This window comes from Gopherus flavomarginatus, chromosome 11 (assembly GCF_025201925.1).
Source record: "Gopherus flavomarginatus isolate rGopFla2 chromosome 11, rGopFla2.mat.asm, whole genome shotgun sequence".
Taxonomy (NCBI): Eukaryota; Metazoa; Chordata; order Testudines; family Testudinidae; genus Gopherus; species Gopherus flavomarginatus.
In genome coordinates, this window is record NC_066627.1 from 46,583,292 (window position 1) to 46,654,560 (window position 71,269).

Consider the following 71,269-nt stretch of genomic DNA (forward strand, 5'->3'; position numbering starts at 1 on the left):
TTGGCTAATGCACTGCCAATGAAAAACAAATCACTACACCAGGATGTTCCCAAAGATTGCACATGATGCACGACAAGCCAGCTCAGCATGCTACATGCTATACAGAAAATAAATATTGTTTAAAAAAATCAATGCAAGTTCTTTAATTTGATGACATGTTGCCCATGCTTGCTTTATGGCCACACAGAGTTCACTTTAATCGGAAACTGCCATTAAATAACATGCATTAAAGTGAACTTTGTATAACAGTCAAACAAGCACTTCTCATATTTTGGGAAGAGGGAAAAGGTTAAATATATTTATCATTGGGTTGAGCGAGCAAAGCTGCTACAGTGTCTCACGATCTAAGATAATTCTAGAATTAATGATTCACTGGTGACTTCTATCACAAATTATTAAACCTCTTGCTGCCATTGTAACATCTCATTCAACGTCAGCAATTCTTAAATCCCACTGTCAAGTGTTCACACGTGTGGATTTGAGGAAGCTGTGGTCAAGACAGGCTATTTGAGACCTCTGTTCTCTACGCAACCTTTAAGCACCTGGAGGTAGAGCACAAAAGCAGCTTAGTGAGGGATCAAGCTCTACTTATGAGCTGAGTCACTATAAAAAAGAAATCTGTGATTACTGCATCTTCATCACTATGCTTTTTCACATTTGTCCTAGGAATAATTCATGGTTGCTTTCCAGAGTTTGCCGTGTCTCAGGATGTGCTACTGTGAACGGGAGGCACTGAACGGTTCTAAGCTCAAAACTATTCTAGAGTTTAAAACCAGCAGAGCTCTAGAACAGTGCTAGGTAAACAACTGATTATTTGATTTTCTGGCTGAACTCAAAAATTGAAAATAAAATTTAGTTTTGAGTTGAACAAAACATTGTTTGAGTTTTTAAAAAACCTTTTATTAGAAAATACAACTAAGGTAAAAAGTGAAACAAAAAGTCATTTCAAACTGGAAAAGCCAAACACATTTCAATTTTTTTCAGAATTTTGTTAGGTGTTTTTGGGGTGGTTTTTTTTTTGTTAGCAAATTCAACACAAATTCATTCAATGTTTTAGTCTACTCGAACCTATACTTTTTTGTCTGAAAAAAGTGTCCGCTGAAATTTTTTTCCCACACTGCAGCAACTATTTTTGTCTCTTATAGTTTATTTCTGATGAAAGAGTGGAGGCACTAAAAATTGAAGTCATTTTCATAGTTACCTGGGATAGATTTCAATTAGAAACATCTTTCCATACATATCATGGGCCAAAATTTGCAAAACTAGGAATCTAACATTAGTGTCTTCAGTTCACATTGAGATGCCTGCCTGATTTTCAAGAGTGCTGAGCACACAACAGTCCCCTCAGGGTAAACAGCAATTTTGAAAATCAGGCAGGTGCCTTAACAGAATTAGAAGCTTAACTTTAGACTACTAGTTTTGCAAACCCTGGCACATTGCAAGTCTATACAGCTAAATGTATACTGGCTGCTTGTTTACTCTCTCTAATACTGAACTTAGTATGGGTAAGTTTCTAGTGGGGCATATATATACATCTATTTACGCATTTAGGCGACCTAGGCAGTCACCTAGGGCACTGGGATTTGGGGAGGCACCATTTTCTTCGACAGTGACCGTGGCGGATGGATCTTTGGCCGCCCCAGTTGCCACCAGCATTTAGGCGGAGGGAGCTGGGGCAGGGGAGCTGGGAGAGGGCCGCCTGCAGCAAGTAAGGGGGGGGGCGCAGCACTCAGGGGAACTCCCCACCCCTGCTCACCCCTGCCCTGCCTCCTTCCAGAGCACACTGTGGCCGCTTCACTTCTCCCTCCTCCCAGGCTTGCGGCATCTAAGGCGCCACAAGCCTGGGAGGCAGAAGAAGTGAAGCAGCGATGGCGTGCTTGGAGTGGAAATGGAGCAGGGGTGAGCTGGAGAGGGGTGGATGCCTCAGGGTGGAGGGGGGGAAGATGCTGCGGGGGGGGGGAGAGCCTCAGGGCAGAGGCGCAGGGGAGGGAATGCGCAAGGTGGAAGTTTCGCCCAGGGCGCGAAACATCCTTGTACCGGCCCTGATTCCATTACCCCAAATATATTTATTTATAACTAGTATTGGGGTAAAGATAGTTTCTGCAGAGCATGTTCAGTAGGAACAGTACAATTATGATCAATAATTCTGGTAGCACAGAATGTTTTTAGTTCACCTTAGCTCTGTCTTGTGATGCTGCATGAAGAGAATAGATGACAGAAGAGATGCAAAGCTGAGAACAGCAATAACACTAGCTACACTAAATCGCACCGGCAAGTCTGTCACATTGAAAGTACATATCTACCTCAGCAGTGTGATAAAGCACTGAGGGGTGGTCCAGCAGAATAGACAAATTACCTTAGAAAAGCTTCTTACCACTTTCAATACAAATATTTAATTCTTATCTTGAACCTATTTATTTTCCTCCTGTTTTGTAATTATTTTTCAATAAAAAAAGCAAAAATAGGTGGTGCTGGTAACAGGGTACTCTTCTTGCAGGTGCAAGGCAACTGGTATTGTAACAGTACTTGGGGAGAATATATTTGGCAAGACAAGTATTTGCATCCCATCAGGGCTGTCTTCATTACTATAACCACCGTGTAACATTATCAAATCCTATCCATTTAGCAGTATTTGCACAGTAAATGATGGTCAGTGCACCCCAACGCCCCGCACCCTCAGCGCTGCCACTGCACCCCAACCCTGCCTGCACCCCAGAGCTCTACCAGTGTATCTCAACTCTGCATCCACAGCTCTACCAGTAGTGAATACCCATCCATGGCTGCTTCTAATCTGAATCTTTGTACAACTGTGCAATAGAGATTTAGGAACTCATATTCTTTGCTACAACCCGGTCAAAATGGTCTCAAATGGTCATTTTTTAGTCAATCTAATCCATGGTACCCACTAAGTTTTTGGAGACAAATTCTGAGCAGTATTTAGGAACATGTTCACTTCTTCATCTGCAGTCCGGAAGGATTACAGAATGCATACACCCATTAAGAAAAATATCAACAGGGTTACTTTATGCCGCCCTGGGTAGTTCAAATAAAGATTGAATAAACTCAAAAAGTTGATTGCTGCAAGTTGTCTATTATAATATAACCTATTTCTATTTTTACTATAAGCATAACAGAATAGTCAGCAGCTGATCTAACCAAAATTGTTATATTGTGTGGAGCAGAAGCCAGAGACAAAGGGCTGTGCACCTGCATGTGTACATTTCAGCAACTGTAGGGTTGATAAAGGTGTGTGTTAAATGGGGCATAGCGGAAGGAAGGAAGAGTGAAAAGGGCACCTCTACTTCTATAGTTCCTGTCTTTAGGAAATTTGTATTTTTTCTCAACCCAGTATTCTGACAGGGAACAATATACAACCAAGTACCCTCAACTCTGCATTCATAATTATTTTGCCATTGAATCAGGAATCTATCTGGTGAAGACATTGCCAAACAGTCTATTGCCATGGTAACATTCCAGGTAAAAAGAGTTCCTTTGACATGTTATAAGCCTAGTAACGGTAAGATGACAGACAGCAATAAAATGGATTTAAAAACAATTAAACAAGATGTGGCAAACAGTAATTCAAACATCAGCTTTTCAAGCTTCTATTTGCTGAACAAACTGCATGCTCTGAAACATCAAGGTCTGCTTCATGTCGTCAAACACTCACATCGGGTATTTGTATATGGAGGAAGAGTAGGGAAAATTATAAAGGACGAACAAGACTGAGATAGAATAGGAGGTGGTGCCCTTTTGCACGTACATAGGACTTCCCTGAGTCTCCCAAAAGAGGTTAGTAAAGGATCACTAGGATTAGCCTCAAACATAAAAAGTGACTTAAATCACACAACAACCCTGTCGGGAATAGAACCCATCTGCTCAACTCCCAGACCCCTGCTCTAACTTCTAGCCCATACCAGGAATTAAAAACACTGAAGTCAGCACTCATGGTAGGGGATACAATGGTAATATTTTCCATTTTTGTTATGGATTTTTCCAGTAGGGGAGTTTTGAAGGGAAGAAGGAGGTGAAGTCAGTAAGATATTCAAATGCAAGCAGCAAAATCAAATTCAGAGGGAGGTGCCAAGAAATATAAACTGTGGTATCTCATGAAATAGACAGCAGCCACAGCATGGTTCAATGGATAGGACAGAGCATCACAGGTCAGGAAAATGGTGTTCCAGTCCTGCCCCTGTCCTGGCTGAGTCACCAGTTTGGCAAAGTCACTTCACTCTGCTTAGTTTTCCCCATCTATAAAAGGAGGCAACATTTAACCTTTGTAATGAGATCTATTCATGAGAAGTGCTATGCAAGAGCTAAATATTATCATGGAGGACAATAATATGTCCAGAGGCAAGTTTATGTACTATCACTGTATCAAGCTCCACAGAACAATACAGCTTCATTACTGGAGAGCGGCACTGGAGCTGAATTCTGATTAGCAGGCAGTAGTTCTTTAAAAATTGCAAGTACCTTTCTGCTAAAGACTGTACACAGTTTGCAGCTGCAGATATTCTTGGAAGCCAGAGGTTTCCCAAGCTTAACGGATTACACAAGGAACACCAGCTCAGTCGGGAGATCCGTTGTGAGTTAAGAGGGACTGCTTTGTCTTCCATTTTCTTGCTTTACTTTCATGTTTACAGATCTGTCTCATCTTATCTTACGTTCCAAAGTCAACACGTAAAGTGAAAATCGCATATAGTCAAAATTACATTGAGTGTAGCGGACAGAATAGCCCGCACTACAGAAACAGTATTTAAATTTTCTTTTTTTTTTTTTTTTTTTTGCCAACTGCATAAAGCTGAAATTGTGCATGTTAAATGTGCCTAAGATGTGACAGACGTGTATTTCATGTTAAATAAAATTCCACCCCATTTTTTATAGGAATGTCTGCACAAGAAGCAAACAGCACACAAGTTTGTTTGTTTTTTTTGTTGGGGGGGGGGGGGAGGTGTTGCGTTTTTTGTTGAGTTTTTTTTTGGTAGAGCAAGAAAGGCTGACACTTCCTTGCCACTTCATATACTGACTCAGAGAGCTACAATTGTTCTAGTGCTTACCGTAGCTGAGATTCTCTTTTTCCCTTGCATAAGGTTAGGCTGGAAAGTAACCTCTATATATTATTAGATTGGAAAAGAAGATACATGCTGCTTCACATAAGTTACCACATCCCTAGTGTGTTGTCATCAGTTTAATACAAAGAAACGCACACTGTTCCTTTTAGCTTAAGTCCTGTAGCACATCGAGGAGTAAATCTATGGCTACTGCATAGGAAGTCTATAGACAAGAAAGAAATGCCAGGCAGAATTAAATTCAATAATAAAGCTACTTTAAAAATGCTTTAGATAAAAGTTTGCTGGGTTTAGTAAAGGATACAATTGCAAGCTTTTAAAATCAAGAGACTAGCGGGGTGTGAGGAGAGAGAAAAAACTTGGGACTTGCACTTCACACCCATGTACCCCTTCCCTAAAACCTCACAGGTTAAAAAAACAAGCCATCGTATTTTACAAACACACTAAGTTAAGGTCGCAGTGACAGCTTTTAACTTTTATTTCCCCACTTCTGTCAGTTTGTTTCAATCTTAATGTAACATCAGTTAGTTTTGTTTGTTCCTTGTTATTTCTCATACAAGTCCAAGTTGCATCAAACCCTCATTAATCAGTAGCAAGTGTAACCACCATGAAAGTTAAGCAACTGAAAGGCTGGTAATGTTATCGTCTGATACAGTTGTACTTGCAGTCATGAATCATTTTTTGATAATGCTGTGATGTCTATAACCACCGCTTTGGGACAGGCAAGATGTGCTGCTCTGGCTGCCTGTCTTGGATCAGAGAAATACAAGTAAACAAATCTCATTCTTTGAAAGAAAATACTTTCAAGCATTACTAGAATATTAGACCAAGTAGAACCACAGCAAGTGATTCAATTTTAACATCACACATTCTACAGGAGAAATATTGCTGCATATTTATTCTACAACACCTACTTACGGATTTATTCTATTTGATTTTTAGAATGTATTGCTAATTTAGTGCTGGTCATGGCACAGGTGAAACAACGATTTGAGTCAGATGCTATTCAAGCTTCCTCTCTGAGCCAGCTACTCCTGGAACTGCATAGTACCACATTTATAACTGCACCCCTTTGCAGTCTCTGCGAGAGAAGCCTACCATAGTAGCTTATGGTAGTTTTCTGATGCCCATAAAGGGGACAGTAGGCTGAGACACATGGAATCAGCTTTCCCAATTGTCATTGAAACCAGTCTAACTACAATGGTTCTATTCCTTAAGAGACTGAACATTTATCTTCTAGGTTAGCAGCAGCAGCACCACCAAAGCAATGATACTTACACATTTTTGGTGGGAAACTAAAAAACTGTGTGCTACCAGTGTGAGACTGCTGTTTGGGGACTAAAGAGAACTGCATTTCTTTTGGCAGTGTAATGCTTGCCTGCATGAGCCCAACTGATGGAAAACAGAGGACCAGAGTTGTGCCCTATCAGGATGTGAACAGAGCAACAGACTTTGAAGAAAAAGGCAGCTTTTTAAAATCTACGAGGTTAAATCCTAAAACATAAGGAACAGTGCAACACTGTCAAAAAGCCATAATATTACATAGAAGTGTTTTACTTGGTTTATTCCTAATTTTGAAAGTGCTTTCCTCATCACACTGATCCAGATTTGTAATGTCCTTGTACGGATGGTGAATCCTGCAGACTAGCTTTCAATTCCTTAAGCTTCTCAGCCACACAAGCAGAATAAAAAGTATAACAGTTGTCAATTAATAAATGCACAAGAACCCCACACTAGAGGAAATAATATTGGAAGTAGCTTAGACATATTCTTAAAACAATTTCCAAGAAAGATCCCTGCCAGAGAGAATGTGCGTTGACCAACTCAGATGTTTGCATTTCTATCAGCAGACTAACTACTCTAACTCATGAGTTGGTGTTACATGGTTACAATATATGCAAGTGTTTGAGTGTGGGGAAAAAATGAAAATGACATCATACTTGCTAAATATGTATTGTTTATTAAGGCTTGTATTCTCCTAGAGGAAAAAAGTTAATCTGATGCTGTCCATGAGTCCTTACAGGCAGTGACAGTCCAGAGACAAAGTTATACGTTCTAAATACAAGTCTAAATGATACAGCTTAAACTTTATTTAAATCAGAGGTCCTTTTGGAGTAAATAGTTTTCAGAAGACGATATTTGTTTTCTAATATAGTAAAAGATCCTCTACAATAAACACGTGCAGATTCAGTGCGCTAGAGCAACAGGCATGAGCACAATTTTCATGCTTAATTGAAACTCCAGTTGGTGACGAGTTCTTCAACGGTTCCCTTATTCCACAAAAACATGACAGCAAATTCAGTTTCTTAAAACATTTTTTTTTTTACTCATCCAACAAAAAAAAAATTAGACATACACAGTTGATTTTAAACATCTGAGGCATAATCCATCATCTTGTCCATACTATTAGTTTCTACGTTAAAGCTCAGCATTATCGGTATAAAAACTTTAAATGGCATTGGGATTTTGGGGGGAAAAGAAAGGGAAAGATTAAAAATGATCTGCAATTAACTAATAACACCTGAAAGCAGAAACAGGTTTAAACACACTGTCCAAAAACCCTGCAATGTTGATAGCATTTACATTATTATTTAATTATTAAGCTACAAAAACAATAAAGTAGAATTATGGCTGAGAGAAAGCACCTCACTAACTCTTTGCAGGATATGGATATAACAAATGCACACTGAAGCACTGGGTTAACAGAATGTGAAAGGGAAATATTTTCAGAGTTAAACAGTTTCACTGACAATATGATTTTCTTGGAGATAGAAAAAAATCCAAGTGGCATGTTAGCATTTTTAAAAGTATAATTGTACAATTCAATTAAAAAGCGTTCTTAACTTGAATTTTTATTTCAATATTCTGAATGCAGTATTTCTCTTAAACAACATTCTTAAAGTGACAAAACTCAATGGTTTCTTATGATTGCCATGAAGAAACAGGGTTTGGGATGAAGAGGAGAGAAATTCTGTCATATATAAAATTATGGTGAATATCAGAATAGGAACATAATTTGTGCCAAAATAAAGTCTTTGGGAAACACTGACATTTTTAGGATGCTCATTTATAGTTCCATATTAGGTCAGTATAATTGTTTACTAACTTAAAAAATAAAAACAGATACATCTTTATTAATGGATTCTATAGCATTTTACATAGAAAAGATACAAATTAATACAGATCCACCTGGGCAAAAACAAACTACAATGTACTTAAAGATGCAACAACTTAATTCCCCCTGTACGAGAAGAAATATTGGAGCTGAAAGCTTTAGTTTGTCCTGATGCCAGGATATAGCACCAGATTATGTTTTAAGATTTGTTTTTCATAGTCGAATTTAATATCAGTTCTATTATATATAGCAAATTGTATACGCTTATTCTTATTGTTTGTTTCGATTCTGCCGTTCCTGTAAAAAGAAAAAAACAAAGTTTAAAAAAAAAAGGCAGGAAAAAACATTTAACATGAACAAACTTTTAGCAACAACAGCTAAAAAAGGTGGAGATTTTTTTTTATAAATGCAATTACTGGTGCAGCCCAAATTTATGTCTTACATGTCATTTTAAAAATCGCAACAGCAATTATTATAGTATATATTTGACACATACAAGGATACAGGAATCAAATGAACACATGAAATTTCAAGTGGAGTGGCTGAATGCATGCAGAGCAAATGTACATGCAGCTAGATCTATCACCCAGGCCCCAAAATGGTAGCAGTTGAGGGCTACAGCAGAGAATGTAAGTATGGAAAACTAAAATTCATAACTGAAGAGAAGATCTACAATATTTTGATCTCTAGATCAAGTTAAGTATTGCAACAGCAGCTGGATTGGTACAACGGTAGGAACAGACTGAAGGGATCCACAGAATAAATGTACAATTTTCCAAAAGTGCCCTTGTGATAGGACCTTAGGTCTCTTTGAAAGGCAACAGAACTTTGGCTCTTCAGTTCTTGTCACTTTTGAAACTTGCCTCAAACCTTTTTTCCCCCACTGCTACCTTACTACTCTGTTTGGAAGACATTCTGGGAGACTTCACGACTCTGGTAGAGAAAGTGCTGCTGGATGAAGCAAGCAAGACTTGTAAGATGCTATGATGCTGAATGAAGTAAGATGAAAGATGTTCAACATCTTTATTAATGATCTGGATGACTGGATAGATTGCACCCTCAGCAAGTTCGCTGATGACACTAAGCTGGGGGGAGAGGTAGGTATGCCGGAGGGTAAGGACAGGGTCCAGAGTTACCGCGACAAATTGGAGAATTGGGCCAAAAGAAATCTGATGAGGTTCAACAAGGACAAGTGCAGAGTCCTGTACTTAGGATGGAAGAATCCCATGCACTGCTACAGACTGGGGACCGACTGGCTAAGCAGCAGTTCTGTATAAGAGGACCTGGGGATTACTGTGGATGAGAAGTTGGACATGAGTCAGCAGCATGCCCTTGTTGCCAAGAAGGCTAATGGCATATTGGGTTTCATTAGTAGGAGCATTGCCAGCAGATCAAGGGAAGTGATTATTCCCCTCAATTCAGCACTGGTGAGGCCACATCTGGAGTATGTTTTCGGCCCCCCACTATGGAAAGGATGTGGACAAACTGGAGAGAGTCTAGCCGAGGGCAACGAAAATGATCAGTGGGCTGGGGCACATGACTTACGAGGAGAGGCTGAGGGAACTGGGCTTGTTTAGTCTGCAGAAGACAAGAATGAGGGGGCATTTGCCTTCAACTACCTGAAGGGAGGTTCCAAAGAGGATGGAGCTTGACTGTTCTCGGTGGTGGCAGATGACAGAACAAGGAGCAATGGTCTCAAGTTGCAGAGGGGGAGGTCTAGGTTCGATATTAGGAAACACAATTTCACTAGGAGGGTGGCGAAGCACTGGAATGGGTTACGTAGGGAGGTGGTGGAATCTTCATCCGTACAAGTTTTTAAGGCCCGGCTTGACAAAGCCCTGGTTGGGATGATTTAGTTGGTGTTGGTCCTGCTTTGAGCAGGGGGTTGGACTAGATGACCTCCTGAGGTCTCTTACAACCCTAATCTTCTATGATTCTTCTGTAAGTAGAAGCCATGGGTTCACTGAAGTGTCACTGAGCTTCTGATAACCACCACCAACAGGAAAGAGCAAGGGACATTAAAGGAAAACTCCAGACAGGGCTCAACCGTAGAAAGGGAAATCACTTAATTTGTGCCCCAAATGCAGTAAATGTGGAGAGAAAGGGTCTCAACAAGTCTGCGAGAACATCTCTTAGAGAGCAAGAGAAGCAGCTGCGCTCTCCACTCTTCAGTGGAGGTAGCGACCAAGGTATCATGCAGGGAAGTTCAGGCAAAAACAGGGGAAACTGGTAACAAACAAGAAAAACAGAAGGACTGTTCAGTAACTGCCTCTGGCACAAAGATATTGTCAGAATATCACAGCAAAAACATATGTGGGTGAAAATTCAGAGCTCCAAAGAGCAGAGCAGTGGATATCTATTATGAAAAGCCCAAAATGCCATTTTACCTTCGCAAGAAGCTAGGGGTCTTTTAACAGGTAAACATAGCTAGTTAATGACTTTTTCTTTTAGTTTCCTAGTTAGTTGGGATTGCTATATTTTCCCTGTTTTTACAACTCAGAAAAATTGTAGTGACAAATATTTTAACTTTTTTTTTCCTTGGACTGGTGTCATTTTCTACTTAGATGAAAACAAAGATACAAGGCAGGTTTAAAATGTTAAGAGCTGTTAATATGAGGGGCCCATCTTCATAACTTTCCCCTCGTACCTATTAATATTCCTTAAAGCAAATCATTTGCATAATGTAAAATACAAGGCATTAAGAACCATAGTTTAACAAGACTTTATTTGAGTGATTGGTTCAGATGAACAGTAGTCCAACCACCATGTCCAACAAGTGGCTTAGAAGTTAAAAAGTCCTATTGGATAGACTAATTGAGTTTAGTAGCATTTATGATCAGCATTTATATTATCTACAGACAGACATGAAAGATGGAGCTCCCAAGCAGGATGCAAATACTGTTTTTTTTGGTTGTTTTTTACTTTTTAAAAATTAGATCCTTTCATTTCAAAATAAGCTTAAAATGAATGCAAGTAACCTTAGCATAAATTACTCAGACTAATTATCTCAAATCACACTTTTCTATTTTAAGCCTTTTCACACAGATCCCATCTACATTTTCTCCAAACAGGGTGGTAAAGGGCTATTTCACAGAGCTTCCTACCATGCTGAACTATTCTAATCTTAAACTTGTGATAACTAGAGAGAATGAAACCAAACTGCATTTGGTTAACATGTTTTAGTTTTCAGGCTACAACCTGCTTCTGAATAAGACCTGAACATTTATGATGATGATTTTTTTGGCTGTGGAAAATACAAGTACAACAAACTGATAAGGACTAAATTAAATGAAAATTGAAAATGTAAGTAGTCTGTAGGATCTGTAAGGAAGATAATTTTTTTTTAAACTAGAACAGTGTAGAAGGCAGGCTCTCATTGGTTGGCTGAATTACCAATTGCCAACATAGTGATGTTTGTTTCTTAATTATAATTGTAACAAAAGTGATATGTTCTTAATCAGGGGGCTCAGACTTGGGGCGAGCATTATTGGGATAATTATATATTGTTATTAAGTTTTCCAACCTATACTTGAACTGCTTAAGTCAAGACAGTGGTTTTAAGCTCCAATCTTTTGATGGCAGATGTCCTTCTCCACTTCACTGTTCTGACATTTACTACCATGTCTCCAATCTATTCTCTCTTCTAAGAAAAGGGAAGAAAAATAAATTAGGTTTCTTTTTCGTTTGTTTTAGTCATCTGCTGGCTTCCCACACAAGGTGGATAAAAACAAAATTGGATAGTTAAAATAAGTATTTTTTTTTAAAAATTAAAGTTTAAATTATGACAACCTATATTAAAGGCCTACATTTACTACAGTTTATTAAAATCATTTAAATTACAAAAAATATTCAAGAAGTTTGTGTTTACTATTGCCAAAGTTTTAAATGAAGTCAAACCATTGAACTGGAAGCCGCAAGCTAAGCACCTGGAACCAGAGTTTCTTAAAGTGCTAAACCAGCTTTTGACAACGGCAGTCTCATCTGGAGGTATGGAGACAGCATTTTCTTCATTTGTTTTTAAACTAGATCAATTCAATGACCAGCTCATTCAAAGTTGAGAAACTGACTGGGAGCTGAAAAACAGAGATATAAGAGGATGAAATCTACTAGGTCTAAAATCTTGACTGACATGGTGACCAGAAACTACAGATATTCCTTCCTTTGTATAATACATTTGCTTTATCAACACAGAATGATAGAATATCAGGGTTGGAAGAGACCTCAGGAAGTCATCTAGTCCAACCCCCTGCTCAAAGCAGGACCAATCCCCAGACAGATTTTTGCCCCAGGTCCCTAAATGGCCCCTTCAAAGACTGAACTCACAACCATGGGTTCAGCAGACGAATGATCAAACCACTGAGCTATCCCTCCCCCCATGTTTTGCATTTAAACTTTTTTCTTAGCCTTCTATCACATTTAAGATAGTTTAACTAATAAAAACAATTTGGAATTCAATTCAAAATACACGAATACATTCCCCAATGTTCCCTAATTATCTACTAAATAAGAAATGGTATCATTCACCATTTTCTAACAGATGTAAAAGTTAGGAATCTGAATAAACATATGCTAAACTACGCAACTGTTTATGTTCCTGCAGCCCCAACTGACCTGGAGCAGGGGACCGTGGCCAGTGGGAGCTGCGATCAGCCGAACCTGCAGATGCGGCAGGTACACAAACTGGCCCAGACCGCCAGGGGCTTTTCCCTGAACAAGGAAAATCAATCCATCCTGCTCTTCCATCCCTGTTTCCTTCAAAAAGCTACAAGCTCCTTAAGGCATCCATCGGTGGTTTAGAAGGATGAGGCTGCCTAGATTAATGAGGTCAAGTACCACAGGAGCAGAGAATGGGCTACTCCCTGAGCTTCCAGTCCTACATTTCAAAGCAGAGAAAGAAGACAGATGGTTTTCAAAGAGCCATTTTAGATTTTGCCAGTAGTCAAAAAGTGATGTGAAACAGGACAGATCTGTTGTGTATATTTCCCTGCCTTCAATGCTCCTTTCCTGTCCTCTGGACTAATCTGGAGCTTCCTTTTAGGAAGAAGGACTGTAGCCCAGGTTGAGGCACACTGATGTGTCACAGCTTATGCAACATCTCTCAGTGAACCATGCTGCTAGTTACAAGTTCTCACAAGTCTATTGTTCTTTGGCCTGACTGAAAATGTGAAAAATGTGAAGGTGACTTATTAATGAAAGCAGAGAAGCTGAGAGAGAAAAGTTTGTCAGCTGAATAATTTGGGGGAACAAAGACAACTATCTTCTCAGCCAGAGACAGTGAAAATTGCAGAAAAGGCCTCTAATTCCATACAAGAACTAGATCATAGTTTTGAACTTATTGTTCCCAGGCAGAACTGTCAACCCTTCTACCAAGCCAGGGACAGTGGGATTATTAATTATGATTATTATTAATCACAACCAAGAATGGGCTCCATTGTGCTCAGGACTGTCCAAATAGAGAGCAGCAGACACTTTCTGCCTGGAAGACTTTATAAGCTAAATTAGTGGTTCTCAATCAGGGGTCCTGGGTCCCCTGGGGGGCCACAAGTAGGTTTCAGGGGGTCAGCCAAGCACAGCTGGCATTAGACTCGCTAGGGCCCAGGGCAGAAAGCTGAAGCCCTGCCACATGGGACTGCAGCCCAGGGCCTCAAGCTCCCACCTATGGCTGAAGCCAAAGCCTGAGCAACTCAGCGGTATCCTCTGTGGCATGGGGTCCTGGCAACTGCCATCCTTGCTACTCCCTCGATGTCCGCCCTGGCTTTTATATGCAGAAAAACAGTTGTTGTGGCACAGTTGGTCCATGGAGTTTTTATAGCATGTTCGGGGGGCCTCAGAAAGAAAAAGATTGAGACCCTTGATCTAAACAGACAAGACAGACACATGGTGGGGGCAGAGGTATAACTCACAAGTAACGTGAAGAAATAAGATGGCAGCAAACAGCATGTTAGTTTCACTATTTTCTGTTTTGGGTTTTTATTGGATAAGTTTAGTTAGGAGGGGACAGGCTGGATGAAAACACAAGTGAAGGGAGGGGGCAGAAGTGGAGTGAAGTTAAGTTGAGATGAAAGGACAGAAAAAGGAGAGAAGGACAGAGCTGGAACACACAGCCAATAAAAGAGAGCCCATTAAATCTTAATTGGCATTCCTTTTCCCTACCACTAAAACGTAGACTACAAAAAAAAAAAGCCTCTACCATAGCATAATTAAAATCAAGAAATGTAATGTTATAAGCACTGGTCTTAAAAATGCAACTGTAATTATCAGCATTTGGGGGTGAGGGCGAGCAGGATGCACTCCAATGCCATGCAGTTTCCATCCTGAAAACCTCCATACCAGTGAGCCTTCCAACAAGAAAATGGGCATGCAGCTCCCCCAGAGCCACTCATTGTTGCTCCTTCAGTAAATCCAACAAGTCCAGACTAAGATTTGGAAGATAACTGGCACATGTTAACACCCTATTGTAGGCAAGTCAGTGTGCCTTTAATTTGTTACCAGTTAAACATATGTTATAGTCACACTAACTGGTCTACCCTAGGCTGTTATGTTCCAGCTAACATCTGCCAAATCCTAGCTTAGACAAGGCCAAAGTGGACACCTGGGAAGCTAAGAGATACACAATGACCTTGCCTTCTTGGGGTGAAATGCACATCTGTGCACACTTCAGACCTCCTCCTCCTGAAGTATAAGAGCCCCTGAACTCAGATCCCCAAGATACTGGCATACTGTGTTGTTACTAAACTGCCAAGCCAGCTATAATCATAAATACAAGACAATATCTGTAAAGGTTTCATTTTCATCTCCTAGAACATAATGCCCCTCCAACCTCTGCCCCAAATTTGTTCCAAACAAAATACACCCAAAAAAACCATAATACACAACAAGTTTGTTTTGTTTACTAATGTCACATCAAGTTTTTTTATTTTGAAGAAAGATTTTCTAGTTTAAAATAAGCTTATTTACTGGGGATGATTCATGAACTATTAATGCCTCATGGTAAATTTACAAAATCTTTTATTTAGATAATTTGCCCACATTATGAAGTTTTAATCTTTTTCAGTGCACGATCTTGGATCACCTGTGGTGAAATTAGAACCCTCCCTTGGCACAAAAACCAGAGTAAACTGGCTTTCAACAGAAAACTCAGAGGTGGTAAGCCGGAGTGAATCCAGGTCCAACCTACCCTGGGTATTTTGTTATACAAGGTGGAACAGCAGGCAATGCCCCTCCCCTAGCGTATGCATTGTTTTAGGCTATTGGAACTGCAATAGTACAATTCTATTATTCCCTCTCATCTTGACTTAGCAGCATACAGGGCTACAAGTGTGATTACACCTTTCCTTCATCCACAGAGGACAATGCAGGTCTTCAGTGATGCAGAGGACCCTGGATGAATCTTCTGCACTCTGGTAAATGTTACCCAACTAGATTATGCTATACAGCTACTTAGTCCTCATCTGAGGTCATAATCCTCATTTGACAAGTTATAGTTAACACAAAAGTAAGATGTAGTGTCACATTAGACTGGACTTTAGTTGGAGAATAAGCAGCAAGGGGATGATTAACTTCTAAGGAACATGTTCTGCACATGCCCTTGGTGATTAAACTGTTAAAGCAGCACTGCTCATATTTGTAGGCAAAACTGTCTAAAAGGAATTTTTAATATTTCTTAAGATAATCAGTGGCCTTATTACATAAAATTATTGATTTTCTCAGCAAAATAGGAAAAATACATATTTGAATAGTATAAGATTTTAAAAAACTATCTTTATATAATTACGATGACAATATAAACACATTTTTAAACAAATGATTTGACCGCTAAACCAAATACGATGAATAGAAGGATACAGCAATCTGAAAACCCGTTACAGTTAAGTCTGACATACACATATGTATTAACTTTAATTGGCAAAAAGTTCCTGTATATAACGTTTGCTTTTTAATGGAAGGTCTGTTTAAGATAGAGTTCTCAAGTATGTTAAATTTCAATAGCAGGTGCTTTGACTCTTCATATGCTTTAGAAGGAAACTCTTACAGCAAGCTACTGCACTGCCAAAATTTGTTTACACTTAGGTTAAAAATAGATGCTTTCCTTTCAGAATATAATTTACATTGACTGCCATAGTCTGATTATTTTTCACTATATCATGTCATCTTTCTCAGCCTATTCCTATTGTTTATACACAGCTCAGTTTTGAAAGCTATTCAGATATAAGAAATTATACCTTTAGAAAATAAAACCATCAGCCTAATATATCTGTAATTAAACTGAATCCCAATGTTCCCTCAATATTAAGTGCAGCAGAAAACATGCATTAATTGTTGAGAAACTGATCCTATTAGAAAGTAGTACCTGGATAGGCACATTTTGTTTATAGATTTAATTTTAAATAGAAGCAGAAAATGAAAGTCCACATTAAAGTAATGCAGAGGTGGGGTCAGCTCAATGGTCTGGTGCCAGTATACTGAGCTATTATAAAAGAGAGTTAAATACTATAAAGAGAGCTATTATAAAAGAGAGGTGATAGTATATGATCCCATTCATAAAGCTAGCAAGGATTGACATAGAATTAAATATTTTCTCTTGAACTGAAAAGAAGAGAGGCCTGAAACCACTTTCAGTGGTTGACACAAGAGACACTCCAGGTGGAGGGTTGTTTTTTGTGTGTGTTAAATCTTAGCATTATCATGGAGAGACTAAGTGATTTGCCTTAGCCATCTCACATCTCATCTGTGGTAAAGGAACACAATGCAGATCTCCTGACTCCTAACTGTGGTTGGGGAAAAGTGAGAAGAAACAATTCTCAGCAAGCAGAAAGTTTGCAGGGATGTGGATAAAGCTTTTGCTCTAAAAATCCCACAGAGAACATAAAAAGCTAGTTCAGAGAATTGAAGGTCTTCTCCATCAGGCCTAGCTACCACTGGCCTGAAATTTGCATGTGTATATACTGTAAGATGGCTAGACTGAAAAAAAGCAGTGCTGAAATTTGAATGAAAGCCTTAAAGCTGAATTTCCCTGAATTTGTAAGAGTAGGTCCTCCCCAAACAGTATAAAGCAGTGGTGGGCAACTTACAGTCCGTTATGGTAACGTGCTGGCAGGCCACGAGGCAGTTTACACTGACAGTCCGCAGGCACGGCTGCCTGCAGCTCCCACTGGCCGCGGTTCACTGCTCCCAGCCAATGGGAACTGCGGGAAGCGGCATGGGCCACAGGGATGTGCTGGCCGACGCTTCCCGCAGCTCCCATTATCCAGGAATGGCGAACTGCAGCCACTGGGAGCTGTGGGCAGCCATGCCTGCGTACGGTCAATGTAAACAAACTGTCTCGTGGCCTGCCAGCACATTACCCTGACTGGCTGCGTGTGGCCCACAAGTTGCCCACCATTGGTTTAAAGCAACTTAAAGGGTGATAAAGGGAAAGCCCCAAATTACTGCAACTTCCATTTTGCTTCAGGACACTGCATCTAAGTCTGTGCTTAAAAATTTTTTTGAAGCGCATGTAAACGCACTAAGCTGAATTGGAAAACTTCTATAGTTCCTCGGAAGTGTAGAAGAAACTATACATTGAAACACTAGCATCAGGATCAAACCATTGTAAGTGTCAGCTAGCCATTACATTCTAACAGCTCCTACATAGTCAGCTCATCGTGTATATACAGAGTCATTGATGTTAGACATTTGGATCCCATTCTTAGACCCGGCTGAGCTGCACTTGGCATAGGACTTGAGGCAAGGGTCAAGGAGGTAGCTAAATCTTTTCATAATCACACTTTCATATAAAAATAGGCTATATACTGTGGGACTCTGGAGATTCCCCACCTCACCTCCCCCCACCCTACTCTAAAAATTCCAGTGATTTTTAGTGTTGGAAGGTGTTAAGACACTCCTGAGGACTCAGATCCTTCATTTATCCACAGAATAGATACAACGAACAGCAGCAGCAATACAAGCTTCCTCACAACGTAATTTTCCTCAACTCTTGTTCTGGAGAAGCCAGGTAATGGGATGAGAATAGTTTGGTGACTATTCAAATCTTGGCTTCACTGCTGAAGATACAACCTAAGGTGCCATCTGTGACAGAATATTTGACTACGAACTGGATTGATACCTACTCATCCACAGAAGCCAATGAGCTATTACATGGCAACCACTGACCTGGGCCAACTCTGAAACAGTCATAGGCTCTGCATCCCATGAAAAATCCCAAAATAAAATGTCAAGCTCCAGTAGAATTGGATGTAACATATTTTACTTGTATATTTAACTTGGTTTAAAAAACAAACAAACTTTACCTGAGACTATGAAAACCACACACAGAACTGAAGCACAGCTTTTTGTTTTAGTATTAAACGCACGTAGGACAACCATGTTTGAACACATTACAAATATTTTAAAATCTCTACTTAGCTTCCCCCCAACACACACACACACACTCTCTCTCTCACGGCAGCATTCACATTTTTCCAAGTATGTTTTTTTAATTTTTTTCTAAAAAATGCAAGTTTACCTTCCGCACCACCTCCTCCTCTTCTTGGCGCTTTTCATAATGGGAAAAGTCATCAAAGATGGAGGTTGTGTGCTTGTAAGTAGCAATAATTTTAAGCACTTGTTTTGCTTTTTCTAAGGGCACCTCCTGTGTGTCACGGGAGTTTGTAACTGGTTTGTTGTCATTGTTCTCCAGCCTGATGTGTCGGAGCTGGTTGTTGGGCACATCCTTCACAAAGATCCATTTGACATCAAATTTCCCCTTCCATTTGTCCTGAGACCAGACACCAGCACTAGTGCCATAGTCCACAGGTGATTTCATTTCTGCTACTCCACAGAAATGTCCACTACCATTAACACTGAACAGTAAGTAGACCGGGCCCTTACTATTCATGGATCGGAAAGCGCTGTCCAAGCGTTTGTTGCCATGTTCTGTGCTACACCAAATAGAATATTTAATGGAACGATGAATATCATCCTCAGAATAGCTCTTTATTATGAACACACGTCCATTTTTAAGATTCCATTCAAAATCTTTCGGGTTATAGCTATGAGCGGCTTTCAGTTTTTCAAGAACGGGATGGGATTCACCACTTGGGACAGAGTTAGGCTGAGTATTGCCAGTTGAGTTGCTATCATTACCAGTTCCTCCACTTTGGCCAAAAGCTGCATTTCTGTTGCGGGGAGCCACCCAGCGGTTTTGGGGTGGTTGCTGAGGACTTTGATACTGTGGCTGGGTCAATGGAGGAGGTTGAGCTGGAATAGGCTGAACCATTTGTTGTTGTGGGACAGACTGAGGAGACGGTATCTGCTGGGGAGCAGGAACTTTTGCCACAGGACCCTTATTATCCCAAGTACCTATGTCCATATTATGTTTTATAGGTGGCGGAGGCAAAGCTCCTCCAATTACAGGTCCCGTTTTTGTTTTCATTTTAGGTTGCGGTTTTGCAGGCTTGCTGGCAATAGCAGCCCAAGAGGTTGGTTTAGATACTGGCAAGTTTACACTGGATCCACCATTACCAGGAAGAGCACCTGTCATTCCAGCACTGTTGACAACAGAACCTACTGTTTTCACAGCAGAAGTTGTTACATCTCCACCAATCTTAAGTCCAACCATTCCCTGTTCAATACTATTCATTCCAGGTGCTTTATTCAAAGTATCATTATGAAATCCTGTTTGTCCATCCACAATAGTACCACCCAGTGAACTAGGTGGGTAGCTGTAACTGCTCCCATAAGCTGAACTTTGAGTCTGCTGTCCTTGGGATCCACTTGTTCCCCAAGCTGAGAAAGCAGGATTTTCAGGGAAAAAATTAAATCTGTGTTGGTAGATGTTATTTCCCAGACCCCCAGGCTGTCCAAAAACAGCATCATGCATAAAATGATGGTCTCCATTACTGAGCTGTCCATAGGTGGTGAGGTATGGGATAGGAGGATCTCCTCCAGTAGACCATGGTGCTTCACTGAGAGAATAGGGAAACCCAATAGATGGTGGATAATAATTGGACAAATAGGGATCAGTCATTGATGGATAGCTATTATTCTGTTAAAGAAAAGAAAAGAAATTTCAGATGCATGCACTTTTTCATAAATGACTACAACATTTGCATACGACTAAATAGAAAAGACGTTAAGTAGTAACCATCATTTCAAACTTCAAGTTACACAATTTATTATTCCATGGCCTGTTTAGTCCAAGTTAATGTCATTGCATCTTGTATATTCCTATACCAGAGATACATTCTCCTTCTCCACTTCCTGTAGATTTTTAAACAGTGATCACCACTCTCAGATGAATGCTAGTTGACCCCATGACCGCCAACTCACTTTTATTACACTGCAGATAATTCATCTGAGTCATGAAAATTCAAGACTTGTAATTGAGAAATATATTTGTTCTATGTGTATATGACCAAATACTTTCATATTGTACTAAAAGTTTAAGATAGTGTTTAATCAGCAGTATGCAATTATAGAAAAACAATTTTAAAATTGCAGCAAGACCAACACTCAGAAATTAATAGGAACTAGAAATTGTACAAGATTGAAGATAATTCTATTTGAATATTACGATTTACATAAGTTTGTACTAAAATAACTTCTGAAAAATACAAAATTAGTGATTTTAACTCCAAAATCAAGAGAAAGATGAACAGATAAGCAGGTTTTGCTGCATAACACGACATATATTATTTATTGGATTTGTTTTATATAATCCATTCATTATATAGTTTTTAAGTTTATTAAGTTACACAAAAAGGTAGAACATACTACCAAACGTTCATGTGAAAACAACAAAATATTTTATAGAATGTGAAAAATTGCTCTGCATATGTTGCATGACGTGCAGCCTTCATTCTTTTCAGAATGTTTATGCACAACTTAAGAAATATTATGTTTACGGAGCGAAGTGCTAGGAAATGGAACACTGTCCTCATACTGTGCACTATATGCATGATGTATGTTAAGTACATTTTTAATTTGTAAACTCACCTTTTGCAATTATGAGCAATATCTAAAACTCCAAATTTGTTTTGGAAAAAGGAAGATCAAACTAGTATTTGTGACTGCACTGGAGTCACAATGCTACTGGCTGAATGCCAGACCCACAGAGGGAGAGAATAAATAATTTGGCTTGATCCAATTTGACTGTTGTTTGTAGTATAATTTTAAATAGTGCATGATGAGTATTTGAGGCTGTATGTAGAGGATATTAAAGTAACTTAAATTTGGGGTGTAAAGACAAATGCTTGACTTCAAAATAGGACAATATTCAAGCTTGACTGTAAGTAAGACTGAATATATTGGCATGAGCATTTAAAAATGCATACAATATATGTAACATCCTCAGGAGTTACAAAATGAGAGTAGATTTCTAAAAAATAGCTGTGTGCTGGAGTGAAAAAATAGTTCTGGAAAATCCCTTCTTGACCCCTATATGGCAACTGGAAAGAGAAAATCCAGAGTCATAGTGGTTAATATTGGAAATTAAGGATTTGTATCTGTAAAAGCATTGAATAATAAGATTTTTCCATCCACCCTTGTTGTGTTGCACAACTAACTACAGAGACTAGAGCCAATGAGGCTCCACATGGGCATAGGTGTCTGCCCCAAGCACAGCTGCAGAACGTTAGTTAGAATGCATTTTAAGTGACAACTCAGCTTGTAGTTTCCACAATCCTCACAGCAGCCTAATTAGTTAATATGGAGTTTTTGGACGAAGCAGATTTAGAGAACATTAGAGATGTTAGGAAACTGGTAAAGTAGATTAATACCTTTGATTTTTCAGAGACACCTTTTCCCGATTGTCAAATATTATAGAAAGATCTTCTGTAAGAAGCCTATACCGAAGAAATTTTAAGTACAGTGATTTTATTTTGTTAAGGCGAAGAATATAATAAAAAGCTGGTTACAATCTTAACTATGGAGTTGCTACCATGGCTTCATAATTCCTAACAGACAAGAAGTTTGTGAGTGTAATTTTTCTGTATTTGTAAACAAGAAGTAAACATCAGTGAAGTGGTAACAGATGTTACCAGATTAGTCCCCTGGACTTCTACCTCTGAAGACTTAGGTCAGAGACCAAAAGGAGGTCATAAGCAAAGCTGAGTTGGGTAAGAATGGGGGTTTGCTTAAATAAGTCCTGGTGTCAAGACATTTCAGTTTACAAACACAGAGTTTATTAGTATGCCAGGCATGTAAACCTATAGACACAAATTCTGCATCGGACATATGCATGTAAATCACTCAGGTTTTATTCAAGAGTTAGTGTTTTCCACCAAGGTCTCATTGCCCCACACAGCAGTCCAGTTACAGAAGCTTGGAGCTCCTCCCATCAGCTTTTCCCAAATCTGTCTGACCATCTTTTAAAACCCTATGAAAAAAATCAACTGGTTTGTAGCAGCATGGAGATTTTGCTTTAAAGCTGCTCCAGGGACAAGCTCATCATGTGTGTCCCTTCCCCCCACCTCTTAGCTGCTTTTTAGGATCAGGCATTCAAGTTTTCTCCTCTATTCTCTTACCAAGTGTTCAATTGACTCTTGGTTTCTTCCACTCTCTTCACTCCCCATCACATAACAATGCAGAAGGACAAATAAGGATTTAAAATATTCTGTAGTAAATTTAAGATTAAGTTACTAGTGAAAATTACATAGAAACAAAGCTTAAAATTAACACTGTTCAATATGACAAAAGTCTTATCTTGTCTCTTGTCCAGGAGTTGCCTGCTGTGGACCTACCTCTCCTGCAAATAAGTCTAGGCATGGCAACAGGCTATAGCATGTCCCAGCCACTTGGGTCTGAAAGTCAGTGATGGGGCTTCAGCTGCAGCAAATTAAAAGTTAATAGAAAAAAAAAGTAGAAGCAGCACTTAATAGAAATAATGGACAATGGAGGCCACCCATCTTATTTAACAATACACCAAACAAAAAACTGCCAACGCAAAAGGATGGCAAGAAAGAAGGCAGATCAGAGAAAGCTGAAGAGGCAGTATGAGAAGGTAAGGTACTGGTTAAAATTCAAAGAGGAGAATATTTTCCCTCCTTTCTCCTCCCCCAGACAATGCATACAAAAACTTAAGTTCTTCAAATCAGGTACATTTTTCTGTACCTGATGCTTTACATACTGGAGATGAGAGAAGCATTAGACTGCAAAATACTGTATTAGCATTTCTTGCCAAGAGGCTCAGTCAAGTTGTGCAGCAATTAGCATTCCCAGACATCAAATAGATGCTTACTTTATGAAGGTTAAGAACGTTAATTTTTATTTTGTTTTTTTAAACTTTTAGCAAAAAATCTATTTCCTTGAACCTTTGACCCTTAGCAAGTTCATTTCAGACAAACATCTGTTTAAATAAATAAAAGAGCACCACCCCCCAAAAAGGAAACCAAATCCAAGTTCATTTCTGCAACCATACAAAAATGTTAAGAAACTGATATTTCAGGGATTTCACAACATGCCTTTTTGGGGGGTGGGGATGAGGGGGGTTAGGATGAGCTGAGGCTGACTTCATAAGGAAGCAGATTCCATACACTACAGAGAAAAGGGAGTGATTGCTTGTTAAAATTGGCTTTCACAAGTAACCTAGTGTATTTGCTTCTGTTAATTCAAGGTATGCCTTGAAAACACTAAGAAAATTACCTAGTGACACAAAAGTAAGGAAGGATTGAGATTTGATTCCTCTCCCCCAAAAGAATGAAGACACTCTTAGGATAGGTATTTATATGGCCTTTCACATTCACTACAAATTACCCTGAGCACAATATTATATGTCAGTAAATGGAAAGTAAAAAAAATAAAAAAAATTACACAAGATCAGAGAAAAAAGGGTTGCTTCTGATCTGCCACTTCTATTTTGATAGACTGAGATTTTACAAGTATGTATATTTTACATTTATACTAAAACTTAAGGGTAACTTTAAAAAATTAACACTACCCTCCCCCCGAACCTTGTTGAATAGTTTTAAGCACTACACCTTTCTCAGAGTTCCCTTGTCAGTTTTTACACTTATAACCAACCAAAAAAAAATAGTTTTTCTTTCCGGAATTGCTCCGAGAACCAAATAAAAAAGGGGAAACTGAATATGCATTGGAAAGAGTAATGTCTACACATGGAGTGACATCAGATGCATAAAGCACAACCAAAAATAAATTTCCTTCCCTCTGGTCTACTTCAGTTATAGCAAGCTTAGATATTACAAGTAAAAAAGAGTGAACAAATGTGGCTTAAGATGACATTACCCTTTTAAAATGGCTCTAAGTCATTAAGAGAGAGGGAGGAAGAAAAGGGGGTATTTCTGAGATGGACAAAAATGTCAATCTTAATGGCAGATGCTTCTATGCATTCAGTTTTTGAAATCTGATGGCTTTAGTTACTATAAGACACTAAGAATGGTTCAATGCAAGACAAGTATAATGGTTAGCATTTTTCCTAATTTATTCTAAGGAAAATAATGAGAATTAAAAAAACAATGATGCACACAGTGTGAACTATCACAAATAAGCAAGAATCAAATAGCAGCTACACCTTTCTTACTCATGATCAGACCATTATAAGATTCTTGAAAGGAGAATGACAGATTCCAAGTTTGGAATCCTAACCATGGCTTGACAGAACATAGTTGATTCCAGAAGAAGCTTATCTTCTAGTTCTTCACCCATAACATCACTTTTTCTAAACTCATTCTGAAACCTATGCAGAAATTTCTTGCTAAAAATACTAGTGCTGAATACCAAATCTGATTCAGTGAACAGAGTAATCTGTACAACTCATCCTTCCAGTGACTCCCTCCCACAGCACCCCTAAGTATGGTGAAATCAACATCATGAATCACGATGTAAAGAATTAATCCATAGAGTTCTAACATTAAGAGACACACTAAGCCTTTTTACTATTGAGAACATTCACTAAAAGACATAAAAACATTCAATTCTGGTTTTGTTTTCTCTGGAGTAGTGTTTCTTGTGCCTGGATTTTCAAAACCTCTTGGACTAAAGGAATAATACTCAGGACATGAAGACATTTTCTGAGACCCATTATTTTGTCTGACACTGACATCAATGTCTTATTTTACACCGCAGTATTCTTGATGTCTTCAAAAATGTAAGCACCAATAATACGAAAATGGAAGTGGTTTTTTACCACCAACCCTTCAAACTCTGTAGACTTAACTCTCATTCTTAGCTAATCTGCACCATCTCCATACACTCGGTGACAGCTTAAACCTTTTATAGCTCTAGCTAGAGGGGTCCTTGACCATAAGTGATTGAAATCAACAGGTGTTTTCTTCCAGAAATATGTATGTTCTCTGAGACATCCTAACCAAATTCCTTGGACCGTCACCATCTAAGCAGCCAGTGTGGAAAGTTTCCACATGAATCCTAGCAGAATACAGAATTTCACCAGACATTTAAACAAAGCATTCAGTCTAGTTTGTTTGGCTTTATGCCACAGGGTGTAAGAGAAACCCTGAAGGAAGTGAGTAGTGATACATTTATTTCAACATACTTATTCTTGACCTTTTTGAGCCCCTCCCCCAGTTCTCTTTGCTAACCTCTCTGTGTTAACTGGGAACAGATTATGTATCTGCAGATATTTTTCTTGGTCTATCACTTACAACAGATGTTCTGACTGGCTGTATATTTGGACTGGTTTCTTCATTTTTGTGTTGGAATGCTATACAACAGCAATACCTACCAATAAAGGGCTAATACATTTTAGCTAGTGTTCCCAGGCACTTGAAATTACAAGTAGTACAATTTGATATTGTAGCTCAATTTTCACATGGAAGAACCACTTCTATTTCAAATCTGACCACCTACTTTACAAAGAAAAGTGTGCATAATTGCATGGAGTTCGGTGACACTGAAGTGAGGATAGGAGAAAGCTAGTTTCTTATATTTGTTGGCATTTAAACTTTTAAGCATAATTTTTTGGAGCTTGATTTACATTTCTTAAAATAAATTTGCACATTAAGTTATTAATGTGAGTAAAAATGTACTCTATTTACATTCTTTTTAAATTTCCAACTCCCTCCCAGTAAATTTTAGTTATTCAGGATTTTTAACAAAATTTAATTTGTACTCTTGGTTTGAGTCATATTTGGTTTGAGTCAAATTTACACTATTTTACAATGCCCTCAAGCAGCTCATCTTTCGTTAATCATCTCTAGATAATAAGCCTCTGCAAATAGGGAAGAGTTGAGGACTTCAGTAACTCAGCCAAAGATTATGGACCTCCTGCAAGAATTGGTAAGTGAGGATCTGTGGCCTGTGATGTGCAGAAGTCAGATTAGATGATCATGATGGTGCCTTCTGGCCTTAAAGTCTATCAGTCCTCATCATGCCATCTTTAAGAGAGTTTCAAATGATACTATGGTCACTTATTTATTTCCACTTACAGCACAAGGGTTCAATCCACTAGTCATACAGAAGCAGAACCCCAATGACTGCAATAATGGGTGATCTGTTTATTAGAAAACTGAAAGTCAAGGGCCCTTGGCAGGCTGCCAACTATGTCAGCTTTCACAGGAAATGTGTCATTTGGTAAGTGCCCAGTAGAAACTAGGATTTCTAAATAACTTCATTTCCACATGTGAACAAACTAGATATAAATAATAAATAATAATAATACCAGTATTCTGACCTAAAATGCTAATGCCATTGCTCAGGAACACTTCAGGCACTATAGCTTTTTCTATTTCATTTTAAAGCTATGATCCCCGGGGCGTAAACAAGTCATATTGGTGTTTGCTGTACAAGCAACACTACCCTCCATATCCCTTAAAAAACCCATCAAAATTAACAGAGATGCACTAACCTGATTTGACTGTCCAGAAAGGTAAGGTTCAAAATCGTTGTCGTGAACTGTGTCCTTCTGATGCAATGAACCATTTTGTACTAAAACAAAAAGTTGCAACATATTATAACATTGTCTGACAATGTTTCAATAAAGAAACTCACCCTAGAGTAACTTGACAAAAATAAGTTAGCTCCCTTCCTTCTTGTGGCATTGTTAATAACCCCTGGAAGGCAAAGGGGTCAGATTTCACCAGAATGAGACCTTCCACATGCACTCTAAATGTCACTATTGCTTACAAAACTGATCTGAATGACAGTTACAGAGAGTCAGAGGAACCTGCAATTGTAGTAAACGTAAGTATTTATACTTTCCCCACAAAATATCTTAAAACCAAACAGACAACTTTTGACATGAACTTGTGAGAAGAACTGGAGGACAGAGCAGTGTCTTCTGAAAAAGCTGAGCTGCCTCTTTAAAAAGTAATGTTAAATCATGTCAGAGGTGGAACAGTAAAATACTGGCTGTCGAGTGTTTGACATCCTAATAATATTTACAAGCTTTAAATGCAAGCCTTGGTTTTCTTGTCTGTAAAAGTGAGATAAAACTTCACTAAATCAGAGGTATTTGAGACTCAATCTTTAATAATATCTGTAAATCACACTGAAATCCACAGCTGGAAGATGCTACATAAACAAATTATTAAAGTCACTTCATTCTTAATTTCCATCATTTGTTTCAAAGCATAAGTCACATAGTATACATTAAGCCTTTGGAAAGCAGTTCAAGAGTGTCACAGGAAGGCTAAACTACAAATATTGTGACAGGAAAAAGAAATACGACGCTAAAAAATAAAACTAAAGTGGGGATTTCAAAGAGGTCTGCAAGTATAAAATAATGTTAGGAAGACTCTTCAGAGAAAATGGATGCATAATAAGAAGGGTTTCTTATAAACTTGGGAAAAATATGATCTTGTTGGGACTATAGCTGTTTGAAACACTGATAAAGTGGAATTCAAAGAACCTTAACACTGAAAAGATGTGCCTATGTAAATTGATGGGAGTATCCTTTCTATTATTAAACAGTTACGTATTTGGTAACAGTCATAGTACCATACATAACGCAGTTTATAAAGCGGGCCATTTACTTCAAAGCCAGCTTGCTTCTGAAGTTTCATTTGTGACAATGTGCTTGAGGTCACACAAAAGTGTGTCACACTATCAAAGAACTTATTTTTTGCTTAATACTGAAATTATTTCATGAAAAAACTTGTACCGATGTACCACCTGTCAATCTATAAACTCTCATTTGCCAATACCAGTCCAGTAACAGAACAATAATTACATAGCAGAAAAATACTGTAAAGCAAGTTTGGGTACTTTTTAAATCTGTCACTTGAGTAAATGAATCTCCTAAACTGTATTTGTATATCTATCTGTAACTGTAAATTTGCTTTTCTTAAAAATGTTTTTATTATTAAACACTGAAAGCATGCTTAGTACTGTACAACCTTAAAAACACAATGGCACTAGTGGCATGCAAAAAAAACCCTTAGGAACCCCAGTTTCCTTTAAAAAACCCACTTTGCTCCATATTTCATCACAGAGTTTAGACTAATACCTATTGGTTCACCCATCACTGCCTGCCTGCTTCATCTACCTTCAGCAATAACAACTCAAGTGGAAAAATCCCAGCATTCACCTTACCTTTATTATCTTGTCCTTTCGGTCGCTAGGATGCCATACGCATGATTGCAAAGAGGAAAACAAAGACAGAGGAGAAAGTTAGTTTTGGAAAATGATCTTGTCTCATTGCAGACAGGGCTGTGGGAGAGAAGTAACCACAGAGGGGGAAAAGGTGAAAGGGGGGGAGAGGAGGGCTAACAGCTTTATTTATTATTAAGGGCTGGCCCTCACTGGAAATGGCCACTGATCAGGAGAGGGAAGAGCTAAAGGGAGTGCCTAGGGCCCAAGGAAGGCGACAGGGACCTCTCGGGGTAGGCACACGAGCTGGGGGTGGGGGTGGAGGGGCGGGAGGAGATGCCCTCGGCCCCGGGCCCAGCTGGGCTTCCGCACTTACCTGAGGGTCAATGCTTGTGGCCGACATAATTCATGTACGGGGCCCCCGTGGCTAGCAGGGAGCGGGGGAGGGGCAGGGCCCGGGCCCCTCCGCGCGACAGGGAGGAGCACGGGGAGAGCGCGGGGCCCCTCCTGGGAGCGGGGGGGGGGAGCTCCTGTCCCCGGGGCCTGCGAGGGGCGCTCCGGACCGGGCCTGGGGCGTGCGAGGCGGGGCCCCGTGTGGCCCGCCCGGCCGGGGCGGGGAGGGGGGGTCTCTCTCCTAGGCTAGGCCCCCCGGGGAAGGGGGCACGGGGCGGCGGTCCGGTCGCTTCTCGCCCTGCCGGCCCTTCTCCTCACATCCCCGCCCGCCCTCGCTCCGCGGCCTGGCCCCGAGCCGGGATGGAGCCAGAGACCCTCCAACTCCAATGGCGGCGGGGACCGGGCGGCGGTGACGTCAACGCCACCGCGCGCGGGGCACGCCGGGAAGACTGGACGAGGCGGCGGGGTGAGGGTGGGGGCAGGGAGGAGCAGAGGGAAGGCAGCACCTGCCGCGCATGCGCGGTGGGGCTCTGCTGCCAGTGCTAGCTTCTCCCCATGGCTGGGGGAAGGGGAAAGCAGTAGGGCGTGTTGTCCCCAGGCTCTGCGGGGAGGGGGGCTCTGCATGGACTCTCCCCACTCTAGGGCATGGCCAGAGAGCAGCGCTCCTGGCTCTGCATTGCAACCCCCGCCCCCACTGGGTCAGACACTGCCCCCAGACCCTGGGCTGTGCCCCCCTGCCCCACAGAAGATCAGCTGAAGCCCATGTGATACTACTTGGGGACCAGCTGCCAGCAGCAGTTCCACTCCACAGCGCCCCATAGTTAGGTTCTGGGCGGGGGCCTTTAGGGGCAGCTTGCACGGGTCCATGCTGGGCACCTCCAGACATGCCATTCAATGGAGCCTAGGTAGCGTGACCAGATGCCCTGATTTTATAGGGACAGTCCTGATTTTGGGGGCTTTTTCATATACAGGCACTTATTACTCCCCCACCCCCTCCTGATTTTTCACATTTGCAATCCAGTCACTGTAAGCCTAGCTGGCTGTTGGATGCAGCCTGTGTGCATGGGGACACATTTAGCCCAGCTTGTCCTCTATCACAGTCTCTGTGCTGAGGCTTAAAGGCAGCCTGCATCATTCTACATTGCAGACCTAGGGTCTGGATTCAAATGCAGCCTACATGGTTCCATGCCATGGCTGTCATATGGGGTGGGGATGTGGGGTACAATTTAGGATTGCCAACCCCTCCAGGATATTCCTGGAGTCGCCAGGAATTAAAGATTAATCTTTAATTAAAGATTATGTCATGTGATGAAACCTCCAGGAATAAGTCCAACCACAACTGGCAACCCTAGGTACAACCCGCACTGTTCTGCTCTGGGGCAAATGGGCAGTTTTAAACTGTTTCTCCCCACTCCTCACACACACACCTCTGCAGTCCGTGGGATTCTACTCTGCACCTGCTACACTTGGAGTCAAATTGTAGCCAGCACAGTGTGTACCACTGGCCCTGAGCATGGGATCACATCAGCTGGCTTGCTGTGTTCATGTCTGTTTCTTGCAGTGGTGTAGCCTTTTTGCTTGCAGGACATGACAAACTAGATAGGTGAGATAATATCTTTTATTTAACCAACTTCTGTTGGTGGAAGTTACAACACTCAAAAGCTTTTACCTTTGGACCAATTTCTGCTGGTGAACATATTATCTCACCTACCTTGTCTCTCTTATGTCTTTTTTTTTTGTCATACATTTTACTTACTACAGCCAAGCCTCAAAATTTTCAAAATTTGATTCCAGAAATAAAGGCAGACACCAACAAATGCTAGATGTCATTTTCCCTTTTTTCCTCCTGTTTTCATGTCATTGCCATGCTGTTCTGTGAATGCGGGGGAGGGACCCAATATCATACAAAGAGCATGGCCTGTCGACTTTATCAAGTAATCATCATCAAACCCACTTGCTGTTCATTCCAAGGCAGCGAGCCCCTCATCATGGTGCTGCAGCAAAAGATGCATAGCTGGATAGTGTATGACCACTAAGGTTTTCTGAAGATACCCACTCCATCTCTCCAGCTTTATCACTGGTAGCTCAGTTGTTGTTCTTACCATCTGCTAGTTTCCATTACATTATAAGGATAGTCCATCTTTGTCATGCTTCTGAGGACAATGTCATCCATGTTCCAGCTCAGCTTCTTCACATTCTGTCAGATGTCTTTCTCATTGGTCTTCTGTCTTACCTTCTCTTTCTTCCTTATCTATCATGCCCACTATCAGTTATCTCTTGAGTTAGAGTCAATTTATTTACATGGGGAGCATCGCACGTGCTTGGTTTGCTGGTGCCTAGAGCTGGTCCTGATGGGGAGAAATAGGTTGCTAACCTAAGTAACACAAGAATGCCCCTCTTTGCTAGTCACCCAAATGCCATTCAGGCAGCTGGGCATGTCTCCATAAAAAATAAACAAGTTCCAAGCTATAGCATGGTTTAACTGGAAAACTGGCAGTTCTGTGTTCCTTGTTAGCTGATATTCTATCAGTTAGAAAGCAGGATGATCTCTGTTAGATTGATAATAATGCCTGACAAATCCTTCTTTAACAGAATGGATGAATGGTAGCACTCACATTAGTCACCAGCTGATGGCAGCTTAAAAAAAGAAAGAATGTTATCAGGTACTTTTGTTTAAACAAATGTTGTTTGGAGTAGCTGTGCCATGTGTTTTAGGTGAAAACAGAAGAGAGCAAAATAGAAAACAAGAATGGATTTTTCTCTTGGCTGGCTATCTTTTACAACAATCGCTTTAAAGAGCCACTGATTTAACTATGGATGGAGGGCATAAAGTTCCTTCTTCTACTAACAACTCACAGCTGCCACTCAAAATCTGCACATCACATTACAGAATTGTTTCATTGTAGTACAATTGTCCCAACTTCAGATCCATTGAAACTGTACCATGGGACCCAAAGACAGAGCACCTCCATGGATTGTAAGGGGCAGGGAAAGGGGTCAGACAAGCACCCTCAGATTCTTCCACTGCCCTGAATCTACAGGCTAATACATAGTAAGTTACCACATCTCCTTCTGCAGTTGGGAACCTCCATCCCCTTGAGGGAGGACCCATGTAAGCAAGGGTGAAAGTAACTTAAAGGACTTACTGGTACACCCGAGTCTTGAGAGGGGGCGTGGCCTCAACCGGAAGAGGCGTGGCCTCAACCAGAAGAGGCGGGGTCTTTGAAGATTTAAAGGCCCTGGGGCTCTGGCTGTGGCTGGGAGCTTGAGGCCCTTTAAATCACCCCGGAGCTACAGCTGCTGAGGCAGCTGGGAGCCCTGGGGCTCAGGGACGAATTAAAGGGCCTGGGGCTCTGGCCGCCGCGAAGCCCCAAGCCCTTTAAATCACATCCCAAGCCCTGCCACCCGGGGAGCCCTAGGCCCTTTAAATCCCTGCCAGAGCCTGGCTGCTGGGGCCCCTGGACTCTGGCAGCCAGGATCAGGCGGGAATTTAAAGGGCCCAGGGCTCCCCACAGTGGCTGGAGCCCTGGGTCCTTTAAATCACCGCCAGAGAAGCTGGTCCAGTCTGGCACAGAATACCAGCTCTTGCCAGTACGCCATACCGTACCGTACCAGCTTACTTTCATCTCTGCATGTAAGGATTGCTGAATGCACAATTCTTGAAGAAGCCATGCTGTCCAGGAGCTAAGGGGAGCGATTGGGCCAGGGGTACTTTACCTCTGGAAGGATTGTTCCTGCGTAGGGAAGAATGGAGCCCAGAGTTTTACAGTCTGTTTGTGGCATTAAGACACTGTATCCCAACCTCACTCTTCTCACTCTCTTTGGGGAGGCTCAAGCTGCAGCTGGCAATAGCCTAGAGCAGTGGTTCCCAAACTTGTTCTGCCACTTGTGCAGGGAAAACCCCTGGTGGGCCGGGCCGGATTGTTTACCTGTCCCGTCCGCAGGTTTGGCCGATCGCAGCTCCCAGTGGCCACAGTTCTCTGGTCCAGGCCAATAGGAGCTGCTGGAAGTGGCAGCCAGTACGTCCCTCAGCCAGCGCCGCTTCCAGCAGCTCCCATTGGCCTGGAGCAGCGAACCGCGGCCACTGGGAGCTGCAATTGGCCGGACCTGCAGATGGGACAGGTAAACAAACCGGCCCGGCCCACCAGGGGCTTTCCGTGCACAAGCTGCAGAACAAGTTTGGGAACCACTGGCCTAGAGCAGTTCCTGTGGTCAGGGAGCACAAAGACTGTGATTAGGGTCAGCCCCTCAGCAGGGCAGAGGGAAAGATTCAGTGAGTGAACTCCTGGCCCTGTTGGCATCAATTTCTAACATCAGTTTGGCCAGGATTTCACCCTTGCTGTCTTCTTCTTTGTGCAGCCAGCCCTGTGCAGATGCAATCCAGCCCTTTATCTTTGTATTGAAAGAAAAGACATGTCATCACATCCCCTCCACTTTAAGTGAGGAGAGGTAGCCAGGAACTCTTTCATCCATTTTGGTGGATTTCTCAGTCTGTAATTTTCTTTCTGTGCTCTCACTTGCTCCCTGCTGCAGTTGGTTTCTCCTTTGGCTTTAGTTTTTTGTTTAGGTTTTGCCCCCCCCCCCCACACTTCCTCTCTCATTTGCTTCCCCAAGATAGTTTTTTCTCACACAGTCTACAAGCTGTCTATGTTAACTTCTCAGCCCTGACTCTTCCCTGTCTCCAGCTTCCTAGGGAGTTCTTCTGCTTTCACTACACTCTCTGCAGTTTTCTTCTTTTCCTCACCAACTGCCCAGTTTTAACTGACACCCCAGTTGCAGAGTTCCCCAAGTTGCCCTTTTCAAAAATGCCCAGTTCTGCAACTACGATTAAATAGCCACAGACAAAAACTGCATCAAGATGGAGTGAAGGATGAGAAACATTCCAGGGATGTGGTAATTATTCAAAAGTGGTGACACCATGTGATAACTATACATTTATGATGAAGATATTCTAATATTTGTGGATCTGTATTAAATTATTTTTAAAGACACAATTTCCACTCCGATTCCTCCAATCTCTCTACCAGCTCAAGGGACTGATGGGGGAGAAACACAGCAGGTGAGAAACCCGAGTGTCAAAGGCAGAGAGAAGTAAGCGATTGTTAGGAGGGGAAAGACAAAGAGGAGGAAATAACGAGGAAGGAGGGAGATCACAAGGAATCTTGTTAATTTTCTCCTTGCAGAAGTCAGCATGATCCAGCTCAGAGGGGGCAGCGAGGGAGAGAGGGTCATTCCCAGCTGCCCAATTCCCAACTTCCCTTCCCTGTCCAACTGTCATTCCCAAATGGCAGTCCCAATTGCTATTCCTAACTACCATTCCCAGTTGCCCAAGTCTCAATTGCCGTGAAAACTTCTGGAACTAAATGTGTCCAGCATTCTGTCACTCCTTATCCCCTAAAGGCTTTTTGGTGTTAGAATAGTATCTGGCACCTAATGGATTTTTTTTGATAACTTTCAGTATCTCTTCTGTAACGTGTCTTTTCTGTGTGTTGTTTCTCTCATTATCTTAGAGCTGGTTGTAAAGTGGTAAGTATATTTTATAGAAAAACATCTGAATTTTGGGGGGTGAGAAGGTTGAAATTTTTCATGAAAAATTTCAAAATGTTCAGATTTTGGTGGTGAAACACCCAAATAATGGTCATTTTTTGATTTGTCTCTCCTTTTCCTTCTCCCCATTTCCAGTGGCAAAATGGAGGGGATGGGGGAGGAGTAAGGGCAAAAAAGAAGAAAAAACAAAAAAAAAACCCTTTTTTCAGTTTTGAAAACCAAATAATTTTTGCTTTTTGTGAAAAAAAAATCAGAAAATAAAAACAATTTTTTTCAATGAAATTCGTCATTTTTTAAAAAAGGACCATTTTTCATTACAGTTTCTTACAAAAGTAATTGAGCTGCTCTGCTACATATTGGAGAGCTATTCTTTACAGCTCACTGGTTCCTGTAGTCGTTGCTGCTTATGAAGTTCTGAACCTGAGGATGAAACCTCACAATTGGGTGCAGTGTAACATTTAGGATGTCACAAATTGACGTTAATAAACTCAAGTGGGGAATATACTACAGGAATGCCAGGAACTACCACTCCACAAAGAGATCTTGGAGTCATTGTGGAAAGCTCTCTGAAAACATCCACAGCAGCAGTCAAAAAAAGCAAACAGAATGTTGGGAATCATTAAGAAAGGGGAAAAAAATGAGACAGAAAATATATTGCCTCTATATAAATCCATGGTACTCCCACATCTTGAATACTGCATGCAGATGTGGTCGCCCCATCTCAAAAAAGATATATTGGAATTGGAAAAGGTTCAGAAAAGGACAACAAAAATGATGAGGGGTATGGAATGGCTTCCGTATGAGGAGAGATTAATCAGACTGTGACTTTTCAGCTTGGAAAAGAGACCCCCTGCCCTGAGCCAACTCCTGCACCCCACTCCCCTCCTGCACCTCAACCCTGGCCTAAGCCCCTTTCAGCATCCTGCACCCCAACCCCTTGCCCTGAGCCCTCTCCTGCACACCACACCCCTCCCACACACCGCACCCCCTCCCACACTCCAAACCTCTGCCTTGAGCCCCCAGCACACCCCTTTTTTACCTCAACCCCCTGCCCTGAGCCCCCTTCAGCACCCCGCACCCCAACCCCTATCCCTGAGCCCCCTCCTGCACACCGCACCCCAACCCCTATCCCTGAGCCCCCTCCTGCACACCGCACCCCTCCCTGCACCCCAACCCCCTGCCTCAGCCCTATATTCATGGCCATGCATGCAATTTCCCCACCCAGATGTGGCCCTCGGGCCAAAAAGTTTGCCCACCGCTGCCATAGCCTCTGTTTGCCAGAAGCTGGGAATGGGGGACAGGGGATGGATCACTTGATGATTCCCTGTTCTGTTCATTCCCTCTGGGGCACCTGGCATTGGCCACTGTCGGAAGACAGGTTACTGGGCTAAATAGACCTTTGGTCTGACCCAGTATGACCGTTTTTATGAAAAGGTTCTTTTAGCAAATGAGGACTTGACCTGCAAACACTTATATACGTAATTAACATTACTATTATGAGTAGTTTTCTCACAGTAGAAAAATTAAGCAAGTATAGCAAGTCCCTTCGTGCCCCAAATTTCTCTCCACTCCTTGTGAGGGATTTGACCAGCTTTCTTCCCATAAAATGAAGTGGAAGGCCAGGACTCATACTATAATTCTTTACAGTTCAACAAGATGCTGTCTGCAATTGCAGTCTGATAGGCATCTGGTCACACTTCCTCTTCTATTTGAATTCTAAGCATATTTGGTGATTGTAAGCTTTTTGTATACTATTATTATTGGGTCTACACTATTCATTGGGACTAAGCATGTTAGTTTCCTGTTCTTCAAAATCACAATAGGAGGCTGAGGGCATTTCCTGTATCAGGAGTTCAGATATCTGCTGAGCTTTTCAAACTTCTCCTTTAATAGAGACTCTGTTCTCCAGGTGTGGCCTAACAGCTAATCATACTGGAGTCTGAGTAACTCCCTTTGCTAACACTGCATGCCGCATCAATGCTATTGTAAATATTACAACAGAAAAAATACCTCAAAGATTGTGAGGTGTTCAGTTAGTACTATCATGGTTAGGTTATAGAACCACCTAAGTTTGATAGAATATTCAGGAGGCAGCCTTATGGTAAGGGACCGAGAGTCAGGACTCTTTGGTAAGTTACATAACCACACCTCTGTACTTTAGCTTACCCATGTATACAATGTTTATAATAATATATACCCACTTCACAGTGGTGTTTGGCAGGCTTAATTAGTTAATGTTTGTAACCGTCTTTGAGATCTGTGGATGGGCAATGGATTTATTATTAATTGTTGGGTATGTGTTGGCTTTGCTTATTTTTTATTATTGAAAAATCCAGTGACGAATTAAAAATAATGATGAATGATCAGACTGTGGGAAGACCTTGAGCAGGTGGAAAGCCCTGACTGGTAAACGCTGATGGGGAAGGAGAAGTGTTCTGCACATGTATTAACATGCATTGCGATGGGACCAAAAAAAGAAAAGTCTTTGCAGGCTGAATAGAAATTAAAGCTAGGCATTTTTGCCCCCAGCTTGAAGAAGTGACTCTGTGGCCACTATCTGTACGTACAGTCATTTCTCAGCACACCTTGTTACTATTCACTGGGCTGGAAGGCACTGTCTTTTCACAGTGGACTCTTGCATGAATGCCTTGGAATTTCCTGTCAGACAGTGATGCTTTTCGGTCCATCAGCACTGGCTGGCAGGCTCCAACGGGAGCTGCAACAGACAGGCACCATCAAAGATTTTACTGATGAAGGAGAGGTGGTGTCATCAGCTCCCAAGGGCACAGAGAGCCAGGGTGTTGTTCTGCTCCAGTATGACAACCAGCTGGTCATTCAGAACTGAAGGGAGCTTAAGGACATTAATGTGGATGAGACCAATGGGCAGGAAAGTGACAGTCATAAATGGCAAGGGGGAGGGAGAGGGAGCTTTTATGAAGCAGATATAACCAGCGCTCCTGCTTCTAAGACCCCAGATTTCATCACCCTACCACATTGTCCCAGCCTAGCTGGAAGTTGTACAAAAAGGCTTCCCCATTATGTCCCCTCCCCAACCACAGATCTTTACCCTCATGAACAGAGCTAGTCAGGCATTTTTCAGTAAGATGCTTTTCCTCTGGAAAATTCTATTGTCAAAATCAAAACTTGGTTTTGCAAAAATGTCTCAGTTTCAACGAAAATCTCGTCAGGAAGGTTTCTCAGGACCAGGTCAGAATTTCTGGTCAAAACGAGACAGAGACAGAATTGCTGATAGTCCAGTGATTAGGGTGTTCGCCTGAGATTTCAACATTGGTTTTCTTTCCGCATAGGAACAAAAACCTTTTGATTTTTTTGGGTGGGGGAGGGGAAGGAGTGAGTGAGAGACCCCAGAATATTCCAGTGGTTGGGGCATTCACCTGGCATGTGAGAGACCCAGCTTTAAGCCCCTGCTCTGCCTGAGTCAAAGTAGGGACTCAAAGCTGTATCCCCCAGGTGACCTACTTATTCAGCTACAGAGTCAGGGTATATCCACACTGCAGTAAAACACCTGTACCTGGCCCGGCTAAGCTGACTCAGGCTAGGGCTGTGGAGCAATAAAACTCAATGCAGCCTTTTGGGCCCAAGCTTTGAGACCCCTCAAAGGGGGAGGGTGCCAGAGCAATTGTATAGTCCTGTGAGCCCAAATCAGTTGACCCAGGTCAGTCCCAGGTAGGGTGACCAGACAGCAAATGTGAAAAATTGGGACAGGGGGTGGGGGGTAATAGGAGCTTGTATAAGAAAAAGACCCAAAAATCAAGACTGTCCCTATAAAATCGGGACATCTGGTCACCCTAGTCCAGGTGTTCTATTGCAGTGTAGACATACCCATGGTCTCTCTCTCTCTGTCACAGTGATTATTTAACTATTTCCACAAAGTGGAACAGCTCCAACAGGAGAGATTGACTCTATGGCTGATGAGAAAGAGTCTTCCCGAATCATGGCTGAATCATCAAGTGAACATGCACAAGAGTTAAAAAAAAAAACAAAAGAAGAGGGAATTGCAAGCCTTTTCCTCCATATTAGGGCAACTGGGGTTTAATTTTAATTATTACTATTAATACTTTTTAGACTACCTGATAAATTCACTGCAACTTATTTTGTAAAAGTAATGAAGTCTCAATAATATGAGACTTCTCTGTGATTAAATCTTGACTGAAATGTGGGCTGTGACTGTCAGGTTTGGGATAAGGAAATCATTGGGTGTTTACATTGCTAAGACAGAATTAAGGAGGTTTTATTACAGCAAGCATTGGCATTAAAAGCTACCTCATCTTAAGGCCCTTACATTCCAACTCTTAGTTCATTTGATGCCTTCTACAGCTCCCTCCTTTTTAACAGGCCTGATAGTTAATGCCGAGGCCTAAACATCAGGAGACCGGGACCTGCACTTGACTCTGCCCAACCTGCTGCATGAGCTTGGTTTAAGTTACTTAACTTTACTGTTCTGCAACTTCCCCCTCTGCAAAATAGAGATAATAATACTTAGCAACTCTCCCCAGGCACTTTAAGATCCTTGACTGAAAGATGCTTCATAAAAGCAAACCAGTATTCATCATCATTATTATTTAACAGACACCTTGCTAGGACTCACTAATAGCTCCCCAAAATATCCCTTGTAATTGGGAATTTGTCCAAGCGGCTTTTCCAGGTGTCTTAGGTTTTTAATGTATGTTCTGCAAAATCTATATATACTTGTAAGGGATAGGACCAGCGAAGCAGAAGTTAATGGGCAATTGTGTATGTACTCAGGAAGGATTAAAAAAAATAAAAAAACCCACATCCATCCACAACAGGATTCTCAGAACAATACTGTAAATAAGCACTGCCCTCTACTGTTTGTAGCATGTCAGGTTTCACCTTCAAGATTTTAATTACAGCACATTTTAAAAAAAGTAAGACAAAGTTACCACCTCAGATGATTATGCTGACATTTTAATTTTAAAAACACACAATTGTTTTATAGTCTTGTTTGGAGAAGGGGATTTTGGTTAATTAGGGGCAGTGCATGATCCAACAGGTTTCTTCTTTAAGATGAATGGTAGCACGTTCTGTTTTTCCAAATGGAAAATGTGGCAGGGGAGATACGAGTTTTCAAATCCCTGTTCCATTCACGACCCACTTTAAAATCATTCCAGGACAAAGAACGATAGAGAGAGTGTTCAAACTTCAGGGATGCTGTGGAAGCTAAAGATCATTCTCTTCTGCAAAAACATAGCTGAAACAAACAATTCAAACCTCTTTGAGCAAGTCCTCCTCTCTTTATGGATCCCATCATGTGTTTATTTTCCAATACATTTGGTTGAAAATGAGAAGGCAGCACAAAACGGATGAGGATGCAACAGAAAAGTGCAAAATATGAGATGATACCAACAGATATTAAAAGAAAGAGAAACTATTAGTTTCAGAATCGTGGCAATCCAAAGAAGTAGCAGCACTACAATGTGAACTGCACGTACACAGTGTATAAAGCTACACAGTTACACTGCCACCAAGGTTTGATGTTCCCAAATTTCTCACACTGTCCCAGCAGGTAGCAGTCCAGAATCTCCTGACAAAATGGTTTTGAAATACAAGTTCTACCCCAATCACTAAAGCATGTGAGCCACTCACAGATATTAATGGGCCAGTTTCCTAGTTACATTACACCTTTTGCACCATTCTAGCAGTGTGAAGTGGCCTTAAAATGAATGTAAATGTAATTTACATCCACTTTAGGGCCCCAGAGCAATCCACGGGGGGCATAGTGTAAATGATAATGATGTCCCAATGAATTTATCCTCACGACATCTCCTATGATGAAGGAAAATGTTATTATTCCCATTTTACAGATGGAGGCACAGAGTGGCCTGGATCTTGCAAATCCTTACCTAACTTTACATACACAAGTAGTCCCATCAAAGCAGGTGCTTTACTGTTTGCAGGATCAGGGCCATAATCAAGGTGTAGGTACAGCTCCCAACACAATGTGGCCCAAGTCAGGATGGGGACCCTAGGATGCTACCACAGTATAAATATTTGCTGGTGCTAATCAATTTGTACGATTATTCAGGTAATTATTTATGCTTTTCTAAATTTTTCAATGGCTTTTTGCATTTTTATACAGAAATATAATACTGGGATGCTGCAGCAGGTCTGCTAGCTCCTAATTGGTCTCCAGGGTGCTGTGGGGGCTAAGAGTGAATCTCCAAGAAATCCTCCAGCACACAACGTTAAGCATCCCTCACTACATTCTTCTCCACAGAGAATCTCTGAGCCTGCTGTTCAGCTACCACTTTCAGTGGGGGATTTCAGGGGCGGGAGAAGGAGGGATGACAACTGTGGGTATGTAGAGGGAGTATCCCAAACAGCAACAGGGGGATGAGGTCTGCTTTGGCTGCCTGAACAGTTACTTACTGAAAGACTAGTAGGAGACATGGCTGAATGTTCACATGGGCCCTTCCCCTCCCAGGGGGAGTGAATGGAGATGAAAGGTAGAACGACCAATCAGAGGAAAGCAGCAATAGGCACTTCCCCAGCAGGTGAAATCACTCAGGTCTTGCAAGGTCTACCACACCCTCCAGAATGGCAGCTGCAATGATCTAGAAAAAAGAGAAACAAAGCTGACCTGTCTCAGTCACAGCACAAGGCAATGGGCCCTGGAAGCTTTAAATAGGGTTGGGGAGACAAACTAGCTTCTCTAGGAGGGTCTTGGATCTTAGAAGTGCTCCATAGGCTGCAGATTAGTAGCTGGTTAGTTATGTTCGTTTGATCAATATTTTGCTGAGTAGAATTGGTGGGAGGCATCTGGATTCTGGCTAGATTCTCCCTTTGAAATGGGACTGCTAATGAATGGGTGTCTAGCCTTAGCTTTTAATGGCCCAGAGTTGAGTAAGGACTTTGAGGATGATGATGCAGGGGGCTTAATCTATGTTTCTGATTCCCCAGGAAAGTGCATTGGGTGGTGGAAATACTGGCTTTCACTTCTGTGACTTCTTTCCATCTCAGTCTGGTCTTGGAGAATTCAGCTGCTATGAAGGCTCCTGTCTAAAGGGTCCCTAGCAGAATCAATAGATTATTTCAACATAAGCAAATAAATAGGGGCTTTGGTTGGGGGAGGGAAGGAGGAAGGGGTGAGTGGCTGTGATTTATGACCAGGGAGGCATGAACTAGATGATATCTCTTACTTGTCCTAGTTTAAAACCAACTCAACCCCACTTCCCCCAAGAAAACCACTCCAGCGTACTAACTGCCTGGTGCCCCCCCCCCTCACTGAAGAAGTCTAGCTCTGCTATTGAGTGTTAGATGAAATAACCCTCCTCTTTCTCCCCTGCCCCAACTGGGTAAATTTGTTCCAGTGTATGGTTCAATAAGTGATTATCACTGGTGATTGCTCCCTGCAGAGAACAATGACTGCTACTGTTTGACATTAACTATGACTTTTGCTTTGGCAGAGCCCAGGGCTGAAATAGTGCTGGAGTTGCAGAACTGCCCCAAACAAGCAAGTCGCTCTGAAGCTCTTCGGAGACCTGAGAGTGAAATCTGGTGTGTAGGTTAAAGCAGACTTCAAGTACCTTTACCTTCACTGCACTGCAAATCCCCTGTCTCACTGACTCTAGCAATTTTATATGGATTTCTTTTACACCAGTTCTCAAACAACTGCTTCAGTGTATTCAGCACAAACACCCTTTATTTTTAGCATGGGCATTCAGGGCCTTTCTCTCCTCCACTTAGGTTTGTCCAGCTATGGCTATGGAAGGAAATTCTAGCTGTCTTGCTAATAATGTTTTTTTTTTTTTCTGCCTTGCTTTCTGTGGGGGAGAGGTGCAGGTTAGCAGGCTCCATTGAGCAGCTGGGGCTGTCTGTCAGTGAGGGCCCATGAAATAATGGACTTCTAGTAATGGTGATTTCAATCTGTCACTTGTGGGACATGTATCTCAAAGGCAATGCCAGAGTAAGCTTCTCCACACCCACCAATGTACTGCAACCCTTTTCTGGCGGGACTTTTACTAGGGTAGCTAGGACTCCATATCACCTCTGTCACTGGCCTCTCTGTGAACAAGGTACTAATAGTAAAGAATGGGCCTACAATGTGCTAGGTCAGGGGTTCTCAAACTGGGGTTGGGACCTCTTGGGGTTGTGAGGTTATTACATGAGAGGTTGTGAACTGACAGCCTCCACCCCAAACCCTGCTTTGCCTCCAGCTTTTAGAATGGTATTAAATATATAAACAAGTGTTTTTAATTTATAAGGGGGTGTGTCACACTCAGAGGCTTGCTAGCTGAAGGGAGTCGCTGTGAGAACCACAGTGTTAGGTGCTGTACAATTCCCTTCAGGCTACCAAAAGCTCCCTAAGGGAAAGAGGTGCACCGTGCAGTATAGTGGGCAAGGTGATGGTTGGCCCTATCTTGATAGCAAATGTATTTAGAATGCTCTGACTCTTGTTAAATAATAGCTCCATTTATTTTATCTTGTTAATATATGGGTGCCTGTGCACTGTACTGAGAACTATCCACTTACAGGGGCAGCTCTAGTTATTTTGCCGCCCCAAGCATGGCAGGCAGGCTGCCTTTGGTGGCTTGCCTGCGGGAGGTCCCTGGTCCTGTGGATTCGGCGGCACGCCTGCGGAGGTCCGCCGAAGCCGCGGGACCAGCGGACCCTCCACAGGCGTGCCTCTGAAGGCAACCTGCCTGCCGCCCTCGCAGCGACCGGCAGAGCGCCTCCTGTGGCTTGCCACCCCAGGCATGCGCTTGGCATGCTGGTGCCTGGAGCCGCCCCTGTCCACTTATACCACAAAAGTCCATTAATAGCTAGCAGATGGTCAATACTTCCTCATCATGAACAGAACTGGTGACCTAGACTCTGACTGGGTTTTCTTAGGTGCATTTATATTAAAAGGCTCTATCAATAACTGCTGTTTGCCTAGTATATGGAGTCTCCTACTCTTGAGTATTTCATTTACCTTTAGTGGAATCACTCCTGATTCTTACCTGTGTAAGCGAGAGAAGATTTAGGCCCAGAGCCTTTTTGCATCTACTTTTGTTGGCAATACAGAAGTGGTGGTAACCTCGCAGAACTGATTACAAATATCTGAGGAATATTACTTCAGTTTGAGTGGTGGGGAAGGAGGCTTGTATAATCAAGAAATATAGCTTCTTTAATTTCTTCCTTTCGATATAGGTAGCAAACCACTACCACCATTAACTGTGACTTGGGGAAACCAATATAGGAAAGTGGGCCTCAACATTTTGGGCTACTTCTGTAGTGGTTCTGCAGCAGTGGTGGGGTGTACTGTGAAATGGGATGGGTAGGCATGATCAGTCACAAGCTGCTGATTCAGCTTCAGGCCACAGACTGCCATACTAGCGAATACTAAATGTTACACATCATGAGAAGAGAAGCCTGCTAATCGAATATGCGACCTGTGTAACTGGAGGCGTGTTTGGTTATAAAAGGGATAACACAAGGAAACATTTGCTTGGGTCTTGACTATTCTGTGTAGGCTTCTGGCTTGTTGAACATGTCTCTAGAAAAGCAAACGGAGGAATTTAAATCCTTTTTTATACTTTTGTTGAAGGCTAGAGAGGTGACTGATCTAAGCAGTGAACACTCAGACTGAAAGCTGGAGCGACTTTGTCCAAGTGCATTGAATAAGCTTTGCCTTATTTTTGCTTTTCCTGCAAACCACTTCAGCTTCCCTGTGACTTGAGAGACTGGAAGGGAAAAACTGCTGGTCTCTTCCCTCCAGGCACTAGTGGGGATAGAGGAAAAGGGGCAGGAAAAAGCAGCAGCAGGTCATAGACAATCTGGATCTCTGGTTTGGCTGCAATTCAGGAACACGCTTGGCTTTATTGAGACCACGAGCTTTCTAGAACATGTGGCAGGCTGAGCTGTGGGGATGTGAATGCAGACTGGCAGTCTGAGTGCTGCCTGACATCAGGAATACAGCTCCTCACTGAGGGATTGTCCAATATATATATATTTTTTCCCCTCTCTCAGTGCTGGGACATGGAGGACAGCTTTTCCCCAGAGGAGATCAGGTCTGGGCAAAGGCATTTTCAGCTGTCTAAGACCAGCATGCGGAGCGAGGAGAAGAGACTGAGGACTTTCCGGCAGTGGCCAGAAAGCTCACCTGTCTCTGCCACAGACCTGGCTAAGGCTGGCTTTTTCTTCCTGGGTCCTGGCGACCGAGTGCAGTGCTTCTGCTGTGGTGGTATCTTGAGGAGCTGGGAGGCTGAGGATCAACCCATGCGAGAGCACCAAAAATTTTTTCCTACCTGTAAGTTCATCTGTGGTGAAAATGTTGGCAACCAGCAGATGCTCCCCTTTCTGGAGATCTTGGACTATGTGGATGGTCAGATTCTCAGCCTCCTACAGAGGATGGATGTGGAAGAAGCAGCCCTGCCCAGTCAACCAGAATACCCGGAGATGGAAACAGAGGCGATGCGACTAGCCACTTTCCAGAGCTGGCCACCGTACACAGAGCTGTATCCTGAGCAACTGGCCAGAGCAGGGTTCTTCTATACAGGTATGCATGGCAGGACTAGAGCTTTATCAGTAAATGTTGATACACATCAGTTTGTGCACGTGCTGTGAAACTGACAAAAAGTATTTCCATTGACGATAAATTTACAGAGAGGCAAATAGTTGCTTGAAACTTATTAGAGTTTGATGTTAAGGATATTTTACTCCGTATATTGACATGTAAAGTTGACAACTTGCCTTTTAATAGCTATAAATCTTTAACGTTTCTGAATCTCAACATCTGCTGTTTAAATCTGACATTTCCCCCCTGCCCCCAGGATATCCCTCTCAGTGAAAAATTAAATCAGTGGTTTTCAACTTTTTGAGCTGAGCCCCTCTTTTGAGTTACAATGTTTGGTGTCCCCCCTCCCCTCAGGTTTACAGGGTGGGGGAAGTTGAGTATAATGGTCTCTGGGGGTGGAGGCTGCCAGGAGCAGAAATCAGCGTGGGGCCGCGGTGCGTGTTGACACTGATCCATGGGCCAGGTGGCCTGCTGAGTGAGTAGAGGGTGGAGGTGGTGCGCCTTCCCTGACCTGTGCCACGTGGGGCTAATGTCACTGCTTGGTCCCGTCTTCCTCACCCCCCAATGTTCATCTGCCCTCCTGGGGGGGCATATCCCACAGTTTGAAAACCTTTAATTTTAATTAACACAATTATATAAAAACATTTAATTCTGCCAAGGCTATATACAGGTACATACAGTAGGGAAAGCCTCCCTCTGTGTGCAACTGTAGAGCTGTATGGTGTGTCCTGTTTAGGGTTTTTTAATACTGCATCCATATGCTGTGGTACAGAAGCAGTCGGGATTGGTGCCAGCCACACCATGAAGCTCTCTCCGGTAGAGCCACAACTTGATCTCCTCTTCTAGGTGTGAGAGACCACAGAGTTCTCCTTAACTGGACCATCCTGAACAGCAGAGAAATGAGATTCAGACACCGCTTATCCGCTGCACAACATTCTCACAGCACTGGGGTACAGTTAAAGCCTAGATTGCAAAAGCCACCACCGTGGGGAACCTAGTTAGAGCACACTCCTTTCTGACTAGAGTGTCCTGGAAGGTCAAACTCCATCGTTTGGTAACTTGGCTTTGGGGCTTTCCAGGTGCATTTACACTTCTTATTTTTAATGTAGCAGCCTCAGCTGGGATTGGGAGTTTCTTCTTCTTCTTCTTGGTAATGTGGTACTGCATAGGAGCCCTGGGCATGGACCGATGACCTCATTGTGCTGTGTAAACACAGATCAAAAAGACTCTCACTTCCCCACTGTTGGGTCAGGTTTGGCACAAACCTGTAGTGGAAAGTGTCTGCTCTGAGGAACTTATTTTAAGTTTGACCAGGTGCAACAAGGGGCGTGACAGACAAATGAAGATAATGGTAACAGCAATGAGGAGACATGACTGTTGACTTGCTATGTACCCCGTTTGTACCACACTCTTTGGTATCTGAGCACTTGGCTAAAATGTGAAGTCTAACGTGAGTTATGACCTTCAAACAGTTCAAGTAGAAGTGAAGTAGAATGTGTTATGGAGGGGACAGCTTGGAGTTTTTATACTTATTCCTGAAAAAGGAAGACCCTCATCTGTCTGTAGGTGTCCCCTGTTCAGAAGCTGTTTTGGGCTCTGTGGATCCCAGCTAGTTTCATGCTCTTGGATAGAGAAGTCTCTCTTAGGCTCTGTCTAGCTCTCTAACTGCCTGTAATTCTGAGTCATGAATGGAAATTTGAGTTTGGGACTTTTCATCTGAGGAATCACTTTGAAAACTGTTGTTTTGAACTCTAATGCTAAAATTTTAAATCTTCATTGTCTTTGCTGTTCCTGTCTTGGTCTGAAAACTCCTACTCATGGAGTGTCCCCAGTGTAAGAACTCAGGTTTTTCTGGCTGAAATGTGTGAGCTCCCCACACACAATCTGTTCATAACATCCACGAACTATAGCTGCACGTGCTTATGGAGACAGTGTCTAAAATTCCTTAGTTTGTTTTGTGACAGTTAATCTAATTTCTCTATGCATGCAAGCACTGCATTTGTACCTCCGTGCCTTCCACAACCTGTATTTCACCTATAGTTCTTTAGGGGTTGACCCAGTGAGCTGCTGTTCTGTTTATAGCATTGATAGAATCCCTCTGTGGAACTGAAATTCTTAATGTAGCACTAGACACGTTATTCTCTTCTATAGTCTAACTACATGTGCAGTATTTCTTGTTTACTATATATTAAATACACATGAATACTAACATAGCCTAAATGACTCTCATTGAGTTCCTTGAGAAGGCTTTGCAGTGTACTTCAAAAGAAATGGTGTGAGGAGGTATCTCTTATTACTAGTCCTGAACTGAGCAACCAGATGTGAAATCTCCACCGTGTACTAGCTCATAGCTTTTCTGGAATTATAGTTATGTATGCTCTAGAGCCAAACACTACTGACAAAAGAACAACCAGCTCAGGAAAACAGAATAAACCAGAAGGCAGAGGTTGTAGTTGGAACCCTTTGTCAGATTTGTTTTGGAATTTATTTTTTACCTGCAGACCAGCTGTTGAAAACATAATACTGAGAATGGGGATCCATCAGGAAACAATTCAACAACATGGCAAAACCAGAGGTTGCTTAGATGGGGCAATTATAGAGCATTGCCAGTCATCCGATCCTCATAGTTCCCTGTTCTAGAGCATTCAAGGACTTCTGAATGCCCAGTGTTTTGGAACAGCTGTACTGAAACTCCTTAAAGGGTCCAACTTACGAGTGGAAGGCCTATCCACTCCCAGAAATTCTCTTTTTAGTGGGACCCAGGTGCAACTTGCTGAGTGGGAAGGTGTAACTTGATATATAGCTTTATTCAAAATCATGCCCTGTAGCAGGCATGCTGATATTGTTAAACCTGCTGAATCTCTTGCCCAGTTTCCTCCCTGGGCTGGATGGCTTGGGATCTTTATAATGAGGCCTCCTATTATGAGGGGGAGTGGTGTAAACCAATTTCATGGACCCCCAGTTGGCCATCTTTATGGGGGAGCAGTTTGCTGGATGAAAAAACAGGAGGGGGTAGCTGTGTGCAGTGGGAGGGGACATATAAGGTATACTTGGGATATATGAGCCCACAAAGGGGATGCACAGAGAATCCATGAAGTTTCCACCTGAAATGTTCATTGACCCAACACTGGAATCCCAATAATTGATTGGTGCAACTTAGGCAAGCCAGCTAGAACTCAAATTTTGAACCAGTGCTCTAACTTGATTCCCTGTCTCTGAACAGGGGCAAGCTGCAGAAGTAGTGAGCCAGAGTCCTGTGACAATTGTGATGTGTGCTCAACAGTTTGGTCTGGTACCATAGCAGGCCAACAATTAAACGTACTGTACCTCCCCAGGCTCTCCTGGTAGCAACATCAAACTGCCTGTGGGTTAGTGTAACTAGCTGCTCGTGTACCTAACATCCAATCTTCTCTTAATGCTCCTTTCAGGTCAAGGTGACACTGTGAGGTGTTTTTACTGTGATGGCAGCTTAAGGAACTGGGAGCTTGGAGATGACCCCTGGAGGGAACATGCCAAATGGTTTCCAAGGTAATTCATGGTATACTAATGCTTGTTGGGGGCCAAGATACAAAAAGAATTGGAGATATACTAATCTCCTAGAACTGGAAGGGACCTTGAAAGGTCATTGAGTTCAGCCCCCTGCCTTCACTAGCAGGACCAATTTTTGCCCCAGATCCCTAAGTGGCCCTTTCAAGGATTGAACTCACAATCCTGGGTTTAGCAGACCATTGCTCAAACCACTGATCTATCCCTCCCACATCATTAGACAGTTTTATGCTGAATGGACCTTGCTCCACCGTCAAACCTCATGCCCCAGGTGAGATTTAACTGGATTATTAGCATGTAGAGCTGTCTATCTCTGTTCAAATCCAACCAGCTCAATAGCGAACAAAGACTGCTACTAGCTGATAAGCCTACATGAAATGAATCTGGTGGCTTATGTCCTAGTTGCATCATAAAAACTATATCCTGAAACAGCTTGTGGTCAAAGCAGGAATTTTAGTGAGGTCAGTCTCTTGATAGTTCCTGAGAACTACCCCAGAAGCTCCCATCTTAATAAGCTGCATTGTTACTGTTGCAATCTTCTCTCCCTAATTCAAGTGGTGGTGATGATAATCATTGTACACTTTTATTATTGTAGCCCCTAAAGGCTACAACCAAGTGGAGAGCTGTTGGGTTAGGCATTGTACAAATCTACATGACCTGTGTCTACAAGTCTAATGCTTTTCAATCAAAATCACACACTAGAACTTGGCCTGAGCTGCAGAATTCAGACCCCTATGTCTATAGAGTTTATGGACCGTGATCTGTGGGTCAATCTCTATTACCACTGCTTCATGGTAACTTTAACACTGCCCTTGTCTCTTACCGGAATCGGAGCAGCCCTTGTATTCCACTTGTATTGGTCTTCATATGTAAATGGCAGGATGTCATACACCTAATCCTGCTGTGGTGGCTCTTATAGGTGAGGCCACAAACCCGTTTTCCCCATGATCCAATCTGTCTGAAAGGCTCAATTGCAAAAGCCAATCTCACAGGCCTAAAATGAAGTATGACCTGTTCTGGGGAGATCAGGAGCCTCAAACCACCATTCTTTCTGCTTGACCAGTAAGATTTTTTTACAGCAGGGAGGGCCTGTCCACTGTGGCAAGAATGACGTTTGCACTTTGTATGTAGAGATGTTGGTATATACACCTTGTTTCATTAGGAGCTTAGTGTCACGGAGTGTGGGGGAGTCCGGCCCTGCACCCCTCTTCCTGGGACCCACAGTGACTCAGCCAGCCAGTAAAACAGAAGGTTTATTGGACAACAGGAACACAGGTTACAGCAGAGCTTGCAGGCACAGTCAGGACCCCTCCACCGAGTCCTTCTGGGCTTTCAGGGTGCTTGGATCCTAGCTAGCATACCCTGAATTCCGCCCACACAGCCCCAAGCCCAAACTCAAACTGCTTCCCTCCTGCCACTCCCTTCCTTTGTCCCCTTCCCGGGCAAAGGTGTTTGACCTTTCCCCTCCCTTACCTAGCTCAGGTTACAGGCTCTGGCATCGTCCATCCCCTAAAGTCCTCCCCTGCTCTCCCACTCCCCACACAGACAGTCCCTACTGCATCACATCTCTCCCCCCTTCGAGACTGAACTGAGCGGGGTCACTCTGCCCAGTGACCTGGGGAAGTTCAGGGTCCCCTCTCCGGGACAACGCGTCCGCTGTCAGGTTGGCACTTCCCTTCACATGGACCACGTCCATGTCATAGTCCTGCAGGAGCAGGCTCCACCTCAGGAGCTTGGCGTTGGCTCCTTTCATCTGGTGCAGCCAGGTCAGGGGAGAGTGGTCGGTGTACACGGTGAAGTGTCGCCCAAAGAGATATGGCTCTAGCTTCTTAAGGGCCCACACCATGGCCAGGCATTCCTTCTCGATGGCCGCGTAGCTTTGTTCCCGGGGTAGCAGCTTCTTACTCAGGTACACGATGGGTGTCTCTCCCCCTTTTCATCCTCCTGCATTAACACCGCCCCCAGTCCCGTATCTGAGGCATCAGTGAACACCATAAAGGGTTTGTCAAAATTTGGGTTTGCTAGAACTGGGCCACTAACCAGAGCCTCCTTCAGCGCCCGGAAAGCCTCCTGGCACTGCTCAGTCCAGATCACCTTGTCTGGCTTCCCCTTTTTGCATAGTTCAGTGATGGGGCCGGCTATGGCACTAAAGTGGGGCACGAACCTTCGATAGTACCCCGCCATCCCAATAAAGGCCTGGACCTGCTTTTTGGTTTGGGGAGCAGGCCAGTCTCTGATCACCTCCACCTTGGCTGGTTCCGGCTTCAGGCAGCCGCTCCCCACCCGATGGCCCAGGTAAGATACTTCAGCCATCCCCACCTTGCACTTCTCAGCCTTTACTGTTAACCCAGCCTTTCGGAGTCGGTCTAGGACTTGTTTAACCTGGGACATGTGGTCCTCCCAGGTCTGGCTGAAGACGCAGATGTCATCAATATACGCCACGGCAAAACTCTCCATCCCCCTCAGTAGCTGATCCACCAGGCGCTGGAAGGTGGCCGGCGCTCCCTTGAGGCCGAAGGGCAGGGTCAGAAACTCATAGAGCCCCAGAGGGGTGATAAAGGCCGATTTCAGCCTGGCATCTGCGTCCAGCGGCACTTGCCAGTAGCCTTTGGTAAGATCCATAGTGGTGAGGTACCGAGCACCTCCCAGCTTGTCTAGGAGCTCGTCAGGCCTGGGCATAGGGTAGGCATCCGATACGGTGATGGCATTGAGCTTTCGATAGTCCACACAGAACCGGATTGACCCATCCTTCTTGGGGACTAGCACCACTGGCGAGGCCCAAGGGCTGGAAGACGGCTGGATCACCCCCAAAGCCAGCATGTCCCTGACCTCTCTTTCAAGATCCTGGGCAGTTTTACCAGTGACCCGAAAAGGGGAGCATCTTATAGGGGGATGTGACCCAGTCTCCACCCGGTGGACAGTCAAATTAGTGCGTCCAGGCTGGTTGGAAAACAGCTGTCGGTATAGATGCAGCACCGCTCTGATCTCAGCGTGCTGGCCCGGGGTCAGTTGCTCAGAGACGGGAATCGCCTCCAGGGGGGAACCAGCTTTTGTCCCAGGGAATAGATCCACTAAGGGGTCATCTCCCTGCCCCTCCCAATGTCCACACACGGCCAACACCACATTCCCCCTGTCATAGTATGGTTTCATCATGTTCACATGGTACACCCGACGGTGATGTGCCCGGTTTGACAGCTCCACCACATAGTTTACCTCATTCAGTTGCTTGATAACCTTGAAGGGCCCTTCCCAGGCGGCCTGGAGTTTGTTTCTCCTCACGGGGATGAGAACCATCACCTGATCCCCGGTGGCGAAGGTACGGGCTCGTGCTGTGCGGTCATACCAGACCTTCTGCCTCCTCTGGGCTCGGGCCAGATTCTCCCTGGCCAGGCCCATGAGCTCGGCCAGTCTTTCCCGGAAGGTCAGGACATACTCCACCACTGACTCTCCCTCGGGAGCGGCCTTCCCCTCCCATTCGTCCCTCATCAGGTCTAGGGGCCCCCCTCACCCGCCTTCCATACAACAGTTCGAAAGGTGAAAACCCGGTAGATTCCTGGGGTACCTCCCTGTACGCAAACAGCAGGTGAGGTAAGTACTTGTCCCAATCTTGCGGATGCTGGTTCATAAATGTTTTTAGCATCATCTTCAGCGTCCCGTTGAACCTTTCTACCAGCCCGTTGGACTGGGGGTGATACGCTGAGGCCCAGTTGTGCTGGACCCCACATTTCTGCCATAAGGACCGGAGCAGGGCCGACATGAAGTTGGACCCCTGGTCCGTTAAGACCTCCTTGGGGAACCCCACCCGGCTGAAAATTGTCAGCAGCGCATCTGCCACTGTGTCTGCTTCGATAGAGGACAAGGCCACCGCCTCGGGGTAGCGAGTGGCAAAATCCACCACCACCAGGATGTATTTCTTCCCTGACCGGGTCGTCTTGCTGAGAGGTCCCACTATGTCCATGGCCACCTTCTGGAAAGGTTCTTCTATGATGGGTAAAGGCCTCAAAGCCGCTTTCCCCTTGTCCCGGGCCTTCCCCACCCTCTGGCAGGGGTCACAGGATTGGCAGTACTGTCGGACATGGGTAAAGACCCCAGGCCAGTAAAAGTTCTGTAGCAGCCTCTGCCTGGTGCGCCGGATTCCCTGGTGCCCTGCGAGAGGGATGTCATGGGCCAGGTACAACAGCTTGTGACGGAACTTCTGGGGAACCACCAGCTGCCTCCTGATCCCCCATGACTCTACTTCCCCTGGGGGAGCCCATTCTCGGTACAGGAACCCCTTCTCCCACAGGAACCTCTCCTTGCAACCTCTCCTCATGGTCTGTACCGCACTAAGGTCAGCCCGGTCCCTGTGCTTCCGCAAGGAGGGATCTTTCTGCAACTCGGCCTGGAACTCAGCAGCTGGGACAGGAATGGGGACCGGCTCTCTCTTGCTGGCTGGGTCTGAGGCCGCAGCCTCTCTGCACCGTGCCCCTGGGCGTTCCCCGCTCCCTGAGTTAGGGTCCTGCACCTCAGGTCGAGTACCTTCCCCGTTGTCGGGGAGCAGTGCCATTTGCTGACTCTGACTACGAGTCACGACCAGGGCACTCTGGGTGTTACTAGGCCAGTCCTCAAGGTCCCCTCCCATTAACACATCAGTGGGCAAATATTGGTGTACCCCCACATCCTTGGGGCCCTCCTTGGCCCCCCATTTCAGGTGTACCCTTGCCACGGGTACCTTGAATGGGGTCCCGCCCACGCCCATCAGGGTCAGGTAGGTGTCGGGCACCATCCGATCTGAGGCCACCACCTCGGGCCGGGCCAGCGTCACCTCTGCGCCCGTGTCCCAGTACCCAGTGACCTTCCTCCCATCCACTTCCAGGGAAACAATGCACTCTTTCCGGAGGGGCAGCCCCGCGCCCACCCGGTAAACCAAAAACCCAGAACCGGGAGCATCCACAGGTGGTATGTTGCCAACCCCCCTTTCCTGGGAATGTAGCCCCTCCTCCGATTGGGTTTTTACCCAGTCCACCCTCTGCGGGTTGGGTCTGCTTGGTCTGTCCCTGAGCTTGGGGCACTGGGCCCGTATGTGACCTCGTTGGCCACAGCGATAGCAGCCCATATCTCGTGGGTCCCCTTGAGTGGGTCGGAGGGACCTGCCGCTGGATGTTCCCCTTTTGGGGGGGTTCTCCATAGGCCCCTTTTGGGAGGTCCCATGATGACTCTCTCTCTGCGTTGAGGCAGGCCTGCTCCTTCGAGACTCCTCCCTGCCATCCCCTGCCCGACTGTCCACAAATTGGTCGGCCAGCTGGCCTGCGTGCTGCGGGTTCTCCGGCTTCTGGTCCATCAACCACAGCCTCAGGTCGGACGGGCACTGCTCGTACAGGTGCTCCAGTATGAATAGGTCAAGCAGGTCCTCTTTAGTTTGGGCCCCAGCTGTCCACTTGCGAGCATACCCCTGCGCCCGGTTGACCAGTTGTAGGTATGTGACCTCACGGGTTTTACGCTGGCTCCGGAACTTTTTCCGGTACATCTCAGGAGTCAGCCCAAACTCGCGGAGCAGGGCCTGTTTGAACAGTTCGTAGTCCCCTGCCTCCGCCCCTTTCAGTCGGCTGTACACCTCCACGGCTGTGGAGTCCAGCAAGGGGGTGAGAACTGCGATCCTGTCTGCAGGGTCAACCCTGTGCAGCTCGCAGGCATTCTCAAAGGCCGTCAGGAAGGTATCTATGTCCTCCCCCTCCTTACGCCGGGGCAGCAAGTGCTTATCAAAGCTCTTTGTAGGCTTGGGTCCCCCCTCACTCACCGCAGCTGGAGCCTCACTGCTCCTCAGCCGGGCCAGGTCCAGCTCATGTTTACGCTGTTTCTCCTTCTCCTCCCACTCACGCTGGCGCTGGTTCTCCTCATGTTTACGCTGGTTCTCCTCATGTTTACGCTGGTTCTCCTCATGTTTACGCTGGTTCTCCTCATGTTCACGCTGTTTCGCCTTCTCCTCCAGCTCTCGCCTCTTTAACTCGAGCTCCTCCCGTCTCAGCTCCCTTTCATATTCCAGCCGCATCCGCTCCACGGATGCCGAGCGTTGCCGGGAGGATCCCCTGCTGGGGGGTGGGCTTCGCCGGGCAGATCCCCTGCTGGCCGGGGGTGTCACGGTGCCCTCGGTATACACTGGGCTCCTCCCCGCCCTTCCTCTAGGCCTAGGAAGGGGGGGTCTCGGGAAGCCCTCGTCCGCCGGCTGACCACTCCCAGCGGGGACAGACACTGGTGCCTGCGCTGCATCTGCTCGGCTGCTTCCCTCAGAGACAGGGCTCCGTTCATTCATGCGGTCTCCCTGCTCCAGCTGTGCAATCAGCTGGTCCTTGCTGAGCCTCCCTGGGTGCAGCCCCCTCTGCTTGCACAGCTCCACCAGGTCACACTTGCGCCGCTTGGCATACATCTTCCTGCTGACCACTCACAGGCCGGGGTGCTCGCCGCTCCCCACGGTTTCCAGGGGGACCCCTAGTGCACCAGCCCTTCTTGAGGTCACCAACTCTCTGCCAGGGTCGAGCTGCAGACTCCTCCGCCCCTGGGACTGCTCGCTGCAATCCCCCGGGGGACCCTGTTACTGCAAAGTCCTTCTCACTGGGCACACACTCCCAGGGGTTAGTCACCCCTTCGTTTTACTGCTCCCCAGTCACTTACTGCAGGAAGCGCCGTCCACGGGGTGCAGTATCTCCCGCCGCTGCCACCAGTTGTCACGGAGTGTGGGGGAGTCCGGCCCTGCACCCCTCTTCCTGGGACCCACAGTGACTCAGCCAGCCAGTAAAACAGAAGGTTTATTGGACAACAGGAACACAGGTTACAGCAGAGCTTGCAGGCACAGTCAGGACCCCTCCACCGAGTCCTTCTGGGCTTTCAGGGTGCTTGGATCCTAGCTAGGATACCCTGAATTCCGCCTATCCAGCCCCAAGCCCAAACTCAAACTGCTTCCCTCCTGCCACTCCCTTCCTTTGTCCCCTTCCCGGGCAAAGGTGTTGACCTTTCCCCTCCCTTACCTAGCTCAGGTTACAGGCTCTGGCATCGTCCATCCCCTAAAGTCCTCCCCTGCTCTCCCACTCCCCACACAGACAGTCCCTACTGCATCACACTTAGTACCACTCTCATGATGCTGAAGTTCAGACAAGGTCTGTTGTCCTTCACTGGGTATTTGCCTTTTTCTCTGCAGGTGTGAGTTTTTGCTGCAGTCAAGGGGCAGAGACTTTGTTAGCAGTGTTCAGGACTCTGACTTCAACGCTCCAGTGAGTTTTTTTTAATTTGTGCAGTGGAGTGGGGAAAGGTTTGAGGAGACACTTCCCTCCTGTGACTGTTTTGTGTCTTATGATGTGTTCAGGGAGGCTCCTGGCAACGGGCTGAACAAGATCCCCCTGTACCCCAAGGTATGTGTGGAAATGCATATTGTCTTGCCTTTTTGATGAAAGTGCTGCAGATCTATTGCTCTGGCTTCCGCATATTCTAGAGTTTGCAGGCGGAATCCTTTTCTGAGAGGCTTGCATTTTGATGTGAAATAGCTTCCATAATTATTACTAAGAAACTTCCTCTCGGACCTGAAACCAAGGTGAGCTCTGCTGTTGAAAGTGCCTGCTAAAGCTGGATGTTACTTTTCAGCCAAAGCTTTCTTTTGCCAAAAAATGCAGATTCAGGTTGGTAAAAACATTTTAGCAAACTTGTGTTGAATTTACCAATTTGTCTTGGTTGGGGGGGTGGGAAGCCCTCAACTTCTGAAAAAATCAGAACACTTCATTTTGATGCTATTAAATATAAAAGCTTCAATTTTTTTTATTCAAACTACTTTCCAATTATTCAAACTGACTAAATTTTGTTTCCTACAAAATGTTTCATCTCACCCCAAATTATTTTTTTTTTAAACTTCTCAGAATGGCCACTGAACTAAAATCAGTTAAGTCTAGTTTCTTGAGCAACCAATTTTGAAGACAAGAGAGACCTGGTTAGCATTCAGAATCTTGGGTGCTCAACTCAATTTCTGTAGGCCCCTCCATTGCTAGTGATAATATTGCCTGTGTCCTCAGAACTCACAACGAAGATATTTTAAAAGTACGTAGATCCTCCAGTAGAGGAGCTTGAGTGGTTCTTGGGTGCCTTTTTGAGGTTGATATGGAGGAGAGTTTAAAGACAGCTGTTTCTGGAAATGGTGGTTGGGGCTAGATCTTCAACACAGAGAGACCTTTTGGAAGTTGGGGATACAAAAGCCACTGCATTCTAAGTTTAAGGACTAAGGGAAGAAAGCTACCGTTTACAGCAGGGTTTCTCAAATAGAGGTCGCCGCTTGTGTAGGGAAAGCCCCTGGTGGGCCAGCCTGGTGTGTTTACCTGCCCCGTCCACAGGTCTGGCTGATCACGGCTCCCACTGGTCACGGATCACAGCTTCAGGCCAGTGGGAGCTGCTGGAAGCGGTGCGGGCCGAGAGACTTACTGGCTGCCACTTCCAGCTGCTCCCATTGTCCTGCAGCAGTAGTTTCAAGGGGTGGGTCTGACACAGCCCCAGCAACTCCTAGCAAGGGAAGAGGAAATCGTATCTTCTCCTGCCTCCAGCCCAGCTGGAACTACCAGCTGATCCTGGCTCAGGAACAAGGCCACTGGCTGAGATGTCACCAGCTCTGTGCTGATTTACCTCTCTGCTGGCTGCCCCAGGTGCCTAAAACTATGTACCTGCACTGCTAGGGAGTGGTGTGTGACTGCTCTCGCAGCTTTCCTTTGCTTCTCTGTGAGAGTCATTTTCCTGCAGGGAAGCAAAGAAATCTGTGGAGGACATGGATACTGCACATGTGCAGTGGTGCAGAATTCTCCCCAGGAGTAGTCAATGGGTTTGAAGTCCAAGGGAATGCTTTAGGGTTCAAACTAGTTAACTGAGAACAAAAGGAGCTTGGGGGCATAACTTCATTCACAATTGTCTGCAAGTATTTTGGGGTAGAATATTGCTGAGAAACTGAAGCCAACTGTTAAGTAGCTGCAACCTGGTTTTCATACATCTTAATAGAAGGTTCCCTTACTGAGTTGGAGAAGTGTTCAGCCATCTGATCTGCCTGTCCTATAAGGAGGATCTTTTGAAGAGCCTACACTTTTGGGATGGGATCACCTACTTAGGTATTTTATTTCAGATTCTCATGGAAAGGCCTTTTCCTGAATGGGATGGATTGGATCAGAGGGGAGAGATTTACAGTTGCCTGTTAAGCTCTCCCTCTTTTTTGTAAAGTCTCTCCTCCCTGTGCTTTACAGATTCTATGGGGAATCGGGAATTGTCATCTCCTCCTCTGGATCAGTCTTCCATAGTGCAGAATGTCCTGCAGATGGGCTTTGACCACAGCTTGGTGATGAGCTTGGTCCAGAGTAGACACCTGCTGACTGGCACCTGCTACTTATCTGTGTCGGAACTGGTCTTGGATCTGCTTCAGGTAGATGGGGAAGAGAGCAGCAGTGCAGAAGAAAGAGGTATGGCAATTTAGCCTCTTAAACCTCACTGATCAATCTAATCACATCCCACCTCCTCCTCTGGTGGTCGCTGAAGTTTTAGCACTTCAGTGACGCTATCTCTTGGGTCTACACTGTCTCATCCTAGACTAGAATGAAATGCAATAATGCTTCCTTAGCTTCGCAGCCCTGTGATACTGAGGAAAGTGGTTCAGTTGTAGAAGAGTCTGCAGAGTCTCTAGTTATTGGAACATCTGTTACATTAGCGGTCTCCCAGCAACCTGGAGTCTAGCTGCTTTTCAATATTTCTCCATTACATCTTGCTTTAAAAGCTGTGGTACTGCATTAAGACTTAGGCTTATACCCAGTGCTGACATTGAAGCAAATCCAGAAATGGGATTCCTTTTGTGCCTGCTATTTAAACTGGATGATTCAAGAAGGCAATTCCAGCTCTGTCTGATTCAAGGAGCAGTTGGGGAGGGGGTGTAGAAATGTGCTAATAACATGACTTCTAGGTTTAACTGCGAGGACACAGGCAATTGTTAAAGGAAGTTTTCTAGGGTTAGTACCTCCTCACCCTATAACTGCAGTTCTACATAGGAAAGAACAAATGCTGCTCTCCATCACTCCTGTCTACCTCTAACATGCTACAATGCTGGCTGCAATCTTTCTGACCAAAAATAGCCTTTTTATGAAATAGAAATCTTTCTGTTTAGAAAAACACTCAAATCAGAATTTTGTGCCCACTTGTTTGGGGGGACGGGACTCATCGGAGCTGGATTATCTAACTTGCGATTCATCAACAAGTCTTGATGTTGCTATGAGAATCAGAGAAACCAGCTTTGCTGTCCGATCCTAGCCTGAGTATGCAGGGTTAGCAGCCTCCTAAAGAGAACCATTTTCATCTAGCAAGAAGGCCCGCTTGAACTGACATCACTGAAATCCCAGCAGAGGACCCCACTTTGTGTGTGGTGTGTGTGGTTTTTTCTTGTGGCTTTTTTTTAAAAATATTTTTAAGCATGGGAGCATTAATGCCATCTTCATTCCTTCTGATTTCTATAGAGTGTACGGAGAGAGAGACAGGTATGCCAGGACAGAGACGAGAGACACAGGCTGAGTGCTCAAAAGAATCAGGTGAGGTGGTAAAATCTGCCTGGGCTGGACCACAACAGACTCTACAGCAGGAAATACTAAGGCTCATTACCTCCCATGTAACAGTTAAATTGCAAAATAATTTCCTCTTATTATTCAGAATGTGGTAGCACCTCCCAGGCCCCATTCAGGGAATAGGGTCTATTGTGTTAGGCAAGATTAATACACCCAAAAGAGTGCTTACCATGGATTCCCCATACATCATAGTTCACTAACTGTATCCTCTCTTCCCCCACTGTTCGAATCTCAAACCCACCACCTGTGGACAAACTCTGAGGGGCCCAGGACTGGAATAGCAAGGGTTTGTCCTGGCCATTGTTATGGTCACAAATTTGAACAAAACAAGGAGGGAAAACTATGGCCCTAAATCCAGCTCTTGAACTATGGAACAGAAAGATCCTTTCAAAAAAAGTCCAGATAACACTGCTCTGTAATAAAACTTCAGTGTGTCTCTTTCAGCAGAGCCTCCACTGAGTACGGAGGAGCAGCTGCGACGGCTGCAGGAGGAGAGGATGTGCAAAGTGTGCATGGACAAAGATGTGTCCATTGTATTCGTTCCTTGTGGCCACTTGGTGGTGTGTGCAGAATGTGCCCCCAGCCTGAGACGATGCCCCATTTGCAGAGCGGTCATCAGGGGAAGTGTGAGGACTTTCATGTCCTGAACCATGGGGTGAGTAAGGGGGAACGTGGGTGGGGGGTACTGGGTGGGTTTTATAGAAACATTTTGTTCAAATGCCTTGTGTATAGTTCAGATGGATTGGAAGGGTCTTGCTTGTGCTTTGTAAAAGCAATGTAGTTATTTTCACTAGCGGGGTAGATGGTCTGAAGTTAGCCATCTATTTTGTGCCCTAGCTAACAACCACTTCCTTCAAGACTTGCCACTGAGCTGTAGCCCTCTGATTTTGCAGGAGATCCTGCACTCTAAAAGGGGCTGGAGGAGAGTGTCTGTCTCTTCTGTCTCCTCTAAACTTGGAAGGCTTTTTTTAGGAAGGGGAAATTCTCCTGCTTCGCCACTCTTAACAAGGATGGGAATCCCTGCTTTGTGAAAAGAGCACTGGATTTCCTCAACAACCTGAGGCCTTGCATGTTTTCACTGAGTAGCTCATAGACTCATAGACTCTAGGACTGGAAGGGACCTCGAGAGGTCATTGAGTCCAGTCCCCTGCCCTCATGGCAGGACCAAATACTGTCTAAACCATCCCTGATAGACATTTATCTAACCTACTCTTAAATATCTCCAGAGATGGAGATTTCCACAACTTCCCTAGGCAATCTATTCCAGTGTTTAACTACCCTGACAGTTAGGAACTTTTTCCTAATGTCCAACCTAAATCTCCCTTGCTGCAGTTTAAGCCCATTGCTTCTTGTTCTATCATTGGAGGCTAAGGTGAACAAGTTTTCTCCCTCCTCCTGATGACACCCTTTTAGATACCTGAAAAACTGCTATCATGTCCCCTCTCAGTCTTCTCTTTTCCAAACTAAACAAACCCAATTCCTTCAGCCTTCCTTCATAGGTCATGTTCTCAAGACCTTTAATCATTCTTGTTGCTCTTCTCTGGACCCTCTCCAATTTCTCCACATCTTTCTTGAAATGCGGTGCCCAGAACTGGACACAATACTCCAGTTGAGGCCTAACCAGCGCAGAGTAAAGCGGAAGAATGACTTCTCGTGTCTTGTTTACAACACACCTGTTAATGCATCCCAGAATCATGTTTGCTTTTTTTGCAACAGTATCACACTGTTGACTCATATTAAGCTTGTGGTCCACTATGACCCCTAGATCTCTTTCTGCCATACTCCTTCCTAGACAGTCTCTTCCCATTCTGTATGTGTGAAACTGATTGTTCCTTCCTAAGTGGAGCACTTTGCATTTATCTTTATTGAACTTCATCCTGTTTACCTCAGACCATTTCTCCAACTTGTCCAGATCATTTTGAATTCTGACCCTGTGTTTGGGGATTGGAAAGCTGGCTAGAAATGGGTGTTCTGGCATAAATCCTACATTTAAGGAAAAGCTACAAAGAATCTAATATTTGTTCAGACCTTGATTTGTCATGTAACTTGTCTCTTAGAGATGCATCTAGCAGCAGGGTGATGTCATAATAAGCTCAGGACTCCATTGAAGAAGCAATGTTCTATTCCGAACAGGTCTTCATTAACTGCACGGAGGAAGGGAAAGAACTAGAAAAGTTAAATTGTGTAAATGAGGAGTTCCTCACAGAACTTGAATACTGTGAACACTCCTTCTGTCTTTGCAGAATCTCCAGTCTCTGACTTCCACTGATGGCAGCCCCTTTTCCAACACAGAAGGTGCTCCACGAGGATTTCTCCCTAGAAATGATGTTCCTAATTCATTACTAGCAGTCTGGGTTACTGAACAACCTCCCAGAAGTGTCCTGCAGATCTTCTTCCATGCCTGTTAGGAACTATCCCTGTGCTGGAAGATGACCATGGAAAAGTTCAGTCCTAAATTTTTCCATTTACAGGATGAGTGGTAACTTCTTTTAGTTTAAATCTGATGATTCTTGATTTTGTTTTTAAGAAATGGTTAGATCTGGAGCAGATAAAGGAAAGTGTGCCTGCAGAGTAACTTATTCATGGGTTTGAAAAAATGATTTGCTAAGTCTGTAGATTTATACTTCACGTTTTGGAATAAAAGCATCTTCTGTTACCTCTTTAGACTGGTCGCTCATGTAGTCTGGCCTATAAAATGCTTTAGTGCAACATTCCATCAAGGCTGGGATCCGAGGGCTGGCTTGCTGCATCAGATTGTAGGGTTACTAAGTCTGCTAGCCCATATCCTCCAGTACCAGATTGTTGTGGGGGAATGGAATGATGTCCATAGCTACCTTTCAGAGTAAACAGAGCTCTTCCCCTGTCTGGGGGCATGAACCAGACTCCAACAAAACATCCTACCTCTTCTAAGATGTAAGCAGGACCACACTATTTTGTATCCCTTGAGTCAAGCATTTGTCTTCCTTTTATGCATATCAGCTGAGACTGAGGATCAACTGCATCTTCTCCCCAGTCACTACAGCCTTTGTCTGGTTCCATGCTCCTAAACACCTAACAGGACTGCAGGCCTCGGCTATATCTAGGTGACCCCAGTTAAGCTGGCTGGCGTCTTCCCAGAGCCCAGATGGAGGACATGCTCCATCACACCTCCTCCTTGCAGATGCAGGGGATATTATTCCACCTAACAATACGCAGAGGCAAGAGGAATTGATATTTGAACTGCTAAAATCTTTCCTTGGATGCTAATCAGTGGAGATGGGTCGAGTGTTCATAGATTTCAGCACTACCATAGAAGTGAACTTTTGTACTTACAAGGCTGTTTGCATCCATTACAAACCCACAATGGCTCTAATATGCATTTCTAACTAATCTGGGGGTTGTGCCTAGTTTAAATAGTTGTATTAATCTGAAAAGGAATATTTTAAACCTCAAAACTGACTTAAAAGGTTGTTCAAGAGTAAGAACCAGCTTCAATTCAGAACTTGGCTCATTTATTAGCAAGAGGATCACAGTGTTTTTGATGAATATAATTAGGATAGAAACTGAGATCCTGACAAATCTTCTTTTAAAGTTAATCCAGTGTAGGCCATTTCTTTCAGCTGTGAAAGGCTACCTAGTTTCACGCATCGTCACACAAGTATATGTCCTTTTACAATGCCAGGCAAAAGATAAGTGTGGATTTTAGTCTGCTTAAATTATGTTTTTAGCCAGCAGAGGGCACCATTAACCTAACTATAACAGGAGCCAGAGGCTGAAACCTTCAATTGCTCTTCATTCTATAACACAACAGACCGTGAATTAAACGTAGTTTCCCATGTTAGCAAGATAGATTATTGCACGGGCATACAATGAATGGAATTAGTGCACCAGAAACTTGTAAGTGATTTTGTGCCTTTGCTAATGATTATAACCTCCTTTTCCCTCCATTGGTTTCTAAGTTGTAAAATAAAGTCCCCTAGTAGCTTGTCCTGACTCTCTCTCTCAGGAGCATCTGCCCCATTCAGTGCTTGGGCACCACAGCTTCCCTTTGTCGTAGAACCTGATCTTGCATGGAGTGGGATGAGGAAGGTCCTCCAGGCCGTTAATTCCAGGGACACTATTGCCATGGACTTACAAGGTGGCACCTACTCAGTCTAGTCTTTAAATTCCAATGGATAGCTAAGGTTAGGTCTACACCGCAGCTGGGATGGAGCCTCCCGGCCCAGATAGAGGGACTCACCCTAGTAGAGCTCAAGCTCTAGTGTGAAAAATAGCAGTGTGGGCATTCCAGCTGTGTCGGATACTCAGTCTGGTGCCTCGGGCTCAGATGTAGGGGGTTGGGTGAGCTGAAGAGCCTGAGCTGCCACCTGAGTCACACTATCCACACTGCTACTTTTAGTGTTGCGACCCAAGTCTGTCTACCTGTCATGGAAGTTGGCTGCCAGCTGCAGTGTAGACACACCCTAGGTGGGGATTAGCAGAGACTCACTGTATTTCCTGTTAGCATTTGTCTGCCTATTCACACCATACCTGCAGCATCCTTGCTTTGTGGGAGGGATGGCAGGGAAAGAAGGTCCACCCTAACTCTACATATCATCTTCCTTGGACATAAACAAGGAACATTCTAATTCAGTGAAATAGAAACAAGGAACTCTCCCTCATGCCAAATGTGGCTTCAGGCTTCATGTGTTTAGAGGCTCTTAAAACTCATTTTTTCCTCTTTGTACAAAAAAGCAGATTGTCTTGCTGAACTTATCTAAAATAATGAGCAATATAATTGCACTAGGGTCGTCATAGTGAGACAAATTGATGGCTCTGGTGGTGATCATGATAGTAGATGACTACATTGTTCCACAGCAGGATTTTTGTCTCAGGCCTTGATCCTTATGTGGTTAGAAGGGCAACTGCTTTAAAAAACAAACAAAACACCCCATTCCAGTAGGACATTGTTGTATTTTTTTTAATTACTGTGGCCAACAATGCAATTTAATTAGTGATGTGTATCCCTTCTATTTTCCCCCACCCCCTTAAAATTAAAATTCTTCTTCTCCACAAATTCCCACATGGCTCAGGCCCACTCCTTGAGTAAATTTGACTGCCTTGTGGCTCTGTTCAAGAGGTCTCTTATGCATCAAGAATTTGGCCTTAGCCCCTGTCTACAGCAGGAGCAGCAGTGTAAGTTTAGTGTAAACAGACCAAGTTGCTGTAAGCTACAATGTGCACTAGTGTGGCTCACACAGCCTTGAAATTGGGCCTAAGCTGTACCAGGAGCAAATCATGGCTTTGCCTGTCTACAATTAGGACTTCTTCACCAACACAGCTGCCCTAGTGGCTGAAATCAGGCCACACTTCCTATGTGGACAAATCCTTAGGTTATAAGGAGTGGAGAATTCTCAGTAAAGGCAAATAGTCTCCTCCCTGTCCCCCAGAGGAAGGGAGGGATGAGACTGTGTTGGGGACTTTGTCCATTTAAAAAAGTAAACTACAAAACTGTTGAAGCCTGAACCACTGGGATTGGCAGGACTTTATTCTTTGTAGATCCATGGTGGAACGAAGAGGTTTCCCAGTTGCTCATCTCTGATGCCCAAGAGATCATGAAGGGTTCCTGTTGGACTTGTTCATCTCAGCCAAACCTGTCCCATCCATGGGTCAGCAAGGCCAGGCCACGGACTAACGGTTCATCAGGACACTCACAAACTGAAAACAAACCTAGAGGCCATTCATCAATGTACATTCATTGTGTAAAAAAAAAAAAAAATTGAAGTGGAATGGATTTCATTATCCTAGCATTTCCTCTGCACAGATCCAGACCAAGGATGGCTTCATTTCTTGCAGCGCCTTTGATTGCTGGGTGCAAAAGGTTTATCGAGCTTGTGGATCTTCCTCACTTACGCAGGCCTGGGGGGAAGGGAAGGGAAGGAGAAATTTATCAACTCGGAAGGCAAAGGTGAAAATTTTCTGCATAAGACTGTTTTTAAAACAGTATTGAATCAGTAAGAGCAAAATAACTTTTGTCCTCCAGTAGTGCACTCCATATACATGTGTGTTCTGCAGGACAGCTGAATGCACACTGGATGGTTCATCTATGGAACTTGCAAGCTTTGAAAATCAACACTGTATCTCCACCACTAGGGGCCAGATTTTAGGAGAGATTTAGACATGGAGAGGCACCTAATGGGATTTTCAAAAGCACTCGGCCACCTAACTCCTATTGTGGGGCATTAGGCTCCTAAGCACTTTCAAAAATCCCACTCCATGGCTATGTGCATCTTTAGGTGCCTAAATACTTTTGAAAATCTGGCCCTAGGATTTGGCATGCTCTGCTAGAGGAATGTGAAAATTCTAGTATTATTCCTTACAAGCTCACATGACTATTTAATGTTGTGAAATGCCCCACAACTGTGAAATGTTAAGGTTACAAAAAGGTGTGTGTGTGTGTGTGTATGATAGAAAATGCAATAATTAAGCCAGATGCAATCTCTGCAATTAAATTCACTGTAGAGGCAACAACCAGCAGCTGTGATACAATGATTTTTAACTTGATTTTTTTGAATGCTTCAGACCAAAGCTGAAGATGATTGTACTCTCTCTGGATCCCAGTATGGTAAAGGGAGCTAAGAGCTGCTCACCTGATGTATCCAGAGCTACTTCCACAATGCCACTTAAACTAAAGATAGGCCTGAACCAAAGTGGCAGATCCAATACTCCTGGCAGCACTTATCTATTTTGAGGTTTTTTAGAAGCTGGATCTGAGTTTTGTACCTTTGGGTCTATCTCTAATACAAAATGGCCTCTGAGGTTGTGATGGCTGCCTTTCTTGTGTAGCTGTGATAAGGCAGAACTGCTCATGTGTCTGTCAGGTACTACGTGACCTAGTACAGTGCTGCCTTAACTCAGGGCGTACCCCATGCATGTTATGGGTTTCTATTCCCATTAGCCATTCCTCAAATGCTGTACAGGGGCAGCTGCTTGTGGTGTCAGTGTTTGTGTGGCCATGCTCAATGTTAGAGAACTGCCTGAAGCACAGTGGGATTGGTTAGAAAGCATTAAGGAGAGTGGGGACCCGGAGATGGGTGGAGCACTCCTGTCCCTCCAGCTGTGAAAGGACAGGCTGCCTCGCTCACAGGCAGCAGCTGGTTGCCTAACAGCCACACTTATATAGCAGGGACTGCTCCACTCTGTTAGATATGAAGACGGTAACATTTAGCAACAAACAGCTGACCAATATAGAAAAATAATGTATTTAGGTGTTTTTATGCTGCAGTAACTGTCAGTAAAACTGGGCTAGATGCTCACAACTGGAAATGTGCAGTTGTAACAGAACCAGACCAAGTTTGTAGATAGGTTATCAAGCACTTGCGAACCTCATGTGGAAACCCAGGGCCAGTTCCAGACTCCTGGGGGAGCAATTTCTAGCATCAAAATGATGTGAAATAAGTTTGAGACCATTTTGATCTAAAAAGAGGTGCTCAAGCACAATTCTACTTTGAGATCTTTTCACAAACTCAAAGGATAAGGATGGTCTCTCTCTCTTGAACAAAAAAATGGACTGACACAACAGGTTTGAAGTGATGGCAATGGGCTATGATGGGTCTAAATCTCCATGTGTCTGAGAGGGCAGCATTGCTACCTGAGTTCTTAATGGTATTAAGTGTGCATTAGCATTAGTTATAGATGCTTGTTCAACATCTCAAGAGCGCTCTGCATGCTCCACATGGCAAGAATTGTTTCAGGTTACAGACCTTGCTGAGTAGTAGTTTCAAGTACTGTAAAATGGCCCTGAGCTGACACCCTGTGTGGAGCAGCCTCTCCACACAACCCCCAAAGAAGACAGTGCTGCAAAGAAACATGGCCTGAATTTCAGCCTTAGCTAATGAACGATAAAACTGTTTAGCCTCCTAACCCTCATTCATGAAAACTTATTAGGCTGAGAATGCTCTCTGACTCAGCCTGGGGAGAGGGTTGCTTTTAGTTTTCAATAACTCCTTTGTTATCCTGCTCTTTAATATTTTGACCCAGATGCTCATGCACTGAAAACCCTCCAGTCCTAACTTACTTTGTATCCACATTCCTTAAAATATTAGTATTAAAGTTAACAATTAGTGCAGTCCTATGATGGGCAAGCAGCAATTAGATTGATTAAGGGCAACTAACTTTCACGGTAAACCTTTACAATATTTTTTCCACAGTCTGTTGACTCCATTTGTATTCAAAAGCAGTTTAATAAAAAACACCCCCAAAATAATCCTTACGGCCAGTGCAGATTGAAATAGGAATAATTGTAACCTGCATGTATTTATAAAGACTTGTTGCTGTGTATGTGTGGCAAAGGGTGCTAACTAAACATATTTAAATATTGCAGTTGTAAACAACAATGCAGCATACCAATGGGGTTTTAAACAGAGAACTAACAAACAACTAGTGGTTGTTTGTAAGAGTGTTCTCTGCTAATTGGAAGCCTACAATCACAATTCAAAGCAGCTCAATCTATTTATTTTATCCAAGAGAAGGTTAAAAGGTGACTTGATCAAGGTCTGCAGGTATCTACGTGGGGAAGAGATTTTATAGTAGGTGGCTCTTTAACATAGCAAAGAAAGACATAATGAAATCCAGTGGTTGTAAGTTGAAGCTAGATCAATTCAGACTAGAAATGAGGTACACATTTTTAACAAAGAGGGCAATTAATCATTGGAGCAAGTTACCTAGGGTCATGATGGATTCTCCATTGTTTGAAGTTTTTTAAATCAAGGCTTGGTGTCCTTTTCTAAAAGACACACTATAGATTAAAAGGACAGTACGGGCTTGATGAAGCATTCTGTGGGTAAGGTTCTTTGGCCTGTGTTATGTAAGATGATCTAATGGTCCCTTCTGGCCTTTAGCGTCTGAGAATTCAGAAGATATGGCTCTCCCAGGAAAAGAACCCAATAATGAGCCTGGGATCCTATTGCTCACAGATTACAGGATGCTTTGGCATCAGTATATAGAAATTGTTCCTTTTTTGTGTCCAGCTCCTTCTGCTCCTCCTCTTGCTAGATGTGTGTGGAGGAGGAGTAAGAGCGCAGACTGGTAGTAAGCAAAAGTCATTACAATCTGGTGGTTATTGTGAAATATATGGGTGCTGTCTATCCAGTGCGTGGTAGCTAACTACACACCCCAAATTAAACAGCACAGTACCACTGTGTACAGTCTCAGCAGGAGGATCATGGATTGGAAATTGAATGAAGACTGTAGGGTTTTGTAAGGAAACTTGCACTGACACTCTCCATGCTGCTCCAGGTTGTGAAAGAAGCTGACACTGAGGCTACGTCTTCACTATTTTCTCAGGGATCGATATATCGCGTCTAGATGAGACGCGATATATCGATCCCCGAATGAGCTCCTGTCGACTCCGGAACTCTACCAATGCGAACGGCTGTAGCGGAGTCGACAGGGGGAGCCACGGACGTCGATCCCGCGCCTTGAGGACGGTAGGTAACTCGATCTAAGATACTTTGACTTCAGCTACGCTATTCATGTAGCTGAAGTTGTGTATCTTAGATCGATTTCCCCCCCAGTGTAGACCAGCCCTGATAAGTGAAGTCTTATTTCCACATAACACACAACTATTTTTAAGAGAAAAGCAACCTAATCTCTCTCTTTTTTTTTGTCTGTGTGCAAAAGTGCAGTTTTTCTCCACTGCACCAGGTCAGTAGATCAAGGAGCTGCCCAGGAACCCTGCAGCTTCCACAGACGCAGGAAAATCCCATCTCACAATGACAAAGCGAGAGGGAAAAATTGATATTTAATCTCCAGTCCCGTCTCTCCTAATAAGGCCACTAAGCCCCTCAATTATGAGAAGCTGAACTTCTTTTCAAAACTCACCTGTTCTCCTGCAGTGACATAGCGTGTTTGAGTGTGCCTGTGCATATGCATTTTGGGAGCATCTGCCCAGATCTATTTTAAGGTCAATTTCCTCCTTCCAGCCCCACCTGTCCCCCACCTTTTGCTTTATGGGAGAATTCTGCTATAGCATCAGACTTAAAATCATTCTTCCTTAAGAGTTTCCACACACCGAGGTGCTCTCCTGAGGATTCCGTGCAGAGAGTAACAGAAATTCAATGCCTATAGCTGCTAAGCACAGATAATACTAGCCTTTACATGTAAGTATTTAATTAAGAAGCAGCTCTCAAGTGGACCGCACAATAGCTCTTGTGCAATGAATAACAAAATGGGGATTATCAGAGGGCAAGAGTTAGAATTCAATGATGGATCTATCAGGGCCAGCTCTAAGCACCAGCGTTCCAACATGTGCTTGGGGTGGCATTTTGGCCCTTTGGGGACAGCACTTTTCAAGGGGTAGCACTCCGTTTTGTTTGTTTGTTTTGCTTTGGTGGCAGCACTCAGGCTTTTTTTTTTTTTCCTTTTTTTTTTTTTTTTCTCTTTAGGGCAGCAAAAAATCTGGAGCCGGCCCTGGGATCTATGGTAGGAGTGTGAGGTGGATGGATGTGAAGTGACTGCCTTTCACTTGAGCTCTACTACAAGGACTGTCTGTATAAACCACTGTTTCCATGGGAAACAGAATTCCAGCAAAATGAACTCATAAAGCCAAACCTGTATGATCCTGCATGTAAACTATAAAACACCCAAACTTGGGGGAAATGCCCACATTCCACTGCACAGAGTGGCTGAGAAGTGGAGAATCTATACAGGGAGACCAGGCAAGCCTCTGCATGTCATGGAGCCAAGTCTTTAGGTGGCCACTCCATGGAACTGCACAGATGTAATGGACTAAAACCCTGTGTTATGATTGGCTGGGCGCAGAGCTGAGATGTAGTTTTAATAGCTGGGCAAGGGAGGGGAGGATTCTCTGCCACCCTTCCCCAGCATGCATACAGTTACCTTGCACAAAGCTCTCTTACCAAATCTTAGCACGGGGGACCAGAATTTACTCCATTGTGAGAGGCCGTAATGATGCCATGTTAGAAACCAAGGATGGCCACACTAGCATTCACATGTTGAACCCAACCACATCCTGAGGTTGAAAGGAATTGACTTCACCCCTCCCAGGGATCTGTCCCGTCAAGTGTCAAACCCTGACAAGGGAACACCTGCTAGAGAAATCTGCCTATTAGAGAGTAAACGGAGCAACCTTGCGCCACTGAGCTGAGAGGCACCACACGCTTCTTAGCACAGTAGCCAATACTTACAGATATGTCTGCTTGCACAAAAGGTTGGTGGGTTTTTCATTGACATGGTAGAGAGGAAATGGATCAAATCCACCAATGAAATCAACTGAAAGAAATCAAAACCCAAATAATAATAAATAAATAAACAAACATATGGCAAGGATGGTGACAGGAAAGCTGGTGTGTGGCATGACTTAACATAAAATGGTGCAAAGAACAGAAAGATGATTACCAACAGCCCTGCATCTGGCACTTAACTACGTACATGAGACCTAATACAGACTGGAAAATTCTGCCTATAAAGACCACTCAACCTAGACCTCTTGGGAAAGGAAACCATTCAGTGTGTGAACTCCAGCTACTGCAGAATTTTCAAACATGGGGGTGGGGAACCCCTGAGGCTCCCTTCCTCCCTTCAAATCATGATCACATTGTGTCATAGCGCATCAGCCATAAGTGGACAAAGCAGACCGTGGCCTTTCAGAAATGTACTAACAGAAAGACTCTGAGCGATGATAAGGGAGTGGATGTCTGCATGAAAGCAGGTAGCAAGCAGCAGTATCTCTGAAGGTTGTCTCCCCAAGGGCCATTTGCTGGCTTGTAGGAAAACAAGACAGTGACAGCAGTAACTGGCTTATTATAAACCACCCTAGTGTCCACGAACTTGGTGGTTTTCAGATTTCTTCAATTTAAATATTTTTATGGATTTAAAAAAAACAAAATGCTTCCTTTTCCCAATGCTCAAATAATGACAATGGAACTAGTCAAAGGACTTTTTACAACACAATTTCCCCGCTGCCCATTATCAGAGTTTTCCAGATGACCTGACTGGGAAA

At 43.8% G+C, this 71,269-nt stretch overlaps 3 protein-coding genes across 8 annotated transcripts in view; 1 reads left to right on the forward strand and 2 right to left on the reverse strand.

The window, feature by feature from the left end:
* Positions 1–7,009: 7,009 nt before the first annotated feature.
* Positions 7,010–29,233, reverse strand: YTHDF1 (YTH N6-methyladenosine RNA binding protein F1). 2 transcript variants are annotated; one of them, XM_050918678.1, is made up of 5 exons: positions 29,042–29,233; positions 28,669–28,693; positions 26,984–27,063; positions 18,689–20,209; positions 7,010–8,481 (listed from the first exon to the last, which is right to left on the reverse strand). In XM_050918678.1, exons 1-5 carry the CDS (start codon positions 29,066–29,068, stop codon positions 8,455–8,457), a joined length of 1,680 nt encoding a protein of 559 aa, XP_050774635.1. In that variant the 5' UTR covers positions 29,069–29,233; the 3' UTR covers positions 7,010–8,454. The 2 variants fall into 2 exon arrangements, with proteins under 2 accessions (XP_050774635.1, XP_050774636.1); XM_050918679.1 differs by lacking the exons at positions 28,669–28,693; positions 29,042–29,233 and adding an exon at positions 22,905–22,989.
* Positions 29,234–44,607: 15,374 nt separating this feature from the next.
* LOC127031622 (baculoviral IAP repeat-containing protein 7-like) lies at positions 44,608–61,584 on the forward strand. The gene is made up of 8 exons (XM_050918697.1): positions 44,608–45,127; positions 48,574–48,673; positions 55,863–55,935; positions 56,028–56,073; positions 57,931–58,143; positions 59,185–59,256; positions 59,734–59,944; positions 61,533–61,584. Exons 1-7 carry the CDS (start codon positions 44,608–44,610, stop codon positions 59,934–59,936), a joined length of 1,227 nt encoding a protein of 408 aa, XP_050774654.1. The 3' UTR covers positions 59,937–59,944; positions 61,533–61,584.
* A 3,484-nt stretch (positions 61,585–65,068) lies between these two features.
* Positions 65,069–71,269, reverse strand: part of NKAIN4 (sodium/potassium transporting ATPase interacting 4) — a 123,855-nt gene continuing 117,654 nt past the window's right edge. For 2 of the 5 annotated variants that reach the window (XM_050918709.1, XM_050918708.1), the window contains exons 6-7: positions 70,455–70,539; positions 65,069–65,166 (exon numbers count right to left, since the gene is read on the reverse strand). In XM_050918709.1, coding sequence (XP_050774666.1) covers positions 65,157–65,166; positions 70,455–70,539 — 95 coding nt within the window. In that variant the 3' untranslated portion in view covers positions 65,069–65,156. The remainder of the gene's footprint in view (positions 65,167–70,454; positions 70,540–71,269) is intronic. The other 3 variants (XM_050918712.1, XM_050918711.1, XM_050918707.1) reach the window with 2 other exon arrangements.

What these genes read in the sequence shown, in the direction of transcription:
- LOC127031622 (XM_050918697.1), top strand. Translation starts at nt 44,608, where the DNA reads ATGGAGGACAGCTTTTCCCCAGAGGAGATCAGGTCTGGGCAAAGGCAT. An exon ending in CATGCCAAATGGTTTCCAAG is followed by an intron (nt 48,674 to 55,862) that starts GTAATTCATGGT and finishes TTTTCTCTGCAG; the next exon opens with GTGTGAGTTTTTGCTGCAGT. An exon ending in AGATCCCCCTGTACCCCAAG is followed by an intron (nt 56,074 to 57,930) that starts GTATGTGTGGAA and finishes TGTGCTTTACAG; the next exon opens with ATTCTATGGGGAATCGGGAA.
- YTHDF1 (XM_050918678.1), bottom strand. Translation starts at nt 29,068, where the DNA reads ATGTCGGCCACAAGCATTGACCCTCAG. An exon ending in CCACAAGCATTGACCCTCAG is followed by an intron (nt 28,694 to 29,041) that starts GTAAGTGCGGAA and finishes ATGGCATCCTAG; the next exon opens with CGACCGAAAGGACAAGATAA. An exon ending in AGGAGGAGGTGGTGCGGAAG is followed by an intron (nt 8,482 to 18,688) that starts GTAAACTTGCAT and finishes TTCTTTTTACAG; the next exon opens with GAACGGCAGAATCGAAACAA.